The 68,731-nt window shown below is 35.5% G+C and overlaps 3 protein-coding genes across 3 annotated transcripts; 1 reads left to right on the top strand and 2 right to left on the bottom strand.

Annotated features, from left to right (window-relative positions):
- The first annotated feature begins 13,824 nt into the window (after positions 1-13,824).
- On the top strand, positions 13,825-18,240 carry psmg2 (proteasome (prosome, macropain) assembly chaperone 2). Its single transcript, XM_051135980.1, has 7 exons — positions 13,825-14,005; positions 14,114-14,285; positions 14,384-14,442; positions 16,011-16,129; positions 17,434-17,607; positions 17,699-17,819; positions 17,965-18,240. The coding sequence occupies exons 1-7, from the start codon at positions 13,949-13,951 to the stop codon at positions 18,043-18,045; spliced, it is 783 nt and encodes a 260-aa protein (XP_050991937.1). The 5' UTR covers positions 13,825-13,948; the 3' UTR covers positions 18,046-18,240.
- Positions 18,241-21,868: 3,628 nt separating this feature from the next.
- On the bottom strand, positions 21,869-50,174 carry ptpn2b (protein tyrosine phosphatase non-receptor type 2b). Its single transcript, XM_051137062.1, has 10 exons — positions 49,944-50,174; positions 48,250-48,340; positions 48,036-48,136; positions 44,143-44,241; positions 42,201-42,338; positions 41,826-42,035; positions 36,087-36,248; positions 35,803-35,996; positions 32,911-33,012; positions 21,869-22,529 (listed from the first exon to the last, which is right to left on the bottom strand). Exons 1-10 carry the CDS (start codon positions 49,998-50,000, stop codon positions 22,505-22,507), a joined length of 1,179 nt encoding a protein of 392 aa, XP_050993019.1. The 5' UTR covers positions 50,001-50,174; the 3' UTR covers positions 21,869-22,504.
- A 9,815-nt stretch (positions 50,175-59,989) lies between these two features.
- LOC127182071 (tripartite motif-containing protein 16) lies at positions 59,990-65,814 on the bottom strand. The gene is made up of 6 exons (XM_051137176.1): positions 65,043-65,814; positions 63,836-63,931; positions 63,457-63,690; positions 63,126-63,276; positions 60,932-60,991; positions 59,990-60,567 (listed from the first exon to the last, which is right to left on the bottom strand). Exons 1-6 carry the CDS (start codon positions 65,613-65,615, stop codon positions 59,990-59,992), a joined length of 1,692 nt encoding a protein of 563 aa, XP_050993133.1. The 5' UTR covers positions 65,616-65,814.
- Positions 65,815-68,731: the final 2,917 nt, after the last annotated feature.

Here is a 68,731-nt window from a genome sequence, read left to right as displayed (position 1 = left end):
CAGTCAACTCAAAAAAGGTTTATTCAACTTGAAATGTTCAATTATACTAAGTGACATTTGAGATATTGTGGATATTTGAGTCGAATCAACTTAAAATTTTAAGGCAGCTGGGTTACTTACCCATGTGTTAAGTTTAGCAAACACAAATATCTAAGTTGTTACTTAGTATAACTTAACATTACAAGTTGGCTAAACTATTTTAGTTAACTGAACTTAAAATTTTAAGGCAGAAGGGTAACAAATAATTTTAAGCTGACTCAACAAATTGTGTTGTAAAAAATAAAAAACAATTTGTTGAGTCAGCTTTTAAAATTTTAAGTTGATTCAGCTCAAATATCTAAGCTGTCACTTAGTATAATTTAACATTTCAAGTTGAATAATCTTTTTTTGAGTTGACTAAACTTACATTTTTAAGGCAGCCAGGTTAGAAATTATTTTAAGTTGACTCAACAAATTGTTTTTTACAGTGTATTTGAAAATTTGCTCTGCTGATTTCAGAGATGTGAGCTCCAGGCGATCACCGGGCACTAAGTGCTCATGTATCCCGCCTAGAGCAGCCTCACCTCGGCTAGTCCTTCCGACATTTGCCGCTGACTCTGATGTCTCTGTAGTGATTAAACATGAGATACAGTTCATTTTGGATATATCTAACAGGCAATCGTTGGTCTCATGAATCTATTATTTGTTCCTGATCATATCGTTTTGAAAGTTATGTTTAACTTTATATATTTCTTTTGAACTTTACTGTAGTACAGCGTTGACTTTGTAGTATACGTTTGACTGAATTGTTTGCTTTTGTCTTTATTTCCTCTTATATAAGTCTCTTTGTAGTTGTACTTTTATAATGGTTATTATTGTTCATTAAAACTGACTTGCCTTTTTTACAACAGGACAGATCAGAAGTGACAGGAAGAGAAGTTGGGAGAGAGAGAGAGATGGGGGGGCGGGATCTTAAAAAAAAAAGAGTTGTGCTTTATTTTAAAATTGAGAAACTGCTATTGTTGCGCTTTATCGTCAATCGCTACTTTACCACGCCTATCAAGGAAGGGTACTGTTGGGGAAAACCCAAGCTCGATCAGGGTGTTTAGTCCTGAATTGTACTGTACTGTACTGACTCGTACTGCTCGTTGGAAATTATTCTTCATACTGGATTTGAATGACTCTTTTGATGTTGGAAGAATTTGACGAGATGTATTTGAGTTCATACTAAGGCCTCTGACTTTTGATTGCAGACTTCAGTGTCTTGACAAATCGAAGTTGAGAATTATATGAAACTCTTGGAAACATATGTGACCCTGGACCACAAAACCAGTCTTAAGTCGCTGGGGTATATTTGTAGCAATAGCCAACAATACACTGTATTGGTCAAAATTATTGATTTTTCTTTTATGCCAAAAATCATTAGGATATTAAGTAAAGATCATGTTCCATGAAGATATTTTGTAAAATTCCTACTGTAAATATACCAAAGCTTAATTTTTGATTAGTAATATGTATTGTTAAGAACTTCATTTGAACAACTTTAAGGTTGATTTTCTCAGTATTTTGATTTTTTTTGCACCCTTGATTTCAGATTTTCAAATAGTTGTATCTCGGCCAAATATTGTCCTATCCTAACAAACCATACATCAATGGAAAGCTTATTTATTCAGCTTTCAGATTATTTATGAACCTCAGTTTTGAAAAAATGACACTTATGACTGGTTTTGTGGTCCAGGGCCACATATGTGAAATTACTGAGGTCTTCTTTTTCAGGGGAGAGGTCTGAGAAGCAAAAAACTTGGACAAAGATAAATCTGATGAGAAATGTCTGAGGTTTCTTATTGCAGACTTGATAAATTTAGAGCCCCATTTAAGATCTCTTATGAAACTTATAAAGAGAACATATGAGATTACAGAGGACTTTTTGCAGAAGTAAAAACCAAGAAGTGAGAGATTTGCACAACAGTCTGTTTGACTTTCATTACTGTACATCCATAGGATAGAATTTTTTATTGCTATAAGGTTACATTTGTGGTCTTGGAAGAAATTGATAAGAAATGTTTGGGGTCATACTGAGGCCCGTTTGAAATTGTTGAGATCTGAAACTCCAGAGAAGACACGTGTGAGATTACCATGGTATTTTTCTCAGGAGAAAAACTTAGCACTTCTGGTCTTGAAAGAATTTGATGAAAAATGTTCGAGTTCATACTGAGATCTCCATTGCTGTATGAAACTCTAGAAAAGACAAAGGAATTATTGTCATTTGAAACACTCAAAATCTCCCAAAACTCTAGAGGAAACATGTGAGATAACTGTTTTTGGAGGCAACAGTCTCCATTTGATTTGTATGATCAAGCTGACACAACTGGGATATTATAGAGATCTTATTAGTGATTTTTCTTTCATATGAGTAGATAATTCTACAGCTAATAGGATGATATTCCCTCAATAAAAGCTGGCCTTGTCTATTCTGTAATGTTCTCCCTGGGTTCAGGCACCGCTTGGCTCCGAGCCGCAGCTCCATCAGCCGGTCCATGCTCAGCCACGGGCTCTTATCTTTAGATAACGTCAGCTTTAGCGTGGATAATGAGAGCTGTATGGGAGGGAAGAGCTCCCAATGATTATCTGTTACCTAACCGCCCGCTTACACCCCACGGGCGTGAGGAGCTGCTATTTCAGTCAGAGATGAAGAGTAGTCCAGGCTACTCTCCTGCTGCCCAATGCTCTGTGTGTGTGTGTGTGTGTGTGTGTGTGTGTGGGGTTTGTCCTTTACTCACTTTGCTTTAAAGACAAAGCTTTAGAGGCTTTATCCTGTGAACACATTGGAAGACTTCAGTTCATGTGAGTTTTGCAATGTCAGCAAAAAGGTGGTGGTGAGATGATTTCCTCTCTATCTTATTAATATCACATTATACTCAGAATGTCATTGTCATTTATAGATTGTGACATCCGCCACCCAGCAGTTCCCACCTAGGCTACAAATAATAGCCAAGTAAATGTAATATCCCAGTCTATATTAAATAGAGTGCTGCAGGGATGGCATATTTTTTGCACGCCAAAACAAATTTCATTTTAGCACTTCCAGTTGCATCGCCCTGAATTCAATGGGTTTACTAAATGGGTTTTTGGTTGCATGTCTGAAATAAGGTCTATTTAGCATAAGCTCAAGATACTTTCATGTTTTATTTTACGGCACAAAATACATCAGTAATTCCCTTTGCGGTTTTTGAAAGCATTTATTCGTCTTGTAAAAGGTGGTTGCAGTACAGAGGTCATGTACATCACACCAAACAGATGAACTCATCTGATCACTAGTCGCTCACAGCCTCAGTGTGTTTTAACCATGAACTTACAAACTATTCCAACTTTTAGGGAAAATGTTTTTAAAGACTGAAAGAGACATCAGAAGTTGTGAAGGTGGTGACGCTGAAGTCATATCATTGTGGTGTCGTTTATTTATAGTGTATGTTTAGCAACATCCTGATGATTAATAGCTTTACCAGTCAATGATCCTGAATTCTTTACCACACACTTCTTTTTAGTAATGCAATGATGTTGATTCTTCATGGCCAATTCTGATTGCTGATGCTTTACAAACATACAGCTATTTTGATAATTATTTATTGCCTTAAGAAAGGGACAAGAAAGAATGAAAATATGTACATGAACAAGATGTTTATTTTCTCTATTACAGGTCAAACTCTCTGTAGCTATTTCAATTAGAGGCAACCACTGCATTTTCAAACTTAAACCACGCAAAGATGCTGCATGCACGAGCCGTTTCTGATTTAAATTAGATTATAATTTCAATATCTGAAGCAAAAACAGAGTGGTCTGACAGACTTTAGCTTTGTGAAACTATACTCCATAAAAACACATGGGCCAAGCCACACATTAAAGATAACGGCAATCAGGCGCTGTTTGATGGGCTTTTATTTATTTATTTTTTTGAGTGTGCACGCTTCAAATGTAAGTGCATGTCAGAACAGCACGCGAATGAAATGTTTAAGCTGCAAGGTTTAAAGCAAATGCAAATAATGTACTTGTGTGACTGCAAATAAGTGCAGTGTTTAGTGAGTGGAATTCTGCTGCTGAGTAAACATTTGGTGTGAATGTATGTCGCGTGAGACGGAGGCACCAGAACTGCTGTAGTGCGATAGGCCTACTTTATTTCTTCAATAATAGCGGATCGTAGGAATATTTTAATGGTCAAGAATCAAAAATGTTCATATCGCACACCCCTAATTGTAATGCAGTGCAAATCCGGAACAGAGATTGGTTGAAAGAAAACAAGTCGCACCACAACAATTACTAGCACTAGCACAAATGCTCCCAAATATGTTTTGAGGTTGCGCGGATAAAATAGCATTTGCGACCAAAACGGTCGTAATTTTGAGCCCTGAATTTATACATTTAGGTTTCAACATTCATAAAAGCTGTGCTCATCTGTGATGATAAAAATGTGCAAGAATCATAAACTTCACAGTAGGGCTGTCACTAACGATTATTTCGGTAATCGAGTAATCTGTCGATTATTCTGACGATTAATCAAGTAATCAGATAATTATGATTAATCTGTTTGAGAGAATAAACATAGACCTAAACAAACAATAGCCTTTAAAATTACTTAAATATATAATAGCAATGAAGCAATAATTAGTTCAAATACAGTATAAAAAGCAAGTAATCATATGGTTTTATTGAACAAAACTGTTCAAATACTTAATATATTATAAACAACAGAACTAACATACATTACACATTATGACAAATGCCTGCATTTGAGGGCGTCAACGGCCTGACGATTGTTTTTACACTTTACTGCTGATCTAATCCTTGTTTAATATTGACTAAACAACATTTAATTCAAATGTCCATTTAATCTTGAATATTTAGCCATTTCTTTTTTACAGAAAAGCTACAGCCACTGTAATTTCTTGAATATATGGACATGAAAACATATAAACTCAGAGTGAGGGTTTGAGCTTTTATTTTGAAATCTTGATGAATAGTGATGAGTTAGCATATTGAGAAAGATGATGTATTCTCCCAGTGTTGCCAAGGGCTATTTATTTTTTAATGATTTTAATATTCTTGATTAATCAAGTAATCTAAAAATTATAATTAATTTGTTTCAAGTCATAAAAATAGACCTAAGGAAACAATAGCCTTGAAAATCAATTAAAATACATAACATATAAAAACAATAAAGTATCAAAAGCAAGTAATCATAAGGTTTTATTAAACAAAACATAACGTACATTATACATTACAACAAATGCCTGCAGAGGGTGCCAATGGTCTGATGATTGTTTTTACACTACTGCGTGATCTAATCCTTGTTTAATATTGACTCAGCAACATTTAATTCAAATGTCCACTTAAGCTGTAATATTTGGACATTTCTTTATGACAGAAATGCTACATCCACTGCAATTTCTTGAATATGTGGACATCAAAACCACAATCAGCCAAAATCAGCTCTGCAAAAATCACCCCATTCTGGTTGAGGCTGCTTTAAATGTTAATGAGCTCTGCTTGCCCCGCCCCTCTCTTCTCTCTGTGGAGTGACAAGCCTGTTTACTTTAGCCGCATTTAGCCACTAAACTTGCTAACTAGCACATTATTAGGAAAGGTGATTGCAGAGATTCATAAACAAAAACCCTAATACTCACTTCTGCTGTAAGTGAAGCTGGATCACGAATGATTTGCACGAACGCATTTATGTAGATCGGGAGGCGCATTCCCTTCACAAACAAACTTGATCCACTGCATCTTCAGCAGCTCAGATGTCGGGAGTAAATGATGTCCACTATGTTCATTATTACATCCAGCAACACAACACCTCAATCGCTCAGTCGGAGATATTCTTGTCTAACTTACATCCCTGCTCCGGCATCGAAACAATGGAGGTTGGACTGTTACAGCTGATCTGAGGTAAGACGCTCATGTCATCAACTATCGTGGGAGCGGCCTCTGTTGGTGTGACGCCACACCGACAGGCATCTGAGAATGACTCGATTTGAAAAAGGGGATATTATTTTTACAGATTAATTAAAAACCACTGCATGGATTTTTATCATTATAGGGTAGATGTGTACATACACTGCCAACACCGCATTGCATATATATTTATTGAATCGAATTTTAGTGTTTGTTAAATGACAATAGAATTGTGCTTTATTATTATTTTTTAAATGGGTTTAATATATAATGCAGCCTTGGAAAAGTGTCTAATAATCCCTTTCATGGATTCTTGTGCCTGGAATGCGCCACTTCACAGCTCTGTTTATTTGGCAATAATTAAAAAGCTCATGGAAAATTGGATTATTGTCGAGGGAACCACAGTGATGTAAACTTTCAGGATGGCCTACAAAAATACATCACCACTGCAGTACTCTATTAAAGTCAAAAGTACCAAGGTGGAACATGCTAGAAACAGGAATGAAACCTCAAATCACGTGGAGGAGATTATTGAGGAGATTTGTGCTTTTATTTTTCTAAGCAATTAGACTGAAGCAAAAACTCACCACACCTGAAAAGTCCACAAGTACTAAGCACATAAACCACAATGATCCAAGTATGTCAACATTTTCAAGAAAGGCCCACACACTATGAGGAAAAAAACAAAACAAAACAAGAAAAGCAAGTGTAAGATGAAAAAAAACACACACACATCCTTACTAGGGGAAAAGCAAATGTTTTGGTCACAACATGCCCTTCTGCAGTGCCTAAAGCAATTGGACTAAAATGGATAAAAATCCCATAGACTTACATTGAAAAAGAGACCTGAGTCTTATCTAGAAGCTTGTCGATGGCCTCTTTTAACCTGGGCCATTAGAGTGCAACAGAAGTAAAAACACTTTCATTTTCTCCATAGGTGAATTGCAACCTGTTGTTAGCTACGAGGTTGTTAACTGATGGTATTTTTGTTGAAGCCATCTATTTGCATGGTTTCAGCTTATTTTTAAAATTCCTGCTGAAAAAATACATTATGATTGTGGAGAGAAATATCTACCTGTTAGAGACCAGTCCTGGCGACCCAACGCTCTGCAAATTTTGCATGTCTCTCTTTTTTAAAGGTGACATGTCATGAAAATCTGACTTTTTCTGTGTTTAAGTGCTATAATTGGGTCCCAGGTGCATCTACCAACCAGAAAACACGAATAGGACGACCCAGTACTTTTTTTGGTAAGCCTGTCTCTGCAAGCTTGTGAAAAAAACAAGTCAGTCAGATTTTGCTCTCCTGTAATGTAGAAATGGGAACTTATTATAATATTACCACCTCTTAATCTGCACATTTTCACCCATGACACCGCCATTCTGTTTTTGCAAGAGACAACGGTGTACCAGTTCTAACGCCAATGGCGAAAGTCCAAGCAAAGCATGCAATAGCACAAAACACTATACTTATTTTTAAGCGCAATAAGACACAAAAGAGAGCTTAGTTTAGTACAGCCGCTTTCTGTGCACATGCTTCAGATGTGTGCACATAAAAAGCCCTATATCAGCAGTTTAAACTAATGAGGTTTAAAAAGCATGGTTTCAGCATGACAGACATGATAATCAAAAACAGATGTTTTTTAACGGAATATCTTAGGTGTGAGCTGTAAAGGCACAGCCCTATTCTGAAAAAGGGGGCAGGGAGCAGCAGCTCATTTGCATTTAAAGAGACATGCACAAAAAATAGTGTGCTGCTGCTTCCACTCAAAATAGGCAGTAGGCAAAAATAGGAAACCCAGCAATAACATGTTAGGCAAGACAGTTAGGGTATGTCAAAAAAATCGTTAAAAAAAGGTAAAACAGTGATATAGGATGATTTTGAAGTTGAGGGAGAACATGAGATGGGAGTTTTTCGACATACCCTAACTGTCATGAACCGGAAAAAAACAACAGTCCAGGCAGAGTAAGACGAGCGTTTGACATTAAAAAGTATATAAATTGTATTATTTTTATGAAAATAACCGATCGATTTGCTAGATAAGACCCTTCTTCCTCGGCTGGGATCATTTACAACCACATTTGGGATCATTTGAGGCCGCATTTAAATTGCATTTTGTATGTTTAAAATCGGGGCACCATATCAGTCCATTGAGTAAATTATATGTGAATCTTTGTTTTGGAAGTGGACTTCTCCTTTAAGCAAGAACACAGCCTCGGCCACGGCCTTGTGTTTCACTCGTATCTGAAAGATGCCGTGACTGACTCGAAAAATTGCCCATAAACAAAGAGTACTGACATTACAGAACATATTTTAAGATTAAACTCAGTACAATAACGAATAAAGTCCATTTATTTTATGCAAGGCAAACGGCGTTTCCATCCTGCGAAACAACCGCTGCTGACGCAGCTGACTGACATCTCGTCCTTATGTTGCGTTGTGTAAAATAATACAATTTACAGCACAGTAAAGACTTTATAAATGAAATAAAATGTATACAAACTTTTATTTCGCTGACAAAGTGCAAATCGGCAGCGCTGAGAACCGCTCTCTCCTGTAGAGGACTCAAAAAGCCGGTGCTCTGACTATAACTCGCTTGGTTGTTTCGTCAGAGACAGGCAAATAAAATGACCCAACAAGCTGATCCCAGCATTTGGGTTAAAAAATAACCCATCTCCTGGGTAAAAATATTAAAAATAACCCAATAAAATGACCCAACGGGCTAAACCAAGCATTTGGGTTAGAGTGTATAAATTTACACGCTCTGTATGAAACCATATGGCAACCAACCCACAAAAGATTAGTTCAGTAACCGCATGGCCTGCTTCATACTAACAGCAATCTAGCATTGTTGTGGCAAATTTCTGTGAAAGCAAAACACCACATTATCAGAAAATACAGAAATGTAGTTTCAAGATGTCTAATCACACCGCTAATGCCACAAAATATGGCATTCATGTTCTGTTCATGATCACACTTTTGAGAAACATGCAAAAATAAGGTGATTCAGTAACAAGAACAATGCTCTGCAGTCGAAGGTCACTGCTGCTGCGTGCTGAGATCTAGGCTGACAGCCAGAGAGAGTGAGAAGCTGCCAAAAAAAAAAAAAAAAAAAAAAAAGGCTTACAAGTGTGCAGGATTAGGTTGAGCGATACATGCAGGTGTGTGTGTGTGTCACGGGTAGTGTAGGCTACTTAAAACCTTACAAGATATAGTGATAATATATAGGGTCCCACTTTATATTAGGTGGCCTTAGCTGCTATGTACTTGTGTTTTTACATTAATCATTTGTGACCCTGGACCACAAAACCACAAAGTCATAAGGGTCAGTTTTTTTTTTAAATTGAGATTTATACATCATATGAATAAGCTTTATATTGATGTATAGTGTGTCAGCATAGGACAATATTTGGCTGAGATACAACTGTTTGAAAATCTGTAATCTGAGGGTGCAAAAAAATCTAAATATTGAGAAAATTGCCCTTAAAGTTGTCCAAATGAAGTTCTTAGCAATGCATATTACTAATTAAAAATTAAGTTTTGATATATTTATGGAGGACAGTTACAAAATATCTTAATGGAACATGATCTTTACTTAATTTCCTAATGATTTTTGGCATAAAAGAAAAATTGATAATTTTGACCCATACAATGTATTGTTGGCTATTGCTGCAAATATACCCGTGCTACTTATGACTGGTTTTGTGGGCCAGGGTCACATTTGATACAATGCACTTATTGTAGACATGCATGTTTTTACATTATACGTATATGTAATACCGGCATGTAATTGCATCTGTAATTAATTTCTGTAATTACATTTATAGTTTCACAGTTGACCCATCTCTTACACCTTAACCCACCCAAACCTACCCATAACACCAAACCTGTCCCTAACCTTACCTGTATCCCACCTCAATAGCATTTTGCAATACAATGTAACACAATGATTACATTGTACTTATTTTTTTTTAAAGGAGAAGTTCACTTCCAGAACAAAAATTTACAAATAATCTATTTACCCCCTTGTCATCCAAGATGTTTGTGTCTTTCTTTCTTCATTTGATAAGAAATTATGTTTCTTGAGGAAAACATTTCAGGAATTATCTCCATATAGTGGACTGGAATGGTTCCCCGAATTTGAACTTCCAAAATGCAGTTTAAATGCTTCAAAATGATCCCAGCCGAGGAAGAAGGTTCTTATCTAGCAAAACGATTGTCCATTTTCAAAGATGAAAACTTACCCTAACTGTATTGAACCGGATTACACAGACTACGTATGTGCATCGCAGAGACAAGACAAGATGAGCATTTGAGGTTGAAAAGTATATAAATTGTCAATTTGTTTCGAAAATGACAGATCGTTTTGCTAGATTAGACCCTTCTTCCTCAGCTGGGATTGTTAAGAGCCATTTGAAGCATTTAAACTGCATTTTGGAAGTTCAAACTTGGAGGCACCGTTAAAGTGCACTATACGGAGAAAAATTCTGAAATGTTTTCCTCAAGAAACATAATTTCTTATCGACTGAAGAAAGAAAGACACAATCATCTTGGATGACAAGAGGGTGAGTAAATTATCTGTAAATTTTGGTTCTAGAAGTGAACTTCTCCTTTAAGGCCACTTAATGCAAAGTGGGACCATAGTATTAATGACATAAAAAAGCCACCTATTTGTTTATAGTTTTACCAGTAATGTAATTTGATATACATGTATAGGGTTTTTTAAATAAATATTTAGTAGCATTTGTCTGTCTAGAGAGAGAAAGAGAAAAAAAGAAAACAATTTTGGATATAAAGAGTAATTTGCATTTTTCATAATTTCCAATGTCATTTCAACAACTCCATTCAACACATTGTGATATTTCACTGTACGAATGAAAATGTACATTTCTGACATTTTACAGCAGAAATGATTTGGATGTGTGTGTTTGTGGTCTCTAAACACTGATTTAATTTTTTGTGTTGGAACATCGTGACTTTGATGTAATGAAATAATCAAATGCGGCATTGCAGTGCGGGTGCATGTGAACAGAGAGGTTTTGTTCTTATACCTCTGAAGTCAGGTCATTATCTAATGCTCTATAGATAGCACGCAGGTGAAGTCTGGCTGCTAAAGTCCCTTTGATCCTTCTTCAGGGAAACACACACACACACACACACACACACACACACACACACACAAACATACTTTCCAGGAGAGCAGGAGGCTCTGAATGCAAATGCACAAGCGGAGAATATATATTAAGTCATTAAACTGAACATTTGTGAAAATGAAGTCTTGTAGCGTGACTCTGATCCAGAGATGCTGGTGACCCTGTAAGAGGTTAACTAGCAGATAATCAGCTCTAATGCTTGTGACCCTTGGAGATACAGTATTTCACACCCTAAAAAAACATCTTTGCTTTAGTTCTTGCTTTGTGAAAACAAATCATTATGAAACTCATAGTTCTGATCCTGAGTTGATTGGTACAGATTTTTGGAAACATTTTTAATTTTAAAAATAAATAAACCTTAATGTTAAAAATAACGTTAAAATATACTACAATACAGTTTCAGCTAGCTGCTAAAGCAACATTTTTAACGTGATGTACTAAATAACTACAACTTAAATAAAAATGGATTAAAAAAACAATATCTAATAAAAAAAATAACAAAAACACATACTGAGAGTGTTTGTTTCACAAAGAGTTTCATTCAAAGAAACATTTCATAGTGTTTGGTGTGAAGCTATTATATTTCTCCACTGACTGAAAGCTTTACGAGAGCCTTTGGCTGAGGCTGATGACTGTATTGATTTCTTGCTTTGTCATTTGTGAAACACCATATTTCTGAATAACCCTGCAGAAAACACAAGTCACAGTTACTTTATAGTTTCACAGCCGCTGGCTCAGACATAATTGTATTGTCATGAGTATCATCTTCTGTCTGATATTTATATTGACTTTACTGTGATCGTTTGTTTTTGTTGTGTCTTTGTAGATACGTTTCTGTAAAGAAAAGATATTTGAGCACTCTAGAGTGGAGAGATAAAGTACAAAATAAAGATGAAAAAAGAACTACTGGAACAGTCTGTACTGAAGAGTTCAGATGCAAAACCAGCTAAAAGCCATCTCGGTCAAAAATGAGATAATGATACTAAGTGAATGCTCCTGACACATATTATACGTCCATCAAATACTTTTACTTCAAACTCGCTAAATTCCAGTCTCAGCCCAATCAGAAGTACCAGAACTTACATAAAAACCTATACAAAGTAGCCAGAAAGAAATGCTCATTTGAAAGAAATACGTCAGATGGATTTAGAGGCTTTTGCATCTGAACTCTTCATGTAATGTTCCTTCTCTGCTGTTTTCATGATTTTAGGGTGACTTAATGTGATTTACACATAATGGTCTCACCAATATTATTTGAAACTAATGATTTGGCATCACACTCAAAAGACCAATAAAAGCAAATGATTTGTCTTTGCTAATTTCTATGAGAGTCTAGCGTCATCTTGTGGTTATTCGTGTAATTAATGACCTGACTGAGCTTTAGCAGCAACTTTCTAATTAAACTATTCTCTTATGACTTTTGTTTGTTTTTGTCAAAATGTAACGAAATTGCATCTTTTTTTTTTTTTGCATAGTTTTAGCGTAGTATTGGTAAATCACAAAGCATTAAAAAAGAATAAAGTGTACATATTTATTAAAATAATAATAATAATAATAATAATAATAAGGTCATGTTGTTAGCTTTTAAAAGAGAAGTCCACTTCCAAAACAAAGATTCACATATAATGTACTCACCCCATTGTCATCCAAGATGTTCATGTCTTTCTTTCTTCAGTCGTAAAAAAATTATGTTTTTTGAGGAAGACAGTTCTGCATTTTTCTCCATATAATGGACTGATATGGTGCCCTGATTTTGAACTTCCAAAATTCAGTTTAAATGCGGCTTCAAACGATCCTAAATGTGGTTGTAAACGATCCCAGCCGAGGAAGAAGGGTCTTATCTAGTGAAACGATCGGTTATTTTCATAAACAAAATACAATTTAAATACTTTTTATTCTCAAACGCTCGTCTTGTCTTGCTCTTCCTGAACTCTGTGTATTCTGGTTCAAGACAGTTAGGGTATGTCGAAAAACTCCAACCGTATGTTCTCCCTCAACTCCAAAAATCATTTCAAAATCATCCTACATCACTGCAGAAGTACCGACCCAGTTTTTGCAAAGTGAACATGCAAAGAAGATCAAACACCCTTAACAAAAAAGGTAAAACAGGACGATTTTGAAGTTGTGGGAGAACATGAGATGGGAGTTTTACGACATACCCTAACTGTCATGAACTGGAACAAAAACAGTTTAGGCAGAGTCAAGACCAGCCTTTGACATTAAAATGTAAATAAATTGTATTATTTTTATGAAAATAACCGATCTCTACGCTAGATAAGACCCTTCTTTCTCGGCTGGGATCGTTTACAACCGCATTTGGGATCACTTGTAGCCACATTTAAACTGTATTTTGGAAGTTTAAAATCGGGGCACCATATCAGTCCATTATATGGAGAAAAATGCTGAAATGTTTTCCTCAAAAAACAATTTCTTTACAACCGAAGAAAGAAAGACATGAACATCTTGGATGGCAATGGGGTGAGTATATTATTTCTGAATCTTTGTTTTGGAAGTGGACTTCTCCTTTAAATTTGCCGGCGAAAGGGCTTTTATTTTGACAATTGTCTATCAAAATAACTTTGTAACTCTTGTAGCTCTTGTAACGGCCAAATTATGATCACTTAAGGTTTGATAAAGGTCGTGTTATCTTTAAATATGTTACTGTACTTGCGTCTAAAAACGGATTAATTATAGACGTCACATATTAGTAGTTTTGATTGTTTTTGGTCAGGCAGTAGGTGTCCCGTTGCGGCGTGACGCACTACCACCAGGTCCTTTTTCCACAGCGCAGGAAATTGAAAGTAAAAATCACTACAGATCAACTGCAATTCATCTACGTTTACGTTCTAGATCTGTCATAAACACTTCCAAAATGTTCATTTCGTCGGGGGATGTTGTTCCTTCTTTTAAAGGCTTTACTCTGATAATGGTAAGTGAAGTATTGGTCGTCTTTTGTGTATCAGCTTCATCATCATGACAAACACATGCTGTCTTCTGTAGACACTGAGCTGCTTATGATCATTTCTCATGTACATAGCCTGCAGTATCTGTTGGAAATGTGGGGCAGCTCGCGGTGGATCTCCTCATTTCAACACTGAATATGCCCAGAGTGGGATACTTCCACACGGACTGTCTCATTCCCATGGTTGGCAACAACCCCTACGCCACAGCTACGGAGGACGCTGCCCAGCTCAGCACCAGCGCAGAGGGTAACGTGATACTTTTGTTTTAACCGTAAAATCCATGAGGATAAGATGTTGCTGCGTGTCTGTACAGTGTCTGATGTTGTGAATGTCTGTTTCTGCAGTGTTTTCTCACAGTGACTTAAAGCTGGCTGTTCTGCAGATTAGGACACCCATCATTCAGGTCAGTAATCTGCCATTATACAACAAGTGTAGACTTTATCGAAAGTTATTGACAACTTAGAGCAGGGGTTTTCAATCCGTTAGATGCCATGCCCCCATCCTAAAATTCAGAGCAGATATGATATATATATATATATATATATATATATATATATATATATATATATATATATACACTACCGTTCAAAAGTTTGGGGTCAGTACATTTTTATTGTTTCTTTTCTTTTTTTTTTCTTTTTTTTAAGAAATTAATACTTTTATTCACCAAGGATGTATTAAGTTAATAATTAAAAGTTTATTAAAAGTTAATAATAAATAATTTACATTGTTATAAAATATTTGTATTTTGAATAAACACTGTACTTTTTAAACTTGTTATTCATGAAAAAAAATCACAGGTTCCAAAAAATATTTGGCAGCACAACTGTTAATATTATCCAACATTGATCATTCTAATAATAAATCCGCATATTAGAATGATTTCTGAAGGATCATGTGACACTAAAGACTGGAGTAACAGCTGATAAAAATTCAGCTTTTCATCACAGGAATAAATTCTATTTTAAAGTATGTTAAAATAAAAAACATTATTTTATATTGTAAAAACATTTTGCAATATTACTGTTTTTTTTTTCTATATTTTTAATCAAATAAATGCAGCCTTGATGAGCATAAGAGACTTCTTTAAAGACTATTACAAGTCTTATATATATATATATATATATTTTGTGTGTGTGTGTGTGTGTGAAAAGACCCCATTAATGCTGTGAGAAGTTGTTTATGTGTAAAATATTTGGTAAGCATTTACTTTCTGCTATGTTATGTTTTTACTCATTATAGTACTTTTCTGCTAGATGTGTTGTTTAAAATCACTATATGAATTAATTTATTTAAATTGTCAATTAATTGTATTTTAATTACATTTTTATTTAAATTATTTAATTTGTTACTTTAATATTTTAACCAATTACTTTAAATTTATATATTATTATATATTATATATCATTCAATAAATGTTTTTTAAATTTAATTTTGATATCTTAATGTTATTTTAGTTAATTATTAATTTGTGTATTTTTATTATTATTATTATTATTTATTTTTTTTATATATGTAGTTTGTTTTCACAGCTTTTCTCTAATTTTCCCCATTGACTCTCTAGCATTCCCTTGTGGCCCCCTAGGAGCCCCTGCTCCTCAGTTTAAAAACCCCCCATCTTGCTTAGCTGATATAAAGGCGACAAACATGATATCAGAAAATTTACAGATAGCAAATAACACGATGCAATTGAATTTATATCTTTTTTATATCTCATAACTATTACTGAATTAGAAATAGTTTGAAAATATATCAATATGAAAAATCTTGTATTACTTTTCCATATATTTTCTATTTCTTTAACATTTCTTTCTAATAATTTTTTGTGTCTAAGCAGACATTAAACGAATAATTAATAAAATAAAACTCTTGCTGTCAGCCTGCACTGACAATTATTTAAAAAATCCAAATATAACTAATATAATTTATTTCAGTTGCCCATTACTCTTTGCTGTTTACTGTTCTTCTTAGACAAAAGTCAGATCATTCCGAAAGCTGATGGTTTCTTGGATCAAGAGCAGTGGATTCCTCAGAAGTGTGCTGCTGTCCAGCAGTCATGCATATCAGAGAGATGACCAACAGCTTCATGGGTAATGACACACTGAAGACACAGATAACAGAATATAAATGTAAATAAATGTCTTGTATGTGTGCTACACAAAAGTATTTGGAAACTTAAAGGAGAAGTCCACTTCCAGAACAAATTTCACGGATAATGTACTCATCCCTTTGTCATCCAAGATGTTCATGTTTTTCTTTTTTCAGTTGTAAAGAAATTATGTTTTTTGAGGAAAACATCTCAGGATTTCTCTTCATATAAAGAAGGGTCTATATAGGGTGATTTTGAAGTTGAGGGAGAACATGAGATGGGAGTTTTTCGACATACCCGAACTGTCATGAACCGGAACAAAAACAGAGGTCGGAAAGAGTAAAACAAGATGAGCGTTTCACATTAAAAGTATATAAATTGTATTATTTTTATGAAAATGACAGATCGTTTGGCTACATAAGACCCTTCTTCCTCGACTGGGATTGTTTACAGCTGCATTTGGGATCGTTTGAAGCCGCATTTAAACTGCATTTTGGAAGTTCAAACTCGGGGCACCATATCAGTCCATTATATGGAGAAAATCCTGAGATGTTTTCCTCAAAAAACATAATTTCTTTACAACTAAAGAAAGGAAGACATGAACATCTTGGATGACAAGGGGTGAGTACATTCAGTAAAGTTTTGTTCTGGAAGTGGCCTTTTCCTTTAAGTCACATTTAAACGGTGCAAATGTCACTGGGTAGCACACATTTAATGTAAATATGTTTTAAATAATATTACACTTTACTAATCAAAATAAAATCAAAATCACTTCTTAAATCCACTAAAAATCACCAAAACACCCAGTGATTTATATATTTAAGTGATACTAGCAGTGTTGCAGGGTAATGCATTCCAAGTAATGTGAGTTACAGAATTAATGATTTTTTTTTTTTTTTTTTTGAAGTAACTAGTAAAATGACACTATTTTTAAATTTACTACAAAATACTTTTTCAAATAAGTAACTTGAGTTAGTTTGTTTTCCAATTTATTCACTGACAGCTCTCCTGTCTTGGTGAAAAATCGTGAGTAAGTGCAGAGGAAGTTAACTTCAGCCTGAGGCTTATTAATTTCTATTGGTGTGAAACAGCCTTTACAGTTACTAAAAATGTATTTTTTTTGTTATAAAAAAATTAGCAAGCCCAGACTAGGTGACAAAAAGTAACACACAAGTAACATGCATTGCTTTCCATAAAAAGTAATGCAATATTGTAATGTATTACTTTTAAAAGTAACTTTCACCAACACTGGTGCTAGTTTTTAAATGTTATTGTAGCTGATTTCTGTATCTTTTGTTTGTGTAGCACTCCTTTGCGGTTCCTGCTGACTCCGTCTCTGCAGACGGAGGAGGGTCAGAGGGTAGAAGAGCTGGGCTGGAGGGAGCTGGAGAGGATCAGTGCGTTTCCCGGGATCTCCGACTCAGAGCAGCGCCTCTACATTCCCGGAGGAGGAGTGACCAAAGCCCTGTACACAGACTGGTAAAAACCAGCATAAACCAAACAATTCTGTGACTGACAAATCTATAATTGTGAATCCAGCTAATGAAGTTTCTTCTTTTGCCTGGTCCAGCTGTGCAGAAGACATCCCTATGGCAGTAGTGCTAATCTTCTGCTCAGAAGGAGACAACATCCCTGACGCGTTTGCTCTCATTAACCATCTCAACGACTGGCTCCATCTGCTGGAAAAACCTGTAAGTGTGAGAAAATGCAGTGCATCTGCATAATGAATTGAAATCGAGCTTTCAGAAGCATGGGAACGTTACCTTAGGAGGATGTGGTTACAGAATTTCAGAAGTGAATGGTCAGTGGTTTATCAATGGTGATGTTTTCTCTCAGACGCAGGGTTCGGTGCAGTGGCGGGTTCCTCCCTCATGGAGGCTGCTGTTTGGCAGTGGTATCCCACCTCTTCTCTTCTGAAGCGTGGATGAAAAATCATGCTTGTATATGGATATGCCTGATGCAGCTCTGCAGGTGTGACCGTTTTGTGAACCAGAGAAATCGCTGATGGACTGATGGTTGAGCGGTCAAACGGCACCAAGCGCTAAATACACATTTTGCTTGTAAATAAGTGAAATAGTTCAGAAATAATAAGCTGTAACATTATTTTTGCCACATCATGTGTCCCGTGTCGTTTTTCTATATAACGCTAGTTGTGCTGTTTACTTTTCATCTCTCTCCACCCACCGGTGGATGACAGGATGGCTCTGGCTCTCTGCCACCTGAGTTTCCCAGCAGAGTAGCGCTTCTTGTAACGTGACGTAACTGAACCTGCTGGGACCAGTTGTGTGACGCTCTTGTGGGAAGAGAAAGAAAACATTTAAAGCCCCTTTTTGCATAGCTTGGCCATTTTTTCATTGTTGGTGCACCAAAAATTACCACGTTAGCAGGGTCAAGTCATGTCCCATCATGGCTGTCTCAAGTCTTCACAGCACGCAGTGTGCGTCACTGAATGAAATATCAGGGGCTGAATCTAACATAAACTACCAAGAAATGTTTAGATCACATACCACCCTTTTGGGGTTAGAAAGGTTTGTACTTTTTTATGGAAAGGAATTAATACTTTTATTCTACAAGGATGCATTAAATTGACCAAAAAAGACTTATTTTTGTCAGTTTTTCCATTTTAAATAAAAGTTTGAACGTCGTTCATAATTTTTTTTTTTCCACAAAAATAATAAGCAGCATTTTTCACACTGATAATACCAATAAACATTTCTTGAGCAGCAAATCAGCATATTAGAATGATTTCTGAAGGATCATGTGACACTAAAGACTGGAGTAATGATGCTAAAAAATTCAGCTTTGATCACAGGAATTTTTAAAATAAATTTTAAAATATGTAAAACACAGTTGAAGTCAAAAGTTTACATACACCTTGCAGAATCTGCAAAATGTTAATTATTTTACCAAAATAAGGGGGATCATACAAAATGCATGTTATTTTTTAATTTACTATTGACCGGAATAAGATATTTGACATAAAAGATGTTTACATATAGTCCACAAGAGAAAATAATAGTTGAATTTATAAAAATGACGCTGTTCATGTTTACATACGCTTGAGTCTTGTGTTGTTACCTGAATGATTGCTTAAACTGCCTGCTGTTTTTGAGAAAAATCTTTCAGGTCCCACAAAGTCTTTGGTTTTTCAGCGTTTTTGTGTATTTGAACCCTTTCCAACAGAGATTTTGAGATCCTATTCACACGGAGGACAACTGAGGGACTCATATGCAACTATTACAGAAGGTTCAAATGGTCACTGATGCTTTAGAAGGAAACGCAATGCATTAAGAACTTTTTGGATTTGATGATCAGGGTAAATTTAACTTTACGTCTTCTGGGAAACATGTAAGCATCTTCTGTAGCTTCTGAAGGGCAGCACTAAATTGAAAAAAAATGAAAGAAAATGTTCTGTTCAAAAGTTTTCACCCCCAGCTTATAATGCATTGTGTTTCCTTCTGGAGCATCAGTGAGCGTTTGAACCTTCTGTAATAGTTGCATATGAGTCCCTCAGTTGTCCTCAGTGTGAAAAAATCGATCTCAAATTTATACATCATTGGAAAGGGTTTAAATACACAAAAAAGCTGAAAAAACAAAGAATTTGTGGGACTTGAAGAATTTTTCTAAAGAACAGTGGGCAGTTTAACTGTTTAGGGGCTCGTGAACAACTATCACGAAGCAATGTGTATTTGAACCCTTTCCAACAGTGACTGTATGATTTTAAAATCCATCTTTTCACACTGAGAACAGCTGAGGCACTCATATGCAACTATTACAGAAGGTTCAAGAAGGAAACACAATGCATTCTAGGTGTATATGACTTTTTTCAGATGAATCCAGTTGGGTTTATATTAAAAATTATCCTGGCATGTGTAAGCTTTAGAATGGCGTAGGCGGACTAAAACAAGTCCAATAATATGCATCATCCATCCAAAATAAAAAGTGCCTCCTACAGCTCCAAGGGGTAAATAATGGCCTCCTGTAGTGAATCGATGTGTTTTTGTAAGAAATGTATCCATATCTAAAATGTAATAATCACTTTAATCTAGCTTGCGCTAACAGTTGTACACAAACGCAGCACCGGGCAGATGTATTATGTATTACTCAGACGTGACGAACGCAAACGCACTGTGGAGAAACCAAAGCAAAACAAGGAAACAAGGATTTGTAAAGAAAAATGTCTTCCTTTGCTCCTGTAAACAAACCTTGGTTTTTACGAGACTCACCGGTGTATGCGCAATGCAAACTTCTTATGTCATCCGCTTGGAGCTGCTTCCATGTACAACTGTTAGCGCAAGCTAAAGTGATTCTAACGTTTTAGATATTGATGTTTTTATTACAAAAACCCATTTATTTGCTACAGGAGTTGTGTGAGGCACTTTTTATTATGGATGGATGCAATTTATTGGACTTGTTTTGGACTGATGAAGAGAAACAACTGTCTATGCCGTTCTAAAACTTAGAAGTGACAGGATAATTTTAATATAACTCCGATTGTATTCATCTGAAAAAAGGAAGTTATATACACTTAGGATGCATGGAAGGCGAGTAAATAATGGGCTAATTTTCATTTTTGGGTGAACTAACTAAGATGTGTACATTTTTCTTATTTTGCCTAAATATCATATTTTTTCCATTGATTACTGTCCTTTAGAAGCTACATATGAGTCCCTCAGTGTGAAAAGATGGATCTCAAAATCATAGCCGTTATTGGAAAGGGTTCAAATACACAAAAAAGCTGAAAAACCAAAGAATTTGTGGGACCTGAAAGATTTTTCTGAAGAACAACAGGCAGTTTAACTGTTCAGAACAAACAAGGGACTCATGAACAACTATCACTAAACAAAAAACACAGCTGTGGATCATTCAGGTAACAACACAGTATTAACAATCAAGTGTAACGTAAACTTTTCAATGGGGTCATTTTTATAAATTAAACTATTCTTTTCTCTTGTGGTCTATATGTAAACATCTTTAATGTGAAAAATTGGTCACACTTTATTTTAAAGGTCCATTAAAGGTCGCTATTAACAGTTAGTAAAGTAGTTGTTAAGTTTAGGTATTGGGTATGATTAGGGATGTAGAATATGGTCATGCAGAATATGTGCTTTATAAGTACTAATAAACAACCAATATGCTAGTATTATGCATGCTAATAAGCAACTAGTTAACAGCGAGAATTGGTCCCTATACTTAAGTGTTGCCAAAATAATGTTATTCAGGTCAGTAATAAATAAAAAATAACATGCATTTTGTATGATCCCTCTTATTTTAGTAAAATTATTAACATTTTGCAGATTCTGTAAACTTTTGACCTCAACTGAATATATTTTTTACTGTATTTTTGATCAAATAAATGCAGCCTTGATGAAAAGCAAAAATATTTTTACCCGTACGTTTTATATATAAAAAAACAACTCTGTGCATGTATTGCAGTAATAACTTTTTTTTTAACAGCACTAAGGATTTCAGGGAAAATGTGCTTAACTGTAATAAAAATAGCCAAAAAAAGCTTAAAGCTCTCAAACATGGTCTTATTTTGGGGTGAATTATGAACTTGACATGTCTTTGTGACATTTTCCCTTACTCCAAAGACAAAGTGATCTAACAGTAAGGGAAACTCTGCAATATAATACAGTACAGCAAGTTTAGTCTGCAGAGAGATTTATACGGCTATTATTTTAGCCTGGTGTGTGACTGTTTGGAAAAAGTAAATGAAGCGACGCATTGTTACAGAAACTAAATGATAGCAGTTTTATTCATGGATCCTACTCTTGGATAAAGAAAAGTAAGACTCTTCAACATCAGACACTGCTGGTTTGTTCTGTGTGTCGTAACCAAATGCAATGTCTGTTCATCATTTTGTACAATCGATTTGTTTTTTTACATCTCATAAGGTACACTATGTACACAACGTGAGCACTCTTCAGCATAAGACGTCATCTAACAATCTCACAAACTGGATTAGAGCATACAGCCCTGTAGATATGATAGGAAATTTCAAGTAATTTCATATAAAAAATAGAGCATTTCATTTTGCCTCTGAAAAAAAGTTGTCTAAAAATACAATGTGTGAACAGCTTTAGAAATGCATAGATCTACTTCAGATCCTGCTGCTTTTTCCAACAAAACAAAAAGCTAAATAAAAAACAAGACAAAATAGGTCCAACGAAATTAAAACCAATCCAAACCATGGCGATGCGCTGTCCTCTTGATATTCCACTGAGTTTCATCCACAGATATAGTGCTGGTGTGTGCTGTTGTTCGGAGTGGAGAAACCTTCTCGAGAGTTCATGCTGTAAACGTCTTCTGAAAACACAGGGGTGGACTGGAGAGCATTATGGGATGGAGATCTTTTGCTGAGTTTGCCATGGAGTTAGGAGTCACTGGTTGTTCTCGCTCTACAAATGCAATCACAGAAAAGAAAAGTCAAATATGTCATATTTAAATCACAATGTTAAATGGTTGCTTCACCCAAAAATGAAACATTCATTTGCTCTCATTTGGTTCTAAACCTGCATGACTGACTTTGTTCTATGAAAATGAAACTGAACTTTTGCAGAATTGCTGACGTTCCTTAATAGGGACTTGGGCTGCTGAGCTCAAAAAGACAAGTGGGAACTGAAGCAATTCTTACTGGTGTCTCATGAACGCCTGTGATAAATATAACTGACTCTGAATGCATTTTTTTTTTTTTTGGGGAATTAGTGCTGGGAATAAGGCTGTATATTGCCAAACCCCTCCTGATTCGAAAACTGCAATCTCCATTTTTAAGTAATGTCACTTCAAAGCTGTACTAAAACACATCGGCTCTGACTCACCAATAGAAATAGAATAAGCATTAACATTTGCATGCATTCAATGGCTGACTTCATTGCTAATGCATCCTGCTAAAATACAATTGAGGTCGAAAGTTTACATACACCTTGCAGAATCTGCAAACATGTTCATTGTTTTACCAAAATAAGAGGGATCATACAAAAATGCATGTCATTTTTTTTATTTAGTACTGACCTGAATAAGACATTTCACATAAAACATGTTTACATATAGTCCACAAGAAAAAATAATAGTTGCATTTATAAAAACGACCCCATTTAAAAGTTTACATACACTTGATTCTTAATACTATGTTGTTCATGAGTCCCTTGTTTGTCCTGAACAGTTAAACTGTCTGCTGTTCTTCAGAAAAATCCTTCAGGTCCAACAAATTCTTTGTTTTTTTTTTAGCATTTTTGTGTATTTGAACACTTTCCAATGACTGTATGATTTTGAGATCCATCTTTTCACACTGAGGACAACTGAGGGACTCATATGAAACTATTACAGAAGGTTCAAACACTCACTGATGCTCCAGAAGGAAACACAATGCATTAAGAGCCGGGGGTGAAAACTTTTGAACAAAATGGAGTTATGCACATTTTTCTTATTTTGCCTAAATATCATATATATTTTTTTCATTTAGTACTGCCCTTCAGAGGCTACAGAAGATACTTACATGCTTCCCAGAAGACAAAAGTTAAATTTACCCTGTTCAAAAGTTTTCACACCCCGGCTCTTAATGCATGGTTTTTCCTTCTGGAGCATCAGTGAGTGTTTGAACCTTCTGTAATAGTTGCATATGAGTCCCTCAGTTGTCCAAAGTGTGAAAAAAAGGATCAAAATCATAGTCATTGTTGGAAAGGGTTCAAATACACAAAAATGCTGAAAAACCAAAGAATTTGTGGGACCTGAATTCTTGATTAAGAATCAAGTGTATGTAAACTTTTGAAAGGGGTCATTTTTATGAATTCAACTATTATTTTCTTATAAAAAATAACATGCCTTTTGTGTGATCTCTCTTATTTTGGTAAAATAATTAACATTTTGTAGATTCTGCAAGCTGTATGCAAACTTTTGACCTCAACTGTACATTTCTGCTGTATGAGTGACAGAATTTTTCATATTTTTGGGTGATTTCTTTAAGTGGCACATTCAATTATACACAGTTTAAGCTCTCTTATGCTCTGCCTCTGATTGACAGTCTATTAGGAGTAATAGGTAGTTAATGACCCACCATGCAGCAGGGACATTAACAACCAATAAGGACCAAGCTCTTATGATTACTGTGGCAAAATGGCATTCAGTATTGGTAGATTGTTCTCCACTCCTTATTCGCCCCTTTGCCTTCACTGGTTAAAATGTTATGATGGGTAAGTTTAGTCCAGTGGTTTTCAACTCCAAGGCAACTCCAAGACTCCAAGGTCTGAGAATATATCAAAAGACTTTCCTATATTCCTTTTTAGGCTTTTTAAGTAAGACATAAGAATATATAACTACATATTTTAATCATTTTAAAGGAAACCGGTTATTAGGAGTATGACTTAATATAATGTAAATGATGTTTCCTACTGAAATATATAGTAGAAAACCCATGAAAGATTTACATTATTTAAGAAATCCACATCGTTTTATACATATTTTGGATTATGGGGGGCACCATTATTTCAAGGACGTGGATTAGTAAAATACTAATATGATGCCACATTGTGTGGCTTTTTGTTGTAATTTTCAGTCGAAGGGCAACAAGAGAAGCAATGTAAGTCTTCACTGCTTTCCTAGTGATAAGAAGAGGAGAAATGAATGGGAAGATGTGTGTGGATGAAAAGAAACTTCCTAAAGACCTGCGTCTTTGTTCTCTCCACTTTAGCCCTGATGCCTTTGAGGCTTTTAGTAGAGCACAGCTACTGAAAGAGCTTTCAAATGGCAGAGACAAGAAACGCTAGATGCCATCCTGGCAGGATGTAAACATGCCGATACTTTTACTCCATATCTGGGGCATTTGGGAAAAAAAAAAAAAAAAAAAAAAAAAAAAAAAAAAAAAAGATGGTACGACATTTGGTTTAAGCCTACACTTATATCCATCACCACCTGTAAGCACTTTAAGTAGCTGTGCTCATCGTAACAGAGTTGTGTTGCTGTAAAAATAGCAACAGGTAGTGCCAGTAGCTCACCGAGTGCAACCACTTCATGTCATCGAAATAATGGTGCCCCCCATAGTCCAAAATGTGTATAAAACAATGTTTTTTAAAAAAAACAAAAAAAAAACAACAACAACATTTCACAGGTCTTCTACTAGACATTTCAGTCAGAGATATCATTTACATTATATTAAGCCATATAAGCTTTAATACCTGGGGTTCTCTTTACGAAATGCACATATTTCAAAGGAAGCTGCTTTAGTTGAGAACCACTGGTTTAGACTATTTTGTCCATCTTTATCCATCTGAGTGATATAATTATGTATCCACTAGGGATGTGACGAGATCTCGTAGTACGAGATCTCGCGAGATCTGATGTGTCTCGCGAGATCTCGTGCCGAAATCCTTGTAAAACGTTTTGCAGTGTTTACAGTAGAGCTGCAGGATTAATCCTTAAAATATCTCGATTCAAACACCCACGAGATCTTATTCCTGAATGACAACGATTTAGCTATGTCTATTAGGACAGTTTCACATCGCGAGTGTCAGTGGAGCGTGAGAAGCTCGTTTTGTCGCTGCTCATGTTAATGAATCAGAGGGTCGGGGTAAATGTGAACGCAGAAAGAGCAACACAAACAGTCTTTTCAACCAAATTATAATCATTATTTCTGTGTTACAGACATTTAAATAACAGAAGTACTGGGATAAAAGCTTATAGTTTGGGTATAAACACGTATTGTCTACAGTAGCGATCAAAACGAAACTATATTGTATGTATTGTAACGCTGATCCTCTTCCGCCAGGAGGTGGCGACAACTGCCCGTTTAAGAAAAAGTATGTAATTGAATCATTCATTCAGGAGATTTCAATAGTTAAACAAGTCTTAATGAAGTGACACACTGACTGCTTCATTGAAGGTTTTTTTGTTTGTTTAAATGAATATATATTTTTAAAAGACTTAAGCAATTAACAGTTTGTCAGAACCACTAGTAAATTACGTTATTTTGTTTAGTTTTCTAATCTTTTTTCTCCCAGAATCGAGAGAATTGTGATCTCCAATTTATTAAAAACAACTGGGATTCTCAATTTTTCCAGAATCGTGAAGCTCTTGTTTAAATGTTTAATTTCATAAAGTTCAAAATGCACCTACATTTTTTTGCATTTTGTCTTTTTCATTTGAATAAAGACTATTTTCCCTATATATTTATTCACTAAGGATTTCTTAAGAAAAGTTTAAAAATCTTGTCTCGTCTCGTTCTCGTGGGATAAGTGTCTCGTCACACCCCTAGTATCCACATATTTATTCATCCATCCAAAAACAAATATTTAGTGGGATCATTTCACAATTCCAAAGATGTGAAAAAGAAAATATTGCAAAACCGAGTGTAATAAAGGGGGGGCATGAAGGCAAGTGAGTGAAATTTTCGGTTTAAAATTCTCGTTACACATGCATCCTTTTCGATTCAGAATAGCAGAATAAAGCTAGAAAAAAAATACTTTAGTGACACACATTTAACCAAACAAAACACACTCTTAGCTTAGTCTGCAAAAAGTGCTGCACACAAACCACACACACTCACACACACAATTCAAATATTATTGCACGGAGGTTATGCCAAAAACTAAAAATTTCCGCGATGTATCTATCTAGAAACACCATCAGGTTTAAGCTTAGCGCAAATCTACACTCCTCAAAAGACTTACGTTTTTCTTAAATTAGTCACTGAGAACACGATTTAATCTCATTCAGGTAGAAAAAGCAAATATCTAAATCTGGAGAGAAAAAAAAAAAAAGAAAAAAAAAAGCAAAACATCACACCATGCTGAAGCTTAGTTTTAAAACGCCAACAGCCACGGCCATCAGAACAGCAGCAGCAAGCTCCAAACCAGCACATCACAGCACACAAGGCCCGTGTCTGACTCTCACGTACAGCCTGAGGATTTTGAGGAGCCCGGACAAGCTCGTCTTTACAAAAATCCTGCAGATGCGCCACTGCTGCCTCATTGGGGAGGTTTCCCAACAGGGCAGCACTCGCTGTGTCACGTACAGCAAATACAGCCCAGACTGCAACCACAATATAAAACACAATTACACAAACCCTGTGCTTTACAAACCCTTAACACAGCGCTGACCTGACCAAAATCACTGCTCAAATCTGACATATGATCTCCACGTTTTCAAAATCACTGAAGGGTGAATCTTTTAAAAATGGCTGGGTTATATTTCACCCCAAAAATCAAAAGACAAAAATAAGAAAATCACATACAGGTGCATCTCAATAAATTAGAATGTCGTGGAAAAGTTCTTTAAATTGTGATGATTTTGGCTCACATTTAACAAAAACCCACCAATTCACCATCTCAACAAATTAGAATATGGTGACATGCCAATCAGGTAATCAACTCAAATCACCTGCAAAGGTTTCCTGAGCCTTCAAAAAGGCTTCAGTTTGGTTCACTAGGCTACACAATCATGAGGAAGACTGCTGATCTGACAGTTGTCTAGAAGACAATCATTGACACCCTTCACAAGAAAGGTAAGACACAAACATTCATTGCCAAAGAAGCTGGCTGTTCACAGAGTGCTGTATCCAAGCATGTTAACAGAAAATTGAGTGGAAGGAAAAAGTGTGGAAGAAAAAGTTGCACAACCAACCGAGAGAACCGCAGCCTTGAGAGGCTTGTCAAGCAAAATCGATTCAAGAATTTGGATGAACTTTACAAGGAATGGACTGAGGCTGGGGTCAAGGCATCAAGAGACACCACACACAGACGTATCAAGGAATTTGGCTACAGTTGTCGTATTCCTCTTGTTAAGCCACTCCTGAACCACAGACAACGTCAGAGGCGTCTTAGCTGGACTAAGGAGAAGAAAAAAATAAACCCAGTGGTCCAAAGTCCTCTTTTCAGATGAGGGCAAGTTTTGTATTTCATTTGGAAACCAAGGTCCTAGAGTCTGGAGGAAGGGTGGAGAAGCTCATAGCCCAAGTTGCTTGAAGTCCAGTGTTAAGTTTCCACAGTCTGTGATGATTTGGGGAGCAATGTCATCTGCTGGTGTCGGTCCACTGTGTTTTTTGAAAACCAAAGTCACTGCACCCGTTTACCAAGGCATTTTAGAGCACTTCATGCTTCCTTCTGCTGACCAGCTTTTTAAAGATGCTGATTTCATTTTCCAGCAGGATTTGGCACCTGCCCACACTGCCAAATACACCAACAGTTGGTAAAATGACCATGGTGTTGGTGTGCTTGACTGGCCAGCAAACTCACCAGACCTGAACCCCATAGAGAATCTATGGGGTATTGTCAAGAGGAAAATGAGAAACAAGAGACCAAAAAACGCAGATGAGCTGAAGGCCACTGTCAAACAAACCTGGCCTTCCACACCACCTCAGCAGTGCCACAGACTGATCACCTCCATGCCACGCTGAATTGAAGCAGTAATTAAAGCAAAAGGAGCCCCTACCAAGTATTGAGTACATGTACAGTAAATGAACACACTTTCCAAGAAGGCCAACAATTCACTAAAAATGTCTTATAAAGTATTTTAATTTGTTGAAATAGTGAATTGGTGGGTTTTTGTTAAATGTGAGCCAAAATCATCACAATTAAAAGAACCAAAGACTTAAACTACTTCAGTCTGTGTGCACTGAATTTATTTAATACACGAGTTTCACAATTTGAGTCGAATTACTGAAATAAATTATGTGACCCTGGACCACAAAACCAGTCTTAAGGGTCAATTTTTCAAAACTGAGATTTATACATCACCTGAATAAATAAGCTTTCCAATGATGTATGGTTTGTTAGAATAGGACAATATTTGGCCGAGATACAACTATATGAATATATGGAATCTGAGGGTGAAAAAAAAATCTATTAAAATATTGAGAAAATTAGTTTTTAGCAATGCATATTAGTAGCAAAAATTAAGTTTTTATATATTTTACAATATAGGAACTTTACTAAATATCTAAATGGAATATGATCTTTACTTAATTTCCCAATGATTTTTGGCATCAATAATTTTGACCCATACAATGTATTTTTGGCTACTGTTACAAATATAACCCAGACACTTAATACTGGTTTTGTGGTCACAGATGTGACCATGGACCACAATTTTTTGGGAAACTGATATTCTGACATCATCTAAAAGCTGAAAACAATAAGCTTTTCGTTTTTTGATGTACGGTTTGTTATGATAGGACAATATTTGGCTAAGAAACAACTACCTGAAAATCTGGAATCTTAGGGTACAAAAAAAAAAAAAAAAAAAAAAAAAAAAAAAAATCAAAACATTGAGAAAAACGCCTTTAAAGTTGTCCAAATCAAGTTCTTAGCAATGCATATTATTTATCAAAAATTAAGTTTTGATATATTTGCGGTAGGAAATTTGCAAAAAATCTTCATAAAACATGATCTTTACTTACTATCCTAATGAATTTTGGCATAAAATAAAAATTGATCAATTTTCTTGTATTTTTACATTTCCCCCAAAATTCTCATTAATGTATTGCAAAAATAACTCACTATAACAAGCAGGTAATGACATATTTAAATTACAAAGGACATTTGTTAAGTACAGTTGTAAGCATAGACCATAATAGTATTTGTTTTACTAAAAGTCATTTTATTAAAATAAATCAATGTATTACAGTGCATTGCAGTAATGAGCATTTAGGGGAAAATCTGCTTGTCATGCAAATGTGACAATGCAAAAACATTCTTCTAAAAAAAACCCCTATAAAATAGGCCAAAGCAGTAATTACCCTTAGTCTGATTACATCAGCATCCTACTAACCAACTAACCAATTAGATCAGGGGTGTCACACCTACGGACTGTTTTTCTGAAATCTCGCTATTGTCTGTCACACGCACCAAATTAGATCAGTTATGATGGTTGATGTTGTAAAATATATACAAATTAATCCAAAATAATGAGCTTTTCTTGTTATGTAACATTGTTTCCAAGCGGTTTTACTGATAAGATTTCAGTGCATCATTCCAGTTGAATTTCACACACAAACATTTTAAAGGTGCAAGAAATTGAAGGAAATTTGCTGGTGTGCCTGCACTGCTTCTGGAGGGACTGTTAAATCATCTGCTATAACTGACCCACAATGCAACAGTCTGACCACAGGATACATTTTGCAGGAAGCAAGACTAACTGGCAGAGTGGTTGGACAAAATAATGTGAGCATCCATTAAAAATATAGAAATTTAAATCATAAAATTACTGTTGTTTTGCATTAATAAGTGTTGTTACTAATAATATTACATGTTCATTTCTTGTTTATTTCATGTTTATACAAATTTGACAGTAAAGCACTAAGCTTAAATTGGGAAGCATACAAAATTTACTTTTATTAACACTGGTAACATGCTAAATTTTTATAAAGACAATTGGTAACACTTTAGTATAGTGAACAATTCTCACTATTGACTTATTAGCATGCAATTGGCTGTTTATTAGTGCTTATAAAGCACATATTCTACATTCCTAATCCTACCCAATACCTAAACTTAACTACCTTATAAACTAAAAACAAGTTTACTGAGGCAAAAGCCATAGCTAATTGTTTGTTAATAGTCAGAACAGGACCTTAAAATCAAATGAGACCAAATGTATTATTTATTATTCTACTCACATTAAATGCACCATTGTTCTAGAGTATTACATGGAACTGACCAACAACGTCAGTAATTTAGCGGCAAATTGAAGAAAAAAAAAGTGTTTAAGGCATTTTGTTTTGTTTTTTATACTTCATACACACACACACGTTTGTTTTTGTGATTGTGGGGACTTTCCATAGACTTCTATAGTTTTTATACTAACTGAACGACATTGTCTATCCCTTAACCCAACCCTAACCCTAAACCTAGCCCTCACAGGAAACATGTTTGCATCGTTACACTTTCAGATAAACATCATTTACTATTTTTAATAATTTTTTAACATTGTGGGGACCGCAGGCCGGTCCCCACAATGTCAAAAATGTCAGGTTTTACTATGCTTGTGGGGACATTTGGTCCCCACAATGTAGCAAAAACAAGTACACACACACACACACACACACACAAAAAAAAAGTAAAACACTGAGAAAATCTGATTTCTTGATGATTTTATATTTTTATAACAGTGATTTTATCATTTCAAAATATAAAGCGAAAAGTAGAAATGAATGACTAATAGGCCAGTAAGTGCTCCTCTGCTACCATCTACTAGTTATAATGGTGATTTGATGTATTTTTTTTTTATTTCGTGTTCGTTTAGCACAAAGTATATTTTGGTCAACCCATTAAAAATAGCATTCAAACTGGATCATTTTAGAGCTTTAAAGTGCTGGAAATAGTTGTGTGTAATGCTTGAAAGTTATTGAAAAATTCTTGAGTTTTTCTCAAATGGTTGTAGAAACTGAAATGAATAATGCAATAACATTCGACTATTTCTGCCACAGTAGTTAGCTTTACTACTTCTGGTTTTCTGACCTACATCAGCGCTGTTTATAACAGAGAATTCTGGGCAGAATTTAAATTATTGTCGGCGGCAACAGCCTCGTGGTTAGTGCGTCGACATATAGCACAACTGCGCTCACGGTGACTTGAGTTTGATTCCTGTCTTGAGGTCCTTTGCCGATCCCGCTCCCCTCTCTCCTCCCAGCTCCTTCCTGTCATCTTTCTACTGTCCTTTCACAATAAAAAGGCATAAAAAGCCCAAAAAAATAAGTAAAAAAAAAAAAAAAAAAAAAAAAAAAAAAAAAATTCTAAAAATTCGCTCACAAAATTTAGTCGTACCGGCAGAAAAAGATGGTCACAAAATGTGACCATTTCGACGCAGTCTGGTGCCATGATATCAGTGTAATACAAGTTGTGTTGAGATGGTTAGCACAAGCCGAGGGATAAATGGGTGACTTGTCAGACTTCCAAACAGGACAAACCAAGGAAACCCATTTAGCAGGAGCATCTGTAACTTTAAAAAAGCTCAGTTCTTTGGCATTTTAACAATAGCCTTTACAATAACGACTGTGTAGACAAAGCATGGCAAGACTTCAGCAGTAAAGAACAGCAAATTAACAGCAAACCTTAATATTCACTTTAAAGACCCTGTTTCCACAAAAACTGACAACAGAACTTCACAAAGCCAACATCCATGAAAGACTTGCAATTGCTTAAACTTTAAATCACAGACATCAATGCTAAAATGCGAAAGAGATGGAGTCTGATCATAAAATGTGGACTGTTGGAGCACAAAGACACAAAAAAAAAACAACTTCAACATCCGCCACAGCCAGACAATTACCTGACCATCAGCTAACACAAACATTATCAAACCACTGCGGTTAGTTTTGGAGAGGTGAGCGAGAAGCCGATTCCCTCCTTCAACATCTCATCATCATGTTTTTATAGACAATATTCAAATCGAGTTTATTCAGAAGTTGAAGGAATGAAGAATGAAGGTTTAAAGCTGTAATAAATGCAAATGGTGGTGAAGCACTTTAATAATAAAAAAAAAAACAAAAAAAAACAAAACATTTTTTTGATGTTCACATTATTTTGTCCAACCCCTGTGTGACATGAATCTGCAAATGGCCTTATTATTTAAATGACCCAAAGATTAAATAGTAACTTAGTCTAGTGAGGCACAAGCATTTCAGATACTCAACACCAAGTGAAATTATGAGAACTGAGTGGGTTGAGGCATCTGCAGCATTATACGACATTGCACACACATGAACAGACATGTCGAAATGATTCATTGTGTCAATGAAGAATAGAACACAATAAAAATCACATTCCACCCCAACAGACCAGGCAGTTTCACCTTTTTCTTTTCTTATCCGGGTCGTTGATCCTGGGTTTTGTCTGCTTCTGAGTCTTCTGCGTGGGGTTGGACATTTTCTCATCTCTTTGCCTTTTGCGAGCACTGGAGAAAGAGAAACAGTAAACATAACATGACAATGTGATATTGCACCACATTAGTTCTTCTAACAAGATCTCATTTACAGTAAAGAAAAAAAAAGGCATGTCTCCCATCTGTCATCACTAAATGCAAAACTCTGCCCAAATGGAAACAAAAAATAAAACTAAGCAAGCAACAGAAACAGAAAAATAAAAGCAAGTGAAAAAAAAAAACCCAAACCAAGCGACAAAATGTCTTGTTGCATTTTGCTTGTGGCTGCGGTTGGTTTGGACAAAACTAGAGATGCACTGATCGACAAATCAGAGACCGGAATTAGCCAATTTTCCAAATGACTGGCCCAGACCGGTGACTGGCCAGTCAGTCTGCTGATTCTGAGCCAGTCTGTTTTGACATCATAGTTATGGTGAGTATGTGAGAGAATAGTGCAAAACATAAAAAATTATAGATGCATAGTGCGGTAGAAAAAAATTATAATATATGATTTAGGTATGCAGCATTGTACGACCAAGATGTTTAACCCGAATATCAATGCGATTGCAATGTGACACTGATTTGACATAGTAGTTCAATAAACTAGAAGTTAAAATTAAGTGACTTACATTTTAGACACAATATTGACCGTTTTTGCTCAATTTTGCTGATGAAAATAATATCAATAAAAGCCACAGCAGAACTGCTGCATGTCTCGGAGCAACACAGCGGCATTTCGTTACTGAATGAATCCATGCTTTTGAACGAATCAAGTGAGTCAATGATTCAGAAACCTATTCATAAAAGACAGTAACTTGCCCTGCTTCTCAATGAATCTGCTGTTTAAACGAATTGGTTGAATAAATGACTAAATTACTTGCACAGAACTTATGCTATATTTTACAAATGTCGATAAAAAAAAACCTGTTGCGAAATGATGGCGTTTACATTGTTTCCGATGTTGTGCGACTTAATTGTATTTTTTTCTTCGTGTGAAAACTCATGCCAATAGATGTTTGTAGGTTTATGTATGTACAAACCAACACACTAGCCATTAATTTTAATCGAAGGAGCTACAGGCATCTATCTTTACAGAAGCAGCGCGGAGAGACTGGGACGCTTCTGAAACGTATACGAGCCGGGGGGGCGCACATGGTATAAACGAAAGCATTGACTATAGAGTGGCCGTGATCAGCTCTACAGACTTGCACAGGGTAAATAAAGGGTTATCCAAGCTTTAATGACAAAGAAAGCCCCTTATTCAAGCATTGTGTAGTCAATGCTTGTGCAAGCAGCCACATATGGTGTTTTTTGAGGTTATAGCACATTAAAAAAATGATCATGTGACTTTTACCTACGCAGAGTGACCTGTAAATGCAAAAAAGCCATTTCCATTGCAGTTTTGCTAAATATTATTGTCAAATTGACTGAAAAACCACCTCATGTGAGCGTAAAAACTTTTTTCCGATATTTGGCCGTTTTAGCGAAACTGAAGCATTTCCATTACGTATATTATCAATTTGTGATTTGAATTCGCGCAATTTGAAGGGCAATGAAAACGTAGCTACAGTCATTTCCCACCACCATGTTTCATATTTATTTATTTAATATATTTAAAAGTATCATGGCATTTTTTCCAACATTTCTTATTTGCATGTTTAAAAAAATTATTTAAAACATTAATCTTACAAAATTATTAATGAATTTGAAAATCTGCAGTGTAAATGCATTTATAGAGAATATCTGTAACTGTAAAAACATGTAAACCATTATTTTTTGTATTGAACAACAACAACAAAAAAAAAGAATAGATTTTGTTTGAATACTGTATGCTGTCAGTTTTAGTTCTTAGAAAGAAAATCAGAATCAGCAAAAAACGGTATCGGCAGGTCACACTTACAAAACAAAAAACAAAACAAACAAACAACAACAACAACAAAAAAAAAAAACGGAAATCGGAATCAGAAGAAAATTGCAATTGGTGCAGTGCATCTCAAAAGAAAATGTAAAAAAAAAAAAAAAAGGAAAAAATATGCTGCATTAAAGAAAAATTTGGTTGTTTAAATGTTTTGCATGGTGACAATTTTCATATTTCATATACTCACATATATTCTAAACTAAGTACACTTCTTCCCAAATTCTCATTATCATAATGCCACCAGATATTGTTTTTATTCTAAAAGTATTATTTTATAAATTCTTAAAGTAAAATAAAATTATTGTAATATACTAATCTAAATCAGCATATTTTTAAACAACATTACTGTATGACAATGTGTTATTTGTAGTACAGAAAAGGGATTCTGTTTAAAATATTTGGTTAAAAAAACAAAAAAACAAAACACTGAACTATGCAAAAAGGTAATGGTCCTAAAACATTATTTATTATTTTCTTAAAACGATATGATATTCCTTAGTCCTGTTTATTATTAAAGCAAATCAGTTATCCACCAGTTTTAAAACAATAAACAAATTATACAATAATCCTGTGGCCGGATACATAAACTGCTTAAACTAGTCTTACAAGCAAGTCATCTAATTACTTTTAGAAGTCATTTACATCAAACGTAGACTGGCCTCATTTGATTCCAAAAGTACGACCGGTCACCTCTTGGTTAACTGCTAGCTGGTCAGACTAGTTATTTAGACACAGTCTTAACACAGTGGCTATGTTTATGCATCTGGCAGCTGGAATTCGTTTGGCAACTAAATCCAGCATGTGAAATCATGCTTGATGAATGCCAATTCCTTACTGGCAACATGCAAGTTTAGAAACACTGTTAAATTAACACCAAAATGAACACATAGTGTCTGGTTACATACTTTGTTCCAGCATCTCTGTCTGATTCTTTACTGGGGGTCTCCAGGCCTGTTTTCTTTCCTGTCTTTGACTCCATCCCGTCCTCCAGACGAGACTTGCTGCCATTGTAGCGTTCTGTGCATTTAGGAGGCTGCGGCGGCGGGGGAGACTCGGATAGGGGCTCTTGGTCCTCTCTGGAGAGCTCTCGCCACTGTTTCTGCACACATATGAATAACCAAACTATCTTCAGCATAAAAACAAACAAGGTCCAGTTAAGAATAATTCTGTTCAAAATACTCTGACATGCCTGCACAGATGAGTCTCCCATAATGTACTTGGCACCTTCCAGCACAGCCATGTATGAGAATCGCAGCTGGTCGGGGGTCTGAATCAAACCCATGCGATACTTCCTCATGTCTAGGAGAATCTTTTTGATGTCCACTGCCAGTGGGTCTTTCCTTTTGTCCATCTGAACACATCGGTCATAGCGGAAAAAGAAAATAATTACCTACAAATCTGAGTGGGAGATAAACAGGAAACAAGAACAATATGCTCTGAACCTCACGAGAATACATGAGTGTATCTCATGATGTGGCACCACTGCCGGGTATATGTAGTCTAATCATTTGAGACTCTGCTAATGGCATTGTCTAACTCAAAAATATTTGTCCAAAGTGGAAAATACCCACAAAAGATTATTTAAAGCAATTTTTGTGTTAAATTACAAATTGTAGCTTTACAATCAGTCGGATCCAGTCGGATCTTGCGAGATCTTGTGACGATATCGTCCAAAACATTTTGCATTGTTTATATTAAAGCTGCACGATTAATCCTTAAAATATGGAGATCTCGATTCAGACACTCAAGAGATCTTATTCCTGAATGACAACGATTTGGCTATGCCTATTAGGACTGTTTCACATCGCGAGTGTCAGTGGAGCGTGAGAAGCACGTTTGTCGGGGTAAATGTGAACGCAGAAAGAGCAACACAAACAGTCTTTTCAACCACATTATAATCATTATTTCTGTGTTACAGACATTTGAATAATATAACTACTGGGATAAAAGTTTATAGTTTGGGGATAAACATGTATTGTTTACAGTAGCGATCAAAACGAAAGTATCTTAAAACTTGTATGTATTGTAACGCTTATCCTCTCTCGCCAGGAGGTGGCAACAACTGCCCGTTTAAAAAAACAGTATGTCATTGAATCATTCATTCAGGAGATTTCAATAGTCAAACAAGTCTTAATGAAGTGAGACACTGTCTCCTTTATTGAATGTTTTTTTTTTTTTTTAAATAATTATATGTTTTTAAAATATTTAAGCAATGAACAGTTTGTCAGAACCACTTGTAAATTACGTTATTTTATTTAGTTTTCCAATCTTTTTTCTCCAGAATCATGAGAGAATCATGGTCTCCAATTTATTAAAAACAACTGGGATTCTCAATTTATCCAGAATCGTGAAGCTCTTATTTAAATGTTGTTTATTACTGCATATAATTCATTAAAATGGAAGTTTAATTTCATAAAAGTTCAAAATGCACCTACATTTTTTTTTTTTGCAGTCTTTTTCAGTTGAATAAAAGACTATTTTCCCTATATATTTCATCATTGAGGATTTAAGAAAAGATTAAAAATCTCGTCTCATCTCGTTCTCATGAACCCAGTCTCGTGAGATAAGTGTCTTGTCACACCCCTATTTATTACACATAAACATTTAGGCTTTTTACATTTACAAACTATGGAACATAAAAGAAGATCATTTGAGAAACATCTCAGTATTTTTTGTACATAAAATGAAAGTCATTGGTAACCAAAACAGCTTTGTTACCAAGAGTCTTCAAAATTCCTTCATGTTCCATAAAAGAAAGGTTTGAAACGACATGAGGGTGAGTAAATGATGACAGAATTTGATTTTTTTGGGTGAACTATCCCTTTACTGTTTTTATTTATTTATTTATTATTATTATTATTATTATTATTATTATTAGTTTATTGAAATGATACTAGGGGTGTGATGAGACACTTATCCCATGGGATGAGATGAGACACGAGACTGGGTTCACGAGAACGAAACAAGATTTTTAGACTTTTTTTTAAAGAAATGATGAAAAATACAGGGAAAAATAGTCTTTTATTCAACTGAAAAACACAAAATGCAAAAAACGTAAGTGCATTTTGCAATCAGCTTGTACTTTATGAAATTAAACTTTTATTTTTATGAATTATATGCAGTAAACAACATGTAAACTAGAGATTGATGATAAATTGAGAATCAGATTTTTTTTTAATAAATTGGAGATCACGATTCTCTCACGATTCTGAAGAAAAAAACTAAACTAAATAATGTAATTTACTAGTGGTTCTGACAAAAGGTTCATTGCTTAAGGCTTTTTAAAAATATATATTTATTTGAACAAAATAAAAAAAAAAATTCAATGAAGGAGTCAGTGTCTCAATTCATAAAGACTTGTTTCATACTGGAATCTCCTGAATGAATTATTCAATGACAAATACTTTTTTTTTTTTTTTACCGAAGGATGTTGCCACCTCCTGGCGGAAGACGATAAGCGTTACAATACATACGTAATACATAAGTGCTAAGATATTTTCTACAGTAGCGATTAAAACGAAAGTAGGTGTTTATACACAAACTATAAATTTTATCCCAGTACTTATATTAATTAAATGTCTGTAACACAGAAATAATTATGTGTGGTTAAAAGGCTGTTTGCGTTGCTGTTTCTGACTCAGTAGCAGTATAAATGCAGGTTTCACATCCTAGGCGTCAGTTTAGCATGAGCAGCGTGTTTTGCTATTGCCGCCCATATCAGTGAATGACAGCATTCACATCAAAAGCGTAATGATGGCCGACCCTCTGATTCATAACCATGGGCAGCGACAAAATGTGCTTCTCACGCTCCACTGACACTCGTAATGTGAAACAGTCATAATAGACATAGCTGATTCACTGTCATTTAGGAATAAGATTGCGATCTTTAAAAATTAATCGTGCGGGTCTATTGTAAATATTGCAAAATGTCTGGTCAGCACCAATAGCCTTGTGGACAGTGCGCCAACATATGGTGCAGTTGCGCTTCGAGTGTCCCGAGTTCAAATCCCGCCTCTTTTCCCGATCCCACCCAACCCCTCTCTCTCCCGCTCACTTCCTGTCTCATCTCCACTGTTCTATCAAAGAAAAAAAATGGAAAAAAGGTGGTGAAAAATGTCTTTATGGGTCATTCATTCATTGGATTAATTCAAAACGTGGATTAATTCATAAACTAAACACCGCTGCTGTGTTGGTCAGAGACGGCAACGATTCTGCTATGGCTTCAGTGGTAATATGCTCTCTGCAAAACTGAGCAAAAACACATAATATTGTGTTTAAAAATATAGCATAATATCAACGTCTTGTCTACTGAACTGTTGTATAAAAATCACATTTATGCTCGTGATAGATCGGGACAAAATCAGCATTCGTGTCATACTGCTCTTGCTGTCCATGTGATATGTGATTTTTTTTGTACCAGTATCTTGAATTTTAGGTCATAACTGCTTTCATGGAGTTGTTGCCCTGCATCATATTTGTCAACAGTCAACTGTATGAAATACAAGATCTTTGGGCGGGGCCAGCACGCTAACTGTGTTAAAATATTTTAATCACATTATCTTTTCATAACTAATTAATTAAGTTAACGCATTAACTAACAGCCCTATTAATAATATTACCTTCATAACTGTAAGCACATTTGACTGGATGTTGACATAAAAGCTAAAATGTCTAAAATCAGAAATTACAATAAGTTTAAAATTAGGGCTGCAAGATAAATCGAAATGAAATCATAATCGCAATTAGGCAGAATCTCCGATTGTCATGCCTATCTTTCAGTGAAATACAATTCTGTGATCAGCAGTAAATCTTCATCCGAAGGCCAGAGGGCGCTCTTGCGTGGAAATGCCAAATACGCCAGAAGAAGACACCCATGAAATCACATTCGCTGCAGCTGAATAAACAGAAGATTTAACTGTATTCATTGACTCAATGTGACTAATAAACTCACGACCACGACAACATATGGTTTATCTGACTTATTATTATACTTTTTATTATAATAAAGTATATTTATAATACAGTGCCTTTATCACTGCTTAGAATACTATTAAATACGTCGTGCCTTATTCTGTGTCAGAAGTAGAGGTCGACCGATGTATCGGTTTTGCCGATTAATCCGCACCGATAGTTGATTGGCGGAGCTATCGGTTATCGGCAAAAATCCATGCCGATAGTTTTTCCCGGGTCGGGTCCGTTGCTGGAGTGGCTCAGAATTTCCTCATTATACAACAAAGTCCCTATAGTCTTTGTTATACAGCACGGGAGCAGCCTCTAGTGGCGGAAATCACTGACAGCATGTGCCGTTTGTTTAGACACGTGACACTGTGCGCTGCACAGAGCGGGACACTTCAAAGGCGGGTTTAAAACGTTGACAACGAAACGGTGTGTACAATATACTGTAGTGCATGTTTTCATGTCATTACAAAGTGATGAATTTGTTGACAAGATGCTGCATTAGTGGAGAAATGACAGCAGTATACTTTTGCCCGTTTGGTGATCAAATAAAGTCTTGTAGACGCCACTTGAACTGAATGCGACGCGTCCAGTGTGTGTGATACCGGACAGCTGTGAGTTCTTCTAGATGGCGCTGCACTTTTACCCATTGTGTGACTAATTATTTTAATATTTGAATTAGATAACCACAAATGTTCTAGAATAGAAGCAGTTAAATTGTGAAAGTACACAATATCCATATGTATGCAGTTTCTATACTGTGTACCTTGTATAGATATTTAAAGTTGGCCATCTTTAGCTTGATTGTTGATGTAATGGTAACACTTTACAATATGAGTCCATTTGTAACATTAAGATCGATAAAAAGCTGTAGAATAGAAGTATTTTTCCTTAAGTGTGTTAATATCAACATTTACTGATATATTAAAAAAATGTTAGTTGTTTTTGTTAATATTAATGAACAATTAGCTAACGATAATGATCAATATATAATTAATCATAATATTTTTTATTAATTTACAAAGTATGGTTCAGTAGGCTACTTTTTTTTTTTAATTGTAGGGCACTATTTATTTTCCGTTCAGTATCCATTTTAAAAACTATCGGTCAATTAATCGGTATCGGCCAGTGTGGTCCAACCTAGTTATCGGTATCGGTAAAATCCAATATCGGTCGACTTCTAGTAAGAAGCCACATCATGTCACAGAAGGATTTATTTCAAACATTCGACTGACGTTATTAAGTGAGTCTGGAGTAAAAACACGTTATTAAATGTGGTAATTTCACATGCTTTCAGATATACTACCTACACAGAGCCGTAGTTCACCGAGAAGCTATGCAAACAGCTGTCATTATTGCGAACGATTTCGAGTTCATAATCGCGCAATAATATCGTCTACGATTACTGCGCTTTATTGACAAAATGCGCATGGAAAATCGTGTTTGATTAATCGTGCAGCCCTATTTTAAATTTAAATATATAATATTTTTTGTTTCCGATACATCTAAAAATCAGACTTTCTGTGACCTACAGTTTACAGCAAAACTGAAAATTGCTCTGATAGAAGAAAAACCCTTAATGGCAGTGTTTGCCATTAAGAAATCACAAACACTGGATTTTTTAAAAAGCCTATCCACCTTATTCTTCAACGTGGAGGTAAGCTTATGTGTGAGACTTCCAGTTCATTAGCCACTATAGGGAAATAACGAGAAGAATAACAACATGCAGTAAACGGTAAAACTGTTTGCACTACAAATCAGTGTGTTCATAATTAAGACAATACATTAAAATAATATGGTAAGACACTAATTTGCAATATCATGCAGCAAAACAACGTTGTACAGCTAAAAATAGCTGGATGCACATAAGACTGGAAGCCCCACCCATAAAATTTACAAATGGCCAAGTCTGCTCTTATGAAAAAAAAAAAAATAAGGTGGATAGACTCCTAGTTTCAGAAATTTCACTCACCAAGACGAGACAAGTGTCGACCAGAGAGAATGTTCCAGATCGGCCGATTCCTGCACTGCAGTGCACGACTGCTGGACCCTGTTCCATCCCGAGTGAGCCCGACTCCCGCACCTTAAACAGGAAATTCAGGAAGCTGGCTGGGGATTCTGGGACGCCAAAATCAGGCCATGTGGTATAGTGAAAGTGATAGATCTGTCTCGTCTCCCCCGTCTAAATGGATAAATGTATAATACATAAAACAGAACAGACAAGAATTGTACAGAACATTAGTATTGCATATTGCAGCACGGAATTGCAATTAAAATCGTGAGAAGATATCAGATGACATTCTGTGACCAAGAATGTGATTTTCAGTGGTTAATATGTGAAACTTACATTTGCATTCTGGAGTTCCAGCACTCTGGTGGTGTAATATGACTTTATGTCCTCTGACACTAGTGTTACCACGAAGCGGGTGTCACGGAACGACATCTCTCGTTCTTCTTGTGTCGGCCAATATTGTGCACATTTTTCCTGCAGTAAGGAATGTGTATAAATGATGAAAAGTAGAACAAAAATGTATTTCCTTTACTTAAAACTAATCTATAAAGCTAACCACATCCTGATATGAAAGTCTTATTTTAATACCCAAAGGCTGGTAAAGATGTTGTGAATTTAGATACAATAGCCCACATTGACTGTGCTGAGGTCAGTGTGGAATTAAGACACATTTAGGAAAAAAAAAAAAAAAAAAAGTCATAAGATGCTTTTCTTCTGTTCTGTGATGGTCTTATGACTACCAATAAGAAGGTCAGTCTACTAAGTCCAATAACATATGACTATATGAAAACACTGGTTGGTTATTTTAATTTAACTAAGATGAATTTTTACCAAAGCAGTTTCAGTTACACCCACTAATGGCATTTGTCAACAAATATGCAGTGATAAATTAGTCAGTGATAAATAAACATATTGTGAGATGTTGAAGATAAAGAAGGATAACCTCAGAAAGATGATCTTTTCAAAAAGGTTTTCAAATAAAAAGGGAAAAACCCCACAAATATACATTTTTGAATTTTAAATTCAGTCATTAAATCATGTTCATCATAAAACGTACACTACCAGTCAAAAGTTTTTTTATGTTTTTTAAAGAATTCTTTTTTGCTCACCAAGCTTACATTTATTTGATTCAAAATACAGAAAAAGCAGTAATATTGTGAAATCTTTTAATATTTAAGTGTCACATGATCCTTCAGAAAGTCTAATATGCTCATCTGCTGTTAAAGAAACATTTATTATTACTATCAATATTTAAAACTGTTGAGTAATTTTTTCAGGATTCTTTGATGAACAGACAGAATTAAAGATCAGCATTTATCTGAAATAAAAATCTTTTGTAACATTATACAATATTCCATTCAAAAGCTTGGAGTTAGTACAAATTTTTGGGGGGGAAATAAATTATAAAAATTAATACTTTTATTTGGCAAAGATGCTAAAAATCTAAAGTGGTGATTAAGACATTTATAATGTTACAAAAGATTTCTATTTCAGATAAATGCTGTTTGTCTGAATTTCTATTCATCAAAGAAATCTAAAAAAAACAAATTCAACATAAATGTTTTTGAGCAGCAAATCAGAATATTACAATGATTTTTGAAGGATCATTTGGAAGGAATAATGATGCTAAAAATTCAGTTCTGAAATCACATTTTATAATTTATTCAAATAGAAAAGAGTTATTTTAAACAGTAAAAGTATTTCAATTTTACTGTTTTTGCTGTACTTGGGATCAAATAAATGCAGGCTTGGTGAGCAGAAGAGACGTCTTTAAAAACAACATTCAAAAACTTACTGTTCAAAAACTTTTGACTGGTAGTGTAAGAACTGCATTTATGTATTAGTTTCAATAAATTATGTGAACTAGCTTTCATTTTTAGATTTTTCATTTATTCACATCAATTCAAAAAGTACTTCACTTTTATTCTATTTTTATTTCAGCTTTAGTTTAAGTAATTCTAGCACTTTTAAGTTTATTTTCAAGTAGTTTTAGTAATTCTATATTTATTATTGTGATATTTCATCTAATATTTGTATTTTATTGTCATTTTTATTTCAAATTCAAGTCTTTAATAGCTATTAAGAACAACACTGCATTTCTTCACATCGATTAGTTTTTTAATAATATGCTACTTAAACTCCCTAAGGCTCTGCTGAGCTCTGTAATATGAACTAACAGACAGACTTCACATTTCATTGTAGTATGAATGAATGTGGAGGCTGAAAGCTCTCAGAGTGGTGCTTTTAAAAAGAAAAGCTTTGGATCAATTGCGCTTACCGAGCCTTTCTCTATTACTCTGTTGAGCATGATAACGGCTTTGGTCTTCTGCTCCCAGATCATCAGCCAAAAGTGACCACAGGTGTTTCTCAGAGGACCCTGACAATAGAGAAACGGGTACAAAAAAGCAAACAATTAGTAGGGATGGGCCACAATAGTCACAAGAATCTGTCTTATGTAATAAAGCTCCCTCAAGAAATTTGAACCAAACTCCTCACTAATTTTTCAGACGAGTTGACTAGTCATCAAGTAAACACCAGCTGTTTTCAAAGAAAGTCTCACACACCTCGAGTAGTTACCTATGCAAAAATCATGCAATGCCAAAAGTCTAGCACACCTACACGTTAGCTTAAAAAAAAAAAAACCAAACCAAAAGTGCATCTCATATGGCTGACTAATGTATTTGAGAGCGTGTGACCTTCGAAATGCTACCCACACAGCTTGGTTGTAACAGACATTTGTAAAGCCTACCACCTGCCTACATCATCCTGTAGTAGCATGTCTGTAAAGAACTGCCAGCAGTGGAGTAAAGTTAACTTAATGGTGCTGATGAAGGTTTTACTAAAAGCTGCTAAGATGTTGACAATACTGTTCTGTGTGCCTAAGCAAAGCCATTTCACCACAGGTTTCTATAAGGGGATGGTCCCTAAAAATTAGTCCACTGAAAATAACTTCTGACAAAAAAAATGTCTGCTTAAGGCATCTTAGTCACACGTCAAAATAAAACCTTTCTGGCACATAAAACAATGAAAATATTTATTGAAGTCCTGTGACTTTATCTTCCCCCGACTCCTCATATTCATATGAGAGCTAGTGTCATTGTGTTAGTCACGCACTGTCATAAGCAGAACGAAATATACCAAATTATCCTTTCATTTTTACACTGTTTCAGGGTTCCTGTTTTTAAAATCAGATTTAAGACTTCAAAAACTTATTTTAAGACATGCACAAATAAAATTAATACCACAGAGAACAAACCTATACAATTTCAAAATAAGTCATGCTTTCACAGATGCTTTCACTTAAAGGAGAACTCCATTTCCAGAAAAACAATTTACAAATAATTTACTCACCCCCTTGTCATCCAAGATGTTAATGTCTTTCTGTCTTCAGTCGTAAAGAAATTATGTTTTTTGAGGAAAACATTTCAGGATTTTTCTCCATGTAATGGACTTCATTGGTGCCCCGATTTTGAACGCCCAAAATGCAGTTTAAATGCAGCTCTACGATCCCAGCCGGGGAAGAAGGGTCTTATCTAGCCAAACGATCGGTTGTTTTTTTTTTTTTCCAAAAAATGAAAATTTGTATACTTTTTAAGCACAAAAGCTTGTGTAGCACAGGCTCTGGGATGCGCGTTCATGTTCAAATTAGTGATGGGTCGTTCTTTAATGATTCTTCGGGTTTTTGGAGTCGTTCGTTCATCTTATGGGGCTGTCACGTGATGAACGAATGACTCAAACCCAAAAACTTGTCAGATAAGAGGTGAGGTGAACTTTTAATCTTTAATCTTTTAATCTTTTCTGTTTCTTATAGCATTATAGTTCTGTCTTGTTTGTAGTGTGATCAACGTTTGTGTATGCAGCAGACGTGTTAGGGAAGAAACACATAACATTTTAAATATATTTTGCTAAAATGACCCAAATGACTCGAAAAAAGGTTTGTTCATTTTACTCGTGGTCCTTTGCCGAACCCGTTCCCAAATCTCCACCCTCCAATGCTTTCCTGTCATTCTCTACTGTCCTGTCCGTTAAAAAGCATGAAAAAGAGAAAAAAACAACAACAACAACAAAAAAAAAAAAAAAAAAAAAAAAAAAAATCAGAACTTCCCATCACTACTACTACGTGTAAGTTCATCGTCTGTGTACTGAGTACGGCGAAAAACTCCATCTTATTTTCTCTACAACTTCAGACGAGGACATCGTTGTACCTTTTTCTTTGTAAACAGCATTTACAAACTTACTTGCACTTTCTTAGTCTTTGCTCGTTCGCTTTGTAAACACTGGGTCTGTAGACGCACCTACGTTTCGCGTGACCTTTCGACATGATTCAATAGTACATAGCATCGTGAACGTGCATCCCAGAGCCTGTGCTACACAAGCTTTTGTGCTTAAAAAGTATAAAAAATGTATTTTACAAAAAAAAAATGACTGATCGTTTTGCTAGACAAGACCCCTCCTCGGCTGGGATCGTTTAGAGCCCATTGAAGCCGCATTTAAACTACATTTTGGAAGTTCACAATCGGGGCACCAATCAAGTCCATTATATGGAAAAAAAAAAATCCTGAAATGTTTTCCTCAAAAAAAAACAATTTCTTCACGACTGAAGACAAAAAGACATGAACATCTTGGATGACAAGGGGGTGAGTACATTTAATAATTAATAATTAATCATTAACATGTTTCACACAATATGTACATACATATTGAAATAAGTTAATGTACTAATATATGTATGCATTTTAGAAATTGACTGATGCTGGATTTTGCTGATGCATTCATGCGTTTAAAGAAAGTGCTGTTGGTCTTTGTTCTTGGTCTTTCCTTGACATGACAGAAGAGAATCTACAAGTGTTTAAACTTTTAATTACACTTCAGATACAGCTTACTGTGTACACAAAATAGCACCAAACATTTTTTTTTTGCACATTACAGAACTTCAAATTAAAAACAAGCCTGAAATACACAAGACTCTTATTTTGAAACTAATATGCTAGGGCTCTATGAAATCTGTTTTATTTTTTCCTAAGTTCTGTTTTATTTGTTTTTGCAAAATCAGTTTTTTTTTCATTTTAAGTTTTCTGGATTTATTTTTTCCATTTATTTTTTCTATACTCCGTTTTAATGGTTAAAGAAAAAAAATATATTAATCAAAAAGCATGTCTCATTAATTAAAATCATGAAACATACACAATTAAACACCAATTTATTACAAGTTTAACAAAAATTACATTTTTAAAGCCCTATGAAATCTGTTTTCATTTTTTCTCAAATTCAGTTTTTTTTTGTTTTGTTTTTTTTACCTAATTCTGTGTTTTCAATTCATTCTGGACTCAATTTTAATGGTATTAATCAAAAGCATGTCTAAATAATTGATTTTATTAAAAAAAATGAATTTATTATCTTCTCTCTTTTTTTTTCAGAAATACAGTTTTGTGGATTTACATTTTTCTGGTAAATAACTTCTGGTAAATAATTTTTCTGATAAAAATTCATTAAAAAGTAGTGTTTTAATAATCATTTTATTACTAGTAGTACTATCATTACATTGATTAATAAATTTCTGTCACAGTTTCTTCAAGTTAAACTGAACTTTTATTTTGACGGGTTGTTTTGTTTGTATATGATATGACGTCCAAAATTGTTAAAATTTCGTGTCTGTGTTATACAGCAAATTTCATTTTTATGACTGGATTCTGTGATTCTGTCTGCGTTTTCTGCCTCACAGAAATCATAGGGCCCTATGAATGCTGTACTACTTCCAGCTGCTCATTTAAAAAGATAAGGGGTAAAATCTGCACCATTATAAACATCTACAAAATATTACAATATAAACAGCATTCAGTAAAAACATCATAATTGTACAATATTAATTTTTTGAGAACTACTTTGAATTGTCAGGCTTGCAGAATATGCAACAGCACTGCATTTTGACTTTTAAATAGGCAACACTCACATTTAGTTTATTAAATCACAGCTTTATTAAGTTAAACAGTCATATTAGGCCATATTGTGATTCATATTTTTCCGTCCCTAAAAATTTGAAATTTGCAACGATGTTGCAATAATGAAACTCTTTCAAACTGCACTTACGTCATGTTAAGGACCAGCTGGGATCCTGTGGCCTGTATGCTTGGAGCTCCAGGGGAAAATATAGTGGTCTGGGTGTTCACTCACCTGGGTAAGTATGTATCTTCTCTGGGCTTCTTCCATTACAACCAGGCTGGCATTGATGTAGTCATTTTCTGTGTTTTCTAATTTTACCCGACTGTGGTCAACTGATATGTTTGTAAACAAACAAAACAAAAAAAGACAAACAATGTCAAATGCAACATTACCGACCAGTTACATTACAATAACAAGCAATGAAGCCTAATCTGATTTTACTCACATGGGCTCACGTCTCTGTATCTGTTCCGATTGCGATTCTCTGGATACTTGGCCACTTTAAAAGCACATTCGTGTGATTGGTTGCGTATTTCCTGGAAACATAAAAAAAACATTCAAACTGAGTATTTCCTGGAAAAGAGCTTCAAAGCAACAGTTAAATCAGGTCATTACAGATTCACTAGGTTCATCTAGTTTCATTTTAATTAACTTCCCAAGCCCAAACACAGGACAGGAAAAGCACATTTAAAAGAAATTGGCTGACCAAGCCAGTTGCGACCGAACAGCTTCCAGTAGTAGTAATGTGATATTACTGGAAACATAAATCAAGGAAGCTACATGTGGTTTGTTTAGTGGTTAGTTAAGCAAACTCACCCAGAATTCAAAATAACACAATTTTATATGACGTATATAAATATTCACTACCAATCAATAGATTCTGAATAGTAAGATTTTTAATAAGATCTCACCAAGCCTGCATTTATTTGATCCAAAGTACAGCAAGCACAGTAACATTTAGAAATATTTTTACTATTTTAAAAAAACTATTTTCTATTTGAATATATTTTAAAATGTAATTTATTCCTATGATTTCAAAGCAGAATTTTTAGCATCATTACTCCAATCACACGATCCTTCAGAAGTCATTTTAAAATTCTGATTTGCTGCTTAAAACAAAAAACAAAAACATAAAAACTAAAATAATTAATATTATTATGTTGAAAACAGCTGAATAGGATTCTTTTTAGGATTCTTTGATGAATAGAAAGTTCAGAAGAACAGCACTTATCTGAAATAGTATTTTTATGTAACATTACAAATACAATAAATACAATTTAAACCATCCTTGCTGTAAAAAAAGCATTCACTATAATTAGTAAGCATTCACACTATAATTAGTGAGCAGAAGAGACTTCTTTAAAAAACATAAATTTTACTGTTCAAAAACTTTTGACTGGTAGTGCATGCTTGTTTATTTAGCACTATAGGAGTGAAAGAATCTACTTTAACAGACTTTAAGACTTCATTGTTTAAGTGACAAAAAAAAAAAAAAAAGACTGCAGAAAAGTTTTAATGAACAGGCTATGCTGTTGTTTTCAGTGGTTAGGACAATATGAAAACGTAACAGTTGCTGTTTACAGTAAATAAACGTGTATAAATCAGAAATAGCGAACAGCTGTTATTCGTTGAAGCGGAGGGAATGTGTTACTCCGTTGTCATAAGATGTCAGTGTCTCAAAAACTAGTGTATTGCCTACAAAGAGCATTTTGCCCATCAATGTCATGCTAAAATGCTGTATACTGAAGACAGCTGCGAAACATTACGATTTCGATCTCAGCTTACATGTTCTCCAATTTTTTTTCCACTGTGCTCTCTGTTGTTATGACTAGAAAATAAGTATAATAATTAAAAACTAGACGACAATATGTTGTCCATGTAGTTGGTTGAACAGATTCTGTGGCACAGTTTTAGTTTCACTCACAACACTAGAGTTTACAACAGGGCAAGCACCACAACATCCCGGCTTCACAGCTTCACTTTCATTTCATCCCGTTTCAACAACGGTCAAAAGGAGAAGAGTGACAGCACACCCAATTAAAGTATGTAAAGACACGAGGAGATAAAAAGACATTTCTCTTACGGCTAAATGTAGATTGCGTGGCTCATTAGCATGCTAGCTGTCTTAGCTTTACTTACTAAATAAAGGTTCTGCCAGCGGCCCTCTGAATCTATGTCCTCAAACTCCTGCTCCATGTCTCCGTCAATTCCTTCCGCTTTAAGCTTCTTTTTTATTGAGAATGAACGTCACAGCGGTACAAATCACTCATTTCTCGTCCTCGCACTGAACCGCTGAGAGAGTCTGTCACTTTTTGTCCGTGTCGCTGACATTTGCGACTAGAAGCTCTGTGCCGTGCGCATGCGCGGTGAGGCGAGCGTTCGCCTGCTCATGCGCAGTGAAAGAGCGCCTTCAAGATGTCAGAACAGGATGAACAAGTCAAACATCTCTCAAGGATTTGAGCTTTGTTGGACATCTTTCTCATATGTGACCCTGGACCACAAAACCAGTCATAAGGGACAGCTTTATACATCATCTGAAAGCTGAATAAATAAGCTTTCCATTGATGTATAGTGTGTTAGGATAGGACAATATTTGAATATTTGAATATATGGAATCTGAGGGTGCAAAAAAATCTAAATATTGAGAAAATCACCTTTAAAGTTGTTCAAATGAAGTTCTTACTAATGCATATTACTAATCAAAATTGAGTTTTTATATATTTACTGTAGGAATTTTACCAAAATCTTCATGAAACATGATCTTAATTTCCTAATGATTTTTGGCATAAAAGAAAAATCAATCATTCTGACCCATACAATGTATTTTTGGCTATTGCTACAAATATACCCCAGCGACTTAAGACTGGTTTTGTGGTCTAGGGTCACATATATATCCATATATATTTTTCAAATATATTATCAAGCAATGTAAGTGTAAAATGGCAGCCTATATTAATAGAAATATGTTAGAATTTAAGAAGTCAAAAGTAGCCTCAACACTTCAATTGGTTCCAAGTCAATACCATTTTTCCAAATAAATAATATAATGATACCAGCCCAAATATGAACTTAACTAGCTAAAATTAAAATGTTAAATTTTACAATTCTCTATTAAAAATGTAAAATCACAGCAAAAATGTATATTTTAAATTATATATAATTATTATTATAGCCTAACGACGTTTTTCAGACAAGTAAAGTCATTAATAATATAAGAACAATAAAACAAATTACAAGCAATAGCACAAATAAATACAATAAACTAAGATACAAATTAAATACACAGTATTTTACATTGGCTTGTGACAGCTACTGTATTAAGTAAATATACACAGATACTTATTTTAAAAGTTTAAGAGCATCTGTCTTTTTATTTTATTGTTTGATTAAAATTATTAACATGGGAAACAGAGGGTATGAGGCTGCTCCTGTCACTTTTTCAAATAAATAAATAAATAAATAAAACTGCCTGCTTCTTATAATATATGTTATATAAGTGTATAAATATTTTTTTAAATATATAAACACATATAATAAACTAATTTACATGGTGCATGTTAAGTTAGTATTCATTTAGTGTTAACTATTAAAAGTACCTTCTCTAGCCAGTAGTGCATGTAGGAAAATGTCTTGCGGTCGTCTGCCGCATGGTGGCGACAGAGAATACCGTGTACTTACGTTCATAAGTAAACAACGTGAAAGGAGCGGGGAAATGGTGGACCAAATGGTGCTCTTGAAACTTTTTTTTTTTTTTGTAATAAGTTCTTTTCAGTAAGATTAGTGAACAAAAGCGTCCTGACCAATTACATCCTACAGGACAAATTTGAGCAAAATTTTCTTCTTTTTTATTTTATTTATTTTTTAAATAGTTTCCTTAATCTGAGCAGTACCAGACTTGGCTACTTTTCCTAAGTTTTCACCCTGAACACATACATTTTTTTATTTGATTCAAACTTCAAAAAAAAAAAAAAAAAAAAAATCATCTTAATTAGTCCTTAGTGGACGAAATGGACATCCAAATGGGAAATACTAAAATTATTAATTGTCCAATAAAAACAATAAATCCAACACAACGCAAATCATACATACAAGGGGTGAGTCAATCCAATGAAAAATTACAACAAAGGATTGTTCAAATGGTGGATAAAGAACCCTGATTAACTTCCAAACAAATTCAAGCTGATCTGCAGACACAGGGTACAACAGTGTCAGCTCACACTATCTGTCACCATCTGAATGAAAAGGGACACTATGGTAGGAGACCCAGTAGGACACAAAGGCATAAAAAAGCCAGACTGGAGTTTGTCAAAACTTATGTGACAAAACCACAATCCTTCTTGGTGAACGTACTGTGGACAGATGAGACAACAGTAGAGCTTTTTGGTAAAGGACAACATGGCACTGTTTACAGAAAAAGAAATGAGGCCTTCAAAGAAAAGAACACAGTCCCTACAGTCAAACATGGTGGAGGTTCAAAGATGTTTTGGGGTTGCTTTGCTGCTTCTGGCACTGGATGTCTTGACTGTGTGAACGGGATCATGAAATCTGATAATTACCAAAGAATTTTGTGTCAGAAAGCTGTGCCTCCACCAGAGGTCATTGGTCTTCCAGCAGGACAATGACCCGAAACACACTTCAAAAAGCACTTAGAAATGGTTACAAACAAAGCACTGGAGAGTTGTGAAATGTCCAGCAATGAGTCCAGATCTGAATCCCATAGAACACCTGTGGAGAGATCTCAAAACAGCAGTTGGGAGAAGGCATCCTTCAAATCTGAATGACCTGGAGCAGTTTGCAAAAGAAAAGTGGTCCAAAATTCCAGTAGAGAGGTGTAAGAAACTCATTCATTCTTGCAGGAAGCAACTGATTTCAGATATTTTTTCCAGTGCTACCAAATATTAAGTTTAAGGGTGCCAATAATTTTGTCCAGTGCATTTTTTGTGTTCTGTGTGGAGTTGTAGTTCCAATGCAAACAAACAAACAAAAAACATGTGAGTACCAAAACATTTGCAACTGCAACAATTTTCTGAGAGAAGGGTTGAAATTTCTGAAAGAATTGCAAGGGTGCCGATATTTTTGGCCATGACTGTATTTATTCTTTTTCTCAAACATAGTCAGTAAGACGCCCCCAGGGAGCAATGGGTGATTACTGTAGTTACTCTGTTCTAAACATCAAATCCTTTGTTTTTCCATCAAATCAATTTTAACTAGTTGGTTAAATGAAAATATTTGGATTTTATATTTTAAAAATTACCTCAAGTTAGCATCAGGTAGCTAGTTAGCTGGCCAGTTAGCATCAGGTAACAAAATGTTTCAAGTAGGCTATTATAATTTTGTAATTCATAATTACTGATTATATTCTTTTTCATTTTAAGGTAAAACTGCCTGTACTCTCATTTTGCTGTAAATGGGGCATTTTACCCCAACCTGGTCTAAATTTGTAGGTTAAGTTTGTTATAAATAGATATATATATATATATATATATAGTTATATATAGATTTCAGCCTATATGCAGCCATCAGTTTGTCACCAAACTCACCAAAATGTGAGTTGGAAGTGTTGGAACAATTTTGTGCAAACTGCTATGCACAGATATACATCATTAAATCTGCCCTCAGCCAGAATGGTTTGCTCTGGAACAAATAATACATTAATGAGACCAAAGACTGCCCATTAGATTTACCCAAAACCAATTATATTTCATGTTTAACCACTATAGAGACATCAGAGCCAGCTGCAAATTCCCGAAGATCTGGCCGAGGTAAGGTTGCGGTAAGAGATTTATTCATCATACAGTGTAGATAGCTTCATTTATAAAGCAAGTGTTTTTTTTTAATGCATAAACTTGCACTAGAATAGGCTAGGCTGATCAGTGATGATGTTCTTTGATAATGTTAGGCTGCTTTTAGCCTTATGCTGGAGCTGGTTTCAGGGCAATAAAACTAAGTATGTAAATAATGAAATAAATTAGCACAATAATATCATGTATTGGCGATCTCGCAGGCTGACGATAGGACCCAACACTACTGTAGCGTATTATTTACTCACCCTCCATGCATCCTAGGTGTATATTACTTCCTTTTTTCAGACGAATGCAATTGGAGTTATATTAAAAATGATCCTGGCACTCCCAAGCTTTAGCACGGCATAGACGGGTGTTTCTCTTCATCAGTCCAAAACAAGTCCAATAATGTGCATCCATCCATAAAGAAATGCCTCACATGGCTCCGGAGGGTCAATAAAGGCCTCCTGTAGCGAATCAAGGCATTTTTGTAAGAAAAATTATCCAAATTTAAAACGTAAGAATCACTTTAGCTTGCGGTAACAGTTGTACACAAAACTTGCTTCTTTGTTAAGGGGCGTGGCAGTGCTGAAACACTGTCTAAGCTGTTCACCAATCGCAACGCAGTGGGACAGCTAACCAATCACAACACATTTCGGTTTTTGGAAGGCAGGCCTTCATTAAACCTGGAACTAATCGAGCCATTTGTGCCAGGCTGGGAGAAATGTATTGTATGTAAATTATGTTAAAATTAATGCGTTTTTCGAACCACCAAGCACGAAAGCATGTTCTAGTACACCCCCAAAACAAAATCAAGACTTTGTAAAAGAGCATAATAGGACCCCTTTAACAATTTTAAATAAACCTGATCTTTTATTAACAAACCACATATTTAAAGGCTAAACAAGTACATTCTTGCCTAAAAAAAAATTAATTCTGTAACACAAAACCAGTATTATTTACCATGACACTCACTGTGAGAAATACTTCAAGTGGAGTGATACAAATAGTAAAACGGTTGGAATTGTCACTAGAATACATATATATATATGAAGCTGCTAAGAGCTTAGAAACTTTTGAAGCTTCATACCCATAATTTAGTTTTTTAATGTGCGAATTTGGAGCCCTAATGGATGTTGCATAGTGAAACCATCTTACATTCATACATTATGAAGTGTTTTTGAAAATTATGTTCTGTAATGTTTTTCTTGTGCTCTGAGGTTTGCACAGTAGTTCTGAATTATATAGTCTTCTTATTTTATATGTATATCAGGTGTCATTTTGGAGTCTCCAAGTGCCCTTTCTGGAAAGACACAATAATGTAGCTTCAAAAAAACCTGCAGAAAATACAGTTTTGTCAGAATCATCAACTTACAGAATTTGGGAAACGGTTTTCTTTATTTTTAATATGTTTGAAACCTCTCAAATCCTAGTTTAGTGTATTTTATACAAAAAAAATAAAAAAAATAAAAATTAAAAAAAGGGTACTAATTTGTCAGTCTGTTTGAGCTTCTCTTAAATTGTTCCTGTACTACTACAAGTAATTCTGACAATTCAAGCAATTGTCAATGTTTAATATTCACCCAATAACTTTGTATGTCCTAAAGTTTAGCAACAGGTAACAGTAATCAATTGCAAAGTGTAATTTTTTTAATGTTTTTTTATTTTTACAAACTTCGAAGTGAAGTGAAGTGTAAAAACACCAATAGGGTCTGAAGCCAGACCCTTCTCAAAAACATAACAGCAAACGTAAGCATATTGTAGCATGTTACTTAACACAGTGCACTGAATGACAGGATGTGGTTTCCCACTGTCAATAAGACATCTGACATTGTGCTACAGCTTGATGAGAGTGTTACAAATATTGATTTCACCCTATTTTGTAACTTTTTTAAGTTTGTGAACATTAAGTGGTGTTTTGCAAAGTCTCTGTTCAAAGCTTCTCTATTTAGAGCTGTTCAGATGCACCTCTGCATTCATCCTCCATTAATGAAGATCTTTCACGAGGGGTTGATGAACTTTGACCAGGATCCTCCATTTCCACTTGTTCAGCTTCAGGTTCTTTGGTTCTTGCTGCTTGGTCGCGACACCTCATACATCCAATTATAAATAGGGGCAGAGAGCTCAGAGCCAGCAGAGCCAGTGCCACTATCTGAATCGAAAAATTGTTATACCATTTATAGCATATGACAAAATCTTTGGTACATTTGATGAATATCATTTTCATTAACATCAAACAGAATTAAATAATACCATTGATTCACTCACCTGCGAAGTATTTCGAAAACCAAAAAATACTATTTGCTTTTCAGTGACGTTGTCAGATTTGATCAAAGGTTTACACCATGTTGTTGAAGCAGATATATCCGTGTGAACCGTCAGTCCTTCCCAGGAGGTTTTTGCACAGGCAAAGTATTGTCCATCAAAGAACAGCAGCATGACCCAAAGAGCAGCTGGAATGATGCAGGTTACAGTGGAGAGCACACACTTTTGCATTGTGGGCTTTGAATATAAAACATGAGTGCGCTGGAGAACAGAGCAGGAACCACAAAATACGCTGAAGAAAACATCAGGTTCATCTTTGGATCACAAGGACATGCAAAGTCCATCTCCACAAGTTTCTCAAGTCCCACCATTAAAAAGCCAATAATTGCATTTGAATAAAAAGGACTCTTCTTTAGCTGTCTTTTCAAGCATGCTGCCCATTCCTTGCTCATTGTCTGTGCTGTTGAAGTTGAGACTTGTACAGACTAAAACTGAAAGTGATTGCTGGCTGACTTTTGTGCCAGCATTTGCACCTTTGATGTCTGAGAAGTTCTGTGGTTGTGATGGAGAGGTTTGACTTTCTGAAACAGATTCAAAAGGTTGTGCACTAGTCACTTTGATAGCAGTATATAAATGAGTGGCATAATACAATTTGAGTGACTGGTTACTCTGTCATAGAACATAACATGCTAAGTATTTCATTTCTGAGAAAACTGTGATCTGAGGCAGGAATCTCCAAGTCACTGCAACTGCATCATATTCTTTTTGACATGTTCCAGCTTTAAATAGCATGTTTCATTTTCTCCAAAACAGTTTTACAAGGTTGTTTGTTGTATGTATCAGTACTGGCAGTTAAAAATGAAGTGAGTGATGCTAAAAAGTTGATGTTCTGTAATCATAATATGTGTGCACAAACTCACCCCAACACAAACAACTTTTATTCACACAAATAATGATTACAGGGTCAGATTTTCAAAAAATAATAAAATTTGTACTGCAGTTTTAGATGTTAATTTTACAGTTTTTCAGAAATGTAAGTAGAGTCATGTACTTCTAATAAGCCTGGGTTGATTTTTGTGTCCGTCTTTTTCTCTTTTTAGCCTAATCCTCACAGGCAAGATTTTTTTTATTCAGCCCTTTTCAGAGCAATGTGAAAACACATACAGTCATGCCCAAAAATATCGGCACCCTTGCAATTCTGTCAGAAAATGCAACCCTTCTCTCAGAAAATTGTTGCAGTTGCAAATGTTTTGGTACTCATATGTTTCTTTTTTTTGTTTGCATTGGAACAACACAAAAAAAAAAAAACAGAGAAGAAAAGTCAAATCTGATACAATTCCACACAGAACCCAAAAAATAAAAAATAAAAAATAAAAAATACATTGGACAAAATTATTGACATTCAGATTTGAAGGATGCCTTCTCCCAACTGCTGTTTTGAGATCTCTCCACAGGTGTTCTATGGGATTCAGATCTGGACTCACTGCTGGCCATTTCACAACTCTCAAGCGCTTTGTTTGTAACCATTTCTGAGTGCTTTTTGAAGTGTGTTTCGGGTCATTGTCCTGCTGGAAGACCCATGACCTCTGGTGGAGATGCAGCTTTCTGACACTGGCCACTATGTTGCGCCCCAAAATTCTTTGGTAATCATCAGATTTCATGATACCGTTCACACAGTTCAGGTATCCAGTGCCAGAAGCAGCAAAACAACCCAAAACATCTTTGAACCTCCAACATGTTTGAATGTAGGGACTGTGTTCTTTTCTTGTAGGCCTCATTTCTTTTTCTGTAAACGGTGCCATGATGTCCTTTACTAAAAAACTCTACTTTTGTCTCATCTCTCCACAGTACATTCTCCCAGAAGGGTTGTGGTTTTGTCACATAAGTTTTGACAAACTCCTGTCAGCAGTGGTCTCCTACCACATACAACTCTACACTTTTCTTTTCTCCATGCTCAGTGTGACACACAACACAAAGGTTGAATCAACTTTCCTCGATTTTAACTGGTTGGAAGTATGTTTTTAAGTTCACTTAAATTACAAGTCTAATAAATGTTAAACCGAAAGCTCTCAATTATGATGTTGAATGGCTATAGTCAATGGTTCAATATTAGGAAAAAAATTCATAGACGCATTAGTTGTATCAGTGATACTTGCCTTCAGTCATAAAAAAGATTTCATTAAACAAATATCAAAAATATTTTTCCTTTATTTTTTTTCTACATTAATTTGAAGATTGAATGTGAAATTATTGCAATATAAAAGTATAATCAAAAATTGTAATGTTAGGTGGGATCAATCGTGAACCCAACTCTGAAAATGGCTGTGCACTGACGCTCCCCATCCAACATGATGGAGCTTGAGAGGTCCTGCATTGAAGAATGGGTGAAACTGTCCAAAAATATGTGTGCCAAGCTTGTAGCATCACTTGAGGTTGTAATTGGTGCCGAAGGTGCTTCAAGTATTGAGCAAAGCCTGTGAATACTTATGTGCATGTGATTTTTATTTTTATTTAATACATTTTTTATTTTTAATAAATTTGCAAACTCATTTTTTTCACCTTATTATGGGTATTGTTTGTAGAATTTGGAAGGAAATAATGAATTTAATTTATTTTGGAATAAAGCTGTAACATAAAACATGGAAAAAGTGAAGCGCTGTGAATACGAGATGGAAGGAATTAGTATATTTTTATGCTTTCTCTCGCAATTATATAGTTGGGTAATTATACTGTATATACATTGCAGGCATCAGGGAGCTGCTATTAATATGCAGGGCACTGAAATCACTTTTGAAGGTCACTCACACTTTTTACTTTCACCTTTGAGATTTGTGATCACACATACTCTGGAACATTATACTATGGAGCAGTAGTACTTACCACACAATTTAAAAGATTAGATATTTGTCAGTGGTGCTCAGTATATGCAAATCATTCGCCATCGTCCTATCAGTCATCTCTCCTTACTCTGTTTATGTGGTAAGTGAAATTTTATACTGTAATGGAACAGGCTACCACTACCAAACAGCTAATCATGTCCCTTTAGTGGCTCCATATAAGTGCACTCACAGATTCACTAATCGGGCACATCCCTAGTAGTACAGATAGCTCACTTTTATTTCTTTGGTTTATTGTAATTATTTGGTGGAAGATGCAGCTCTACCTCTGTCATGTTAATCTACATTCTATGCCTCGGTCTCCTTAGTGTTGTGATATGCCATATTCACGTAACAGCAGTGATTAGAGAACGCGCTTGGGAAACAGTTTAGAGGAGAGAAATCAATCTACATATAGAACATTGGTCACTTTCTAAGTAATAAAAGTATAGCGCATATACTAATGATTATATATAAATTAATTCGTTTTTTACAGATGCAAATATGCTAGAAGCGATGCATCGCGATACAAATGCCAACTTGTATCCAATGCACACTTTTTAAATTCATGCATCGCATCCTTTACTTTTATGCTGATGCACCGATGCGAATCTTGCAGACATTTTGAGAGATTGTTTTGCTGTAGTTTACTAGACTGTGCTGTATATGAATTACTATGACTTAAAACATACAAATATTGTGATTATTTTTCAAATTTATTTTTCAAATCAAATTGTATCAGTCAAATAAAAAAACCCACTGCATTGTGGGATACAGTATTATAATATTTGTATATATTGTTATTGCAGAAATTGTATTCTATTTTATGCCATTTTCAGAGTTACTGTGTAAGTCAAAATAAAGCTGAATGACCAAGATTCATATGCAGAACAAGTGTAATTATATTACAGAAATGTAATATAATTACACTTAAACATGCATACAGACTGTTATTAATTTTTTTATAAACTCAACATAGTGCTAAAATCATTTTCAGAAAACAGGAGTCCACTGTGTATACCAAAGAAATAATAAAAACTTAATATGTGAAACTTCAACATAAAAAGCATGAAATATTGACTATAATGTCACATGCATGGGTATGCATGTACTTTGAGAATGGCAGACCCCTACTGATGATCTAAAGATCTTTGCTCTCATTCTTTCTGATCTGTAACATCAAGTGTGCATTGTTACTATGCAGCAGCATTCTTGTCAAATCCCACTGGCTATTTTAGGCAAATCAGTATCCCTGGACCATTTATATTTTGTCACACAGTTTCAAAGTTGGATGTTTAGGTGATCCAAATACTCTATCACCAACTGATAAATTAATCCAAAATCCAGGACAGAGAGGCTGAGTGAATGTGGTCTGGACTCTGTGGATGAGGTTCATTGACATTGTTTCAGAGATGCTGTAGAAGGACAGAATTCCGATATTGTAATCCACATACACTCCTATTCTACGAGAGCTGGACACTACAGAGAGTTTAGTCTGTTTGTTATTTTGACAGAATGTGTAACTGGAAGGAGAGCAGATTAAACACCAGGACTGATCATTACTTCCAAATTTGCTCTTATCACCCCATCCCTTCCTGTTAATACTCTTATATGACACTGATATACACACATCAACATTTCCAATCCCACTCCATTCAACCTCCCAGTAGCAGCGTCCACTCACACTCTCTCTACACAACACCTGCCACCAATAACTAAATCTGTCTGGATGATCAGGATACTCCCGGAGCGTGTCAGTGTATCTCACCATTCTGTTCCTCTCAGACAGACTGAGATGTTTATGCACTGTGTTTGGATCCAAATTGAACTGAATGTAGTCTGATGGAGACAAAAAACATTATTTGCACCAAAATATGCTAAAAAGTTTCAATGTTAGTTGTCATGTAGATAAAATGTGATGGATGTTCATGATACTGATAAAGATGTTGTTAACTGCAACATTTCATGTTTTTCCACTTATTTCCATTTTCTATTTACACCATATGAACATTAAACGAAAAGTATTCTTGTATCTAACTTTTTCCAGTTTTAAGTCTAAAATAATAAATAATTATATAATTCGTATTTTTATGTTTCCCTATTGCATATTTGACAAATTCATACACTAATTAATCAGTGTTTTATATATTTTGTAGCTGTAACAATCCTGTCCTTGTGTGTTCCCATTTTCCTTTTAACTTACACTGTAGGAAGTGTTTCCTGGACTCATATTCTGGGGTGGGAATGATCTGGATACATGTCACTGTGGGAAAACAACACACACATGACATATATTTTCAGTGTAAAAGAACCAGATAGATGTGACCCTGGATCACAAAACCAGTCATAAGGGTCATTTTTTCAAAATTGAGATTTATACATCGTATGAAAGCTGAATAAGCTTTCCACTGATGTATGGTTTGTTAGGATAGGACAATATTTGGCCAAGATATAACTATTTAAAAATCAGGAATCTGAGGGTGCAAAAAAATCAAAATATTGAGAAAATTGCCTTTAAAGTTCTTCAAATAATGTTCTTAATGTATATGACTAATCAAAGTTTTCATACATTTACAGTAGGAATTTTACAAAATATCTTCATGGAACATGATCTTTAGTTAATTTCCTAATAATTTTTGCCATAAAAGAAAAACCAATCATTTTGACCCAAACAATGTATTTTTGGCTATTGCTACAAATAAAGCCCAGCGACTTAAGACTGGTTTTATGGTCCAGGGTCACATACAGTGGGTACGGAAAGTATTCAGACCCCCTTACATTTTTCACTCTTTGTTACACTGCAGCCATTTGCTAAAATCATTTAAGTTCATTTTTTTTCCTCATTAATGTACACACAGCACCCCATATTGACAGAAAAACACAGAATTGTTGACATTTTTGCAGATTTATTAAAAAAGAAAAACTGAAATATCACATGGTCCTAAGTATTCAGACCCTTTGCTCAGTATTTAGTAGAAGCACCCTTTTGATCTAATACAGCCATGAGTCTTTTTGGATTTGGGGATCCTCTGCCATTCCTCCTTGCAGATCGTCTCCAGTTCTGTCAGGTTGGATGGTAAATGTTGGTGGACAGCCATTTTTAGGTCTCTCCAGAGATGCTCAATTGGGTTTAAGTCAGGGCTCTGGCTGGGCCATTCAAGAACAGTCACGGAGTTGTTGTGAAGCCACTCCTTCGTTATTTTAGCTGTGTGCTTAGGGTCATTGTCTTGTTGGAAGGTAAACCTTCGGCCCAGTCTGAGGTCCTGAGCACTCTGGAGAAGGTTTTCGTCCAGGATATCCCTGTACTTGGCCGCATTCATCTTTCCCTCGATTGCAACCAGTTGTCCTGTCCCTGCAGCTGAAAAACACCCCCACAGCATGATGCTGCCACCACCATGCTTCACTGTTGGGACTGTATTGGACAGGTGATGAGCAGTGCCTGGTTTTCTCCACACATACCGCTTAGAATTAAGGCCAAAAAGTTCTATCTTGGTCTCATCAGACCAGAGAATCTTATTTCTCACCATCTTGGAGTCCTTCAGGTGTTTTTTAGCAAACTCCATGCGGGCTTTCATGTGTCTTGCACTGAGGACAGGCTTCCGTCGGGACACTCTGCCATAAAGCCCCGACTGGTGGGGGGCTGCAGTGATGGTTGACTTTCTACAACTTTCTCCCATCTCCCGACTGCATCTCTGGAGCTCAGCCACAGTGATCTTTCGGTTCTTCTTTACCTCTCTCACCAAGGCTCTTCTCCCCCGATAGCTCAGTTTTGCCAGACGGCCAGCTCTAGGAAGGGTTCTGGTCATCCCAAACGTCTTCCATTTAAGGATTATGGAGGCCACTGTGCTCTTAGGAACCTTAAGTGCAGCAGAATTTTTTTTGTAACCTTGGCCAGATCTGTGCCTTGCCACAATTCTGTCTCTGAACTCTTCAGGCAGTTCCTTTGGCCTCATGATTCTCATTTGCTCTGACATGCACTGTGAGCTGTAAGGTCTTATATAGACAGGTGTGTGGCTTTCCTAATCAAGTCTAATCAGTATAATCAAACACAGCTGGACTCAAATGAAGGTGCAGAACCATCTCAAGGATGATCAGAAGAAATGGACAGCACCTGAGTTAAATATATGAGTGTCACAGCAAAGGGTCTGAATACTTAGGACCATGTGATATTTCAGTTTTTCTTTTTTAATAAATTTCATTTCAAACATTTCAAAAATGTCAACAATTCTGTGTTTTTCTGTCAATATGGGGTGCTGTGTGTACATTAATGAGGAAAAAAATTAACTTAAATGATTTTAGCAAATGGCTGCAATATAACAAAGAGTGAAAAATTTAAGGGGGTCTGAATACTTTCCGTACCCACTGTATAGAATACTAATGAGTCTCCAGTACTTCACCTCTTCCAGAGAGTTTTTCAATCTCCTCTTTGCAGAAATCCTCCAGTTTCTGTCTCAGTTGAGAGACTGATTTTCCTACAACATCCAAAGAACCGTCAGAGATACTGGGCACTTTTGGAGATCCAGGAGGAACAGGGAGAGATGGGAAACACTACACAGATATGAACAACCAGAAAATAAATTTAAGATACAGAAATATTTCATAGAAAATAAATACTCCCCAAGGGTTAAAAAACAAAACAAAACAAACAAACAAAAAAACAGTAAAAGCTCTCTATAAACAGTAAAAGCCTTCTCTCAGTTATGAAAATACTAAAGATCATGGTGTTACCTGGAGAAAATGGGTGTGGTTGTCTGTCTTTGCCAGCTGCTCCAGCTCAGATTTTCCCCTCCTCAGATTATTAATGTCTTGCTTCAGTCGTTTCAAGAGTGCTTCAGTTTGACTTACTACAGTCTTTTCTCGATCTCTGATGATCTGTGTGACCTCAGAGCGTCTTCTCTCAATGGAGCTGATGAGTTCATTAAAGATCCTCTCACTGTCCTCCACTGCTGTCTGTGCAGAGCACTGTAGGACACACATTACAATCAGCTCTTACTGCTGCTCACACAGTCTGCTGTGCTTCAGTGGGACTGAAAATCACCCTCAACAACCAACTGAAGAAGAGTCTTAACTAAGTCTGAATCCAGAGCTGCTTTTTCTTAGAACTCACCTTATGATCCTCCAAAGCCTTTTTCAGCTCCTGAAGCTTCATTTCTCCGTCATGGATTTGCTGCTGGTATTTTTCCAGCATCTCATTGACAAGTTTCTGTAGGACAAAACAAATAATGGCAAATTTTATTATCTTTTTGTGTATGACTGCTCACAGAACTGGATGAATTACATTCTTAACTATGAAGAAATACTTAAATGAACTCAGCGTGGCTTCTTATTATAGTCTAGCTAAAGTTTTTTTTTTTTTTTTACCACTATCTTTTAAAGGGGTCATCGGATGCTAAGTTCACTTTTACATGTTGTTTGAACATCAATGTGTGTTGGCAGTGTATGTACAAATCTGCCCTATAATGATAAAAATCCATGCAGAGGTTTTTAATTTATCTGTAAAAACATTATCCCCTTTTTCAGATCGAGCCATTCTCAGATGCCTGTCATTGTGGCGTCACACCAACTGAGGCCGCTCCCACGATAGTTGATTGACATGAGTGTCTTACCTCAGATCAGCTGTAACAGTCCAACCTCCATGTTTTGATGCCGGAGCTGGGATGTAAGTTAGACAATAATTGAGCGATTGAGTTGTTGTGTTGCTGGATGTAATAATGAACATAGTGGTCGTCATTTACTCCCGACATCTGAGCTGCTGAAGATGCAGTAGATTACGTTTGTTTGTGAAGGGAATGTGCCTCCTGATCTACATATATCATATACATATATATTCATGTTCGTGCAAATCATTTATGATCCAGCTTCACTTACGGCAGAAGTGAGTATAAGGGGTTTTTTTTATGAATCTTTGATCGACTTTCCTTATAATGTGCTAGTTAGCAAGTTTAGCAGCTAAATGCGGCTAAAATAAACAGGCTCGTCACTCCACAGACAGAAGAGAGGGGTGGGGCAAGAGCTCATTTGCATTTAAAGCAGCCTCGAACAGAATGAGATGATTTTTACAGAGCTGATTTTGGCAAGGTAAAAAGGGTGTTGTTTTACACTGCCATTGAGAATTTTTAACCAAAGTATATTATAGACTTTTCATTAAGACCCTAAAGAATCATATCAACTTGTGGAAAATGGGCATCCGATGACCCCTTTAAAGTGTGAAATTCTTACAGCTGTTTATAATTCAATTGTAAGGTCAGCAATGTGAAAATAAGTTTTTTTTTTTTGGTAAAACAACAGACAAAATTAGCATACAATATCTTTACCTGTTTATCTCCCCTCTCTGCTGCATTTGAGACGGTTTTATGTTTTGTGTGTTCATCCACTATACAGAGCACGCAAATACATTGCTGATCAGTGCGGCAGAAAATGTCCAGTGGTTTCTTATGTTTACTGCAGATCATCTTCTGACGTTCTCCAGTGGCATCCATTAGATTATGTCTCTTTTCCTTGAAGAGATCCTCATGTTGTTCAAGGTGATTTTGGCAGAAAGAGTTCAGACACACCAAACAGAACTTCACAGCTTTGTGTTTTCTTCCAGTACAGACGTCACACTCCACATCTCCAGGTCCAGCAGGAACATCAGTTTGGAGTTCAGTCTTCCTCAGTTTCTTCACCTCTTCAGCAAGCATGATGTTTTTATTTAAAGCAGGTCTTGGCTTAAAGGTCTGTCTGCATTCAGGGCAGCTGTAGACTCTCTTCTTATCTTCCTGATTCCAGAATGTTTTAATGCAGCTCTTACAGTAACTGTGTCCACAGGGGATGGCCACTGGATCCTTCAGTAGATCCAGACACACTGGACACGTAAAATGGTCCTTAGAAAACCTGACTTCAGCCATTTCACTGCATGCACACACAGACAGAGACACAACACAGCTAACTGGCACTTAGGTTGTTGTTTTCCCTTAACTGGACAGAACCGGACTTCCTGGTTTTGTCTTTGAGACACGTGTGCAAATCTGTCTGTAAAGTGTAAAAAGTTTGTGTAGCAGCCCTTCGGCATCGAACAAAGGAGGCAGAGAGTTTTTGACAGGTCCCTTGATTTATTTACTCAGATGCAAATAAACTCCATCACTTAAGTATTTATTGTCTCAGTTCTTTATTTCCAAATTCTTCATGCATCACAAGATCGTGTTCACCCAGTGATTCACTTCATAGCACAATAATAATAATAATTTCACAGCACCGCGAGCCCCGTAAAACTACAAAGAAAACAAAAAGAAACATACAAATAAATAAACTCAAACAACATTCACAATAAAAAAACATATTTAACATTATTAAAATTAATCAACAGTATTGTGACAAAGCACAAACACATAAAAAACAAACAAACCTCGCTCTGCTTGCACTGAAAAAAATGTTATGTTGAATTTACTTAATTTTATTACGTCAAGGGGTTGCACGAAATAAATTTATCTAAATCCAGATATATTTTTTAAGTTGAGAGAATTTATATTTTATAAGTTGAGTTTACTTATATTTTATAAATTGGTTGTACTTATATTTTATACATTGAGTTTATTAATCTCTTTTCCACAAACAACATTACAGTTTGACTTGATTTCTGTCATATATCCACAAATATTATTTGAGAACATCTAAACAGAGGTTTAGATGTTTTATTAAAAAAAAAAAAAAGTTTCATTTGACCTCACCATCATGGCGAACAGGGTTTACTTTAGTTGGGCTCTTGAGCCTTCACTTTCTTAATATAATTTTTTTGTTCTTTGGTTGCTGTAATTGTGTTTACAGAGCACATTTGTTATAGCGCCAAAAAAAAAACAAGTGGAGGGCCTTATTAAATGTTCTTGGTTAATTATTATTGATGGTGTAATCATCATCCAGTGGTCTGATTTGCTGATATCGTTCTATGGTTTACCTCTTAGTTTCATGATATTTACAATAGTTGTATGAACTCTTACTATTACTACTTTAAGATCTCCAGCATTACTTAGACACACACAGACATCAAGAATCAGCATATGAATCTCAACAATGGTGATATTCAACAGCTGCATGCTGGGAGTCATGGGTGAGTTTTATAATCTGCTGTTACCCAGAATGCAGCTGTTGAATGTCACCATTGTTGAGATTCAAATGCTGATTCTTGATGTCTGTGTGTGTCAAAGGGACACCGTTAGTGATGGGAAGTTCGGATCATTTTACCGACTCAGTCCTTTGAGTCTCGTTCAGCAAAATGAACGAATCTTTTTTCAAGTCATTTCGTTCATTACGTTCATTTTAGCAAAATATAATTAAAATGTTATGTTTTACCTCCCTAACACATCTACTGCTTACACAAACGTTGATCACACTACAAACAAAACAAAACTATAATGCTATAAGAAACAGAAAAGATTCATTCATTGTTTACCTGGGTCTTTAGTCTATGATTCGCTCACCTCGCCTCTTATCTGACAAGTTTTCGGGTTTGAGTTGTTCGTTCATCACGTGACAGCCCAATTAGCTAACCAACGCAGTCTGAGCCGGAAAGAGAATTGATTAGTTTATCTCTCGAGTCCTCGGGTTTGAGTCGTTCGTTCATCACGTGACATCCCCGTAATGTTAACCTATGCAGCCTGAGCCGGAAAGAGAATTGATTAGTTCATCTCTCGAGTCTTCGGGTTTGAGTCGTTCGTTCATCACGTGACATCCCCGTAATGTTAACCTATGCAGCCTGAGCCGGAAAGAGAATTGATTAGTTCATCTCTCGAGTCCTCGGGTTTGAGTCGTTCGTTCATCACGTGACATCCCCGTAATGTTAACCTATGCAGCCTGAGCCGGAAAGAGAATTGATTAGTTCATCTCTCGAGTCTTCGGGTTTGAGTCGTTCGTTCATCACGTGACATCCCCGTAATGTTAACCTATGCAGCCTGAGCCGGAAAGAGAATTGATTAGTTCATCTCTCGAGTCCTCGGGTTTGAGTCGTTCGTTCATCACGTGACATCCCCGTAATGTTAACCTATGCAGCCTGAGCCGGAAAGAGAATTGATTAGTTCATCTCTCGAGTCTTCGGGTTTGAGTCGTTCGTTCATCACGTGACAGCCCCATAAGGTGAACGAACGACTCTAAAACAGGTGAACTAATTCCAGTACAGAACCTAATAGGATGTTGCGCATGCGCGACTGAACGAATCTCTCCCCGAGGCGACTCGTTCGTCCCGAGTCACATTAAAGATTCGTTCAAAATGAACGAATCGTTCAAGAACGACCCATCACTAGACACCGTAGATTTCAAGGTTTAGTGTATAAGATAAACATCCATAATAGTTCATACACTTGTTGTAAACATTATGAAAATAATAGACTAACCACTGCATGAGATCAGTGCATCAGGCCACTGGATGTTAGTGATTTCCACACAAATAAAAATTAACCAAAAACACCTAATCAGACTTCTTTTTGGCTTTGTTATTTTGCTGTAATAGATGTGCTTCATACACATAATTATAGCAGCCAAAAAAAAAAAGTCAAGAGTCCAACTAAAGTAAACCCTGATCGCCATGATGGTGAGGTCAATTGAAACATAAAAAATATATATATACACAACAAAACCCCCAGTGTTAATTTAACACTCTGAGTGTGGACACATATAAACACTGATGCAGTGTTGAAGGTAATGAGATAATTAGGTGATTAACAAAGTGATGATTGATCATTATTGAAGACACCTGATGTTAATAAGCAGAATCACCAAAGGAGAAAACCAAAATTTTTAAGCAACCATTATAGTGGTCAATGTTTGCATTAGTTGGGCTCTTGACCATTAAATCTTTAATACTAGATTTTGTTTGGCTGCTGTATTTGAGTTGAAACAGCCAGACAAGCCAAAAGCTCAAGTCACCAGGTGATTGTTTTAACATATTCATTGTTTGACATACATCACCTAGAGTCTAATCTCTAAGTTAGGTTTTTTTTTTTTTTTTGCTTATTGTAATAGCCTTGACAATCCA

Source organism: Labeo rohita, chromosome 19 (genome assembly GCF_022985175.1).
Source record: "Labeo rohita strain BAU-BD-2019 chromosome 19, IGBB_LRoh.1.0, whole genome shotgun sequence".
Taxonomy (NCBI): Eukaryota; Metazoa; Chordata; class Actinopteri; order Cypriniformes; family Cyprinidae; genus Labeo; species Labeo rohita.
The sequence above is the reverse complement of the archived record's forward strand: the minus strand, read 5'-3'. Positions and strand labels throughout refer to the sequence as shown.

Bases quoted from the DNA above. Each gene is read 5' to 3' on its own strand.
- psmg2 (XM_051135980.1), top strand. From the start codon at position 13,949: ATGTTCATTTCGTCGGGGGATGTTGTTCCTTCTTTTAAAGGCTTTACT. The intron at 16,130-17,433 runs GTAATGACACAC...TTGTTTGTGTAG, and splicing joins GATGACCAACAGCTTCATGG to CACTCCTTTGCGGTTCCTGC. The intron at 17,608-17,698 runs GTAAAAACCAGC...TGCCTGGTCCAG, and splicing joins AAAGCCCTGTACACAGACTG to CTGTGCAGAAGACATCCCTA.
- ptpn2b (XM_051137062.1), bottom strand. From the start codon at position 50,000: ATGGAGCAGGAGTTTGAGGACATAGATTCAGAGGGCCGCTGGCAGAAC. The intron at 48,137-48,249 runs GTGAGTAAAATC...CAAACATATCAG, and splicing joins ATACAGAGACGTGAGCCCAT to TTGACCACAGTCGGGTAAAA. The intron at 44,242-48,035 runs GTGAGTGAACAC...CTCTATTGTCAG, and splicing joins GAAGATACATACTTACCCAG to GGTCCTCTGAGAAACACCTG.
- LOC127182071 (XM_051137176.1), bottom strand. From the start codon at position 65,615: ATGGCTGAAGTCAGGTTTTCTAAGGACCATTTTACGTGTCCAGTGTGT. The intron at 63,932-65,042 runs GTAAAGATATTG...TTTGTCCTACAG, and splicing joins CAGAGAGGGGAGATAAACAG to AAACTTGTCAATGAGATGCT. The intron at 60,568-60,931 runs GTAAGTTAAAAG...TGTCTCCATCAG, and splicing joins CAGGAAACACTTCCTACAGT to ACTACATTCAGTTCAATTTG.